General features: G+C 35.6%; 5 protein-coding genes across 13 annotated transcripts in view; 1 reads left to right on the forward strand and 4 right to left on the reverse strand.

Annotated features, from left to right (window-relative positions):
- Window positions 1–262: 262 nt before the first annotated feature.
- LOC139983188 (uncharacterized) lies at window positions 263–20,008 on the forward strand. The gene is made up of 13 exons (XM_071996574.1): window positions 263–788; window positions 1,814–2,170; window positions 3,491–3,604; window positions 4,277–4,301; window positions 5,443–5,501; window positions 6,297–6,473; window positions 8,946–9,056; window positions 11,245–11,450; window positions 11,888–12,007; window positions 13,250–13,361; window positions 14,786–14,882; window positions 15,567–15,669; window positions 16,325–20,008. Exons 1-13 carry the CDS (start codon window positions 317–319, stop codon window positions 16,649–16,651), a joined length of 2,280 nt encoding a protein of 759 aa, XP_071852675.1. The 5' UTR covers window positions 263–316; the 3' UTR covers window positions 16,652–20,008.
- A 3,156-nt stretch (window positions 20,009–23,164) lies between these two features.
- Window positions 23,165–39,538, reverse strand: LOC139983199 (serine/threonine-protein kinase Nek4-like). Its single transcript, XM_071996592.1, has 16 exons — window positions 39,361–39,538; window positions 37,524–37,794; window positions 36,070–36,147; window positions 34,756–34,849; window positions 33,517–33,662; window positions 32,452–32,504; window positions 31,461–31,588; window positions 30,609–30,710; window positions 30,349–30,428; window positions 29,278–29,379; window positions 28,607–28,752; window positions 27,319–27,459; window positions 26,036–26,190; window positions 25,419–25,549; window positions 24,070–24,165; window positions 23,165–23,731 (listed from the first exon to the last, which is right to left on the reverse strand). Exons 2-16 carry the CDS (start codon window positions 37,604–37,606, stop codon window positions 23,653–23,655), a joined length of 1,614 nt encoding a protein of 537 aa, XP_071852693.1. The 5' UTR covers window positions 37,607–37,794; window positions 39,361–39,538; the 3' UTR covers window positions 23,165–23,652.
- A 3,106-nt stretch (window positions 39,539–42,644) lies between these two features.
- Window positions 42,645–49,682, reverse strand: LOC139983204 (uncharacterized). The gene is made up of 4 exons (XM_071996602.1): window positions 48,237–49,682; window positions 45,867–46,214; window positions 44,939–45,038; window positions 42,645–43,980 (listed from the first exon to the last, which is right to left on the reverse strand). Exons 1-4 carry the CDS (start codon window positions 48,556–48,558, stop codon window positions 43,755–43,757), a joined length of 996 nt encoding a protein of 331 aa, XP_071852703.1. The 5' UTR covers window positions 48,559–49,682; the 3' UTR covers window positions 42,645–43,754.
- A 2,945-nt stretch (window positions 49,683–52,627) lies between these two features.
- Window positions 52,628–72,089, reverse strand: part of LOC139983202 (cytotoxic and regulatory T-cell molecule-like) — a 40,816-nt gene continuing 21,354 nt past the window's right edge. The window contains exons 1-6 of one of the 7 annotated variants that reach the window (XM_071996598.1): window positions 60,258–61,346; window positions 58,579–59,234; window positions 57,168–57,524; window positions 56,349–56,478; window positions 55,396–55,616; window positions 52,628–54,010 (exon numbers count right to left, since the gene is read on the reverse strand). In XM_071996598.1, the coding sequence (XP_071852699.1) occupies window positions 53,973–54,010; window positions 55,396–55,616; window positions 56,349–56,478; window positions 57,168–57,524; window positions 58,579–58,900 (1,068 nt within the window). In that variant the 5' untranslated portion in view covers window positions 58,901–59,234; window positions 60,258–61,346 and the 3' untranslated portion in view covers window positions 52,628–53,972. The other 6 variants (XM_071996596.1, XM_071996600.1, XM_071996597.1 and 3 more) reach the window with 6 other exon arrangements.
- LOC139983206 (cell adhesion molecule 2-like) overlaps window positions 62,880–72,089 on the reverse strand; it is a 16,077-nt gene continuing 6,867 nt past the window's right edge. For 2 of the 3 annotated variants that reach the window (XM_071996605.1, XM_071996604.1), the window contains exon 4: window positions 70,473–71,529. In XM_071996605.1, the coding sequence (XP_071852706.1) occupies window positions 71,528–71,529 (2 nt within the window). In that variant the 3' untranslated portion in view covers window positions 70,473–71,527. Of the gene's footprint in view, window positions 64,997–66,964; window positions 67,337–68,503; window positions 71,530–72,089 lie in introns of those variants that run through there. The other variant, XM_071996606.1, reaches the window with a different exon arrangement.

Consider the following 72,089-nt stretch of genomic DNA (forward strand, 5'->3'; position numbering starts at 1 on the left):
GAGACATTCGTATGGAATATGGCCGTTTCCTGTTCTGTCTTTGTGATACATTGCCCTACAGAGTCAATGGTCATAATTCGCTTTTGCTATTATGATCAAGACAAAACTATATATGAACTATCTCAAAAATTAGATTAATTTGTGAAGCAAAACATGGCCGTCTGCTTGACGTATTAGTATTCCAGTGGTGTGGTAAATCACTCATACATATACGTAATGGAGCAAATCGATTGGGTGTTGACTGTTGCCAGGAAATGGGCAAATTTTACTTTCATTTAAAATTGATGACAAAGTGTTTTTCCTGAATCTGAATCAAATGTGGTCGCAAGAGGAAGTTTCTAACGTTCTTTCATTTTCATGTTCATTTGTGAATCAATATTCATTACCTCCTGGAGTTGAAAATGAATACAAACACAAGAACGATCAATACGAAAGAATTAAAAATAAGAGCGGCTTTTGTGTCAATATGGAGAGATATTGTTTGATAATCTTCTTGGTTTTCTTCAGCTTTACCGGTTTCCATGGATTTAATAACTCAAAATCAGTCAGAGTGGTTGAAAGAGATTCTGTGACCTTGGATTGTAATAATAATGCGACAACAGGAAACAAATGGTTTCGTAACGATAAAGTCATATTTGCAAATACGTTTTTGTTTGACTTATTGCCGGGTTTCAACTTATCAAATAGATACTCATTATCAATCTCAGATGCTACATTCAATCATCAAGGATTGTATAGATGTGAACGTAATAATAATGTTGTTGTGAGCTACAACGTGACAATAGAAGGTAAGTAAATAAACTTTAAAACTTCCTGTCGTGTTACGAATTTACAGTCCTGATTAATGTCAAAGACCTAAAAATGAAGAATAATCCCGTATTAAAGAAAGGGGTTAATATAGTTTCATGCCTGACGTTAACTTTTATTGAAACATATACAGTTATGTCTCAGTAGAAGGAGGACATACCTGGGATCAAATGCTCCACGCTCGTAGATTTAAAGTTTTCTCGAACACAAGCGTTAGTAATATAACAGCACTGCTGCTTCTTACACCAGGAAGTTGTTAGGACCTTGCTCTTACATCACTTGTCACCCCAACTGGTTCAATAATAGGCAACGTTAATTTAGTGCTTATTGTGTTTATATACATTCAGCGATATTGTGATGTGTTCGTATCTCGATCGATAACTGGTGATATTTCACGCAATTTGTTAAAAAAAAATTATACAGAAGTTCAGATTTAGAAAGGGGATAAAGACTATAAAATAAATGAAGAAAGCGAGGTCACGTTTCGTAAACAAACTGTTGAAAACAAAATAAGAAATGTTGAGAGAGTAGCCATATTATAACAATGGCTTTAATAGTCCAACATGGATAAAAAGAGCAGCTCTGTGTATAAACAAGTTTTTTGTAAAGAGTATTCTAAACCTATGTTATAATGCAGGGTATCGTGGGTTGTATTTTGTGTTATTGCACAGAGCATTTAGCTTAGGAAGAAAAAGATGACTTCTAGAATTATACATATCTTTGCAACTCTTAAAATGATATCTTGCAGTTTTAATGTCTGTATGTTAAGGCAGTGGTTGTCAATTCGGAAAAATTTTAGGAATAACTAATATTTTGAAACAACTTCTATACTCTGTGTTTTACTTAACATGTAAAATATGTTACCATATCGGAACATTTAATACCATTAGCGGTGAAATGGCTTCATTTAGCGTTTTCTTGACATATGTGAAAGAATATGGAATTAATATTTAAACAAATTGTTAATTCCATCTTAATATCAATCTTAGATTATTTCCCTTTTCAGTGATCCCAGAGCTTACGTTGTCATTTCACGAGCATACATTTAGTGAACCACGAAGTACATATGACTACGTGGTAATAGCGGGCAAGCCTCTGCAGGTAAAATGTAGGGCTGTTGGATCAAGGCCACCTGCTAGCCTAACGTGGATTGTGAATGGTGAAGATGTAGACCCATCCAATATACACAATGTACTATACAAACCAAACAAGGAGAGGATAAACACCACAGACTCAGAATCTACATTACATCTACCACCAACTGGAACTCACGTCAACATTTCATGTCAGTTTAAAGGGATAGAATTAGTCATTCAGAACCTGACCATCAACTTCATCTTCTTTGAGAGCTCAGATAAATCAGGTAAACTACATTAACTTATACGAACAATAAATTAAGAAATACTAAATGAAGTAGTTTCGTTTGTAAATTATATACTCTTTCAGCCGCATTGAAGTGTTAGTAAGTTCTCCTAACGTTTACTTTTTGCAAATCTAAACAAAAAAATGTTGTCGAAGTGAAGATAACAAATACGGTCATTATAAATCACTAATAAAGCTCATAGGGATTAAATATTAAATAATAAACTGTATCATAAAAATTGCAAATCAATCAATCAATCAATCAAGCACTAATCAATATCTCTGGTGTTGAGTTTTATAAACATTTCCATTTAAATATGTAGAGGGTAGACGGCAGGCATTGTTGATCGCTGGGGATGGAATTCCTGACAATAAAACAAGGTTTTTACGAAGATTTTGACAACGAACCTTATAATGACAATGGTAGCAATATCAGTAATAAGCGTTGCTATTATCATAATTGTGTATTCCATTGTTGCGTAACACGGACTATGTAAAAACGTGATTAATGAACTGTGAAATATATACGTGTAAAACTGTGACGACCTATGATAAGTCAGGTAAACTATTCGCAGCTTTCTATATATATATATATATATATATATAATAATAATAATAATAATTGATTCAACGTTAGTGGCCATCTACAGAATAGTTTTCTCATAAAGTTCTGCGAAATAAAGAACTATATATGTTATTTTATTTGTTAGTCAAACATATTGGTTTTGTGTCTTTTGAAATTTTGAAATCGAAATTAATGTTTGTTTCAGAAAGTAACTATTATTTCGAACACTGACATACTTACGTCTCACTTGTGAAGAAACTTTACATTGCAACCACAGTAGACAATTGAATTTAGAAAATATTTGTCGTCATTAAAGTTAAAATCTTACACCAGTACAGTTTACTTAATTAGTTTGAGTTTTCCTAATTAAAAGAGAAATTTACGATATATTTAAATGTTCAATGTGTCCCTGTACGTGATGTATACCACTAAGAAGATAGAAATGTCTGAACTATGACATTTTTATACTAGACTGATTCATTATTTAGTCCGGCTCACTACAGAAGAAATAAAAGATTTAAATTTAAGAATTCTTTTTTGCGATTTGTGAGAGAAATTCCTGCATATTTTTTTTTTAGAATCTATAGCGGTTTGTTTCTTTATTTTGATCAGTTGTATTTATTTTATTACGTAATACTCAAGATACTTTGATGAAATGGTAAGGAAGTAATTTTTTAAACACAACCAGATGCATTGAGTCAATCATGTCGATAAACTGACAGTATGTAAGTTACTTTAATGACTTTTGTTTTACAGAGGACGGAAAGGATGACAATGACCATGATTGGATAATTGTAACAGCTATTATATTAGGCGTTATTGGATTGATCGTAATAACATTTGGCTGTGCAGTAGTGCTTCTTAAAAAAGGTGAGGAAATGTGTGACATTTTCTAAAGTTCATATTAATTAACAAAATGAACCAAAATTTAATATGTAACCAAGGTCTTGTTGAACCATTTGGTGACTAATCGGGCCATGTGAGCTACATGCATCCGAATGATGGAAAGATAGAGTTTTCACATTGGTGAGACTGAAAAGAAACGATGATTTGGTTATTCAGTATTATAGAATACAAAAAATATGGAACAGACAACTATACACTGTTGGTTCAAAACTATATGTCGTTCCTCGCTCTACATACGGTTGCTTGATACAGTTGAATAATAACTAAGTTTACCAAACAAACCCTCCATTTCTGTAGGAACTTGATCATGTTAGTTGGTCTTTGATGTCAGCATAGCAGATATTTACCAAACCGTTACAATTCCTTTTGTAATATCGTTGCTTCTGTCATTTCCTTGTCATATGATACCTTTATGATTGTGTGTTCCCTTCATTCAAATTTTTCTCACCATGTTTGTTTATATAAACATTCACCCATACTGGCTACATGACTTGTACAATAGAAAGAAAAACAAAGACTGTTTTTTTTTTGTTCGCTCAATTGTCATGATGTCATTAAATACACTTCATAGAGGAAATAACAACGCTGTGTCAATATATAAATATATGTAACTATATATAATTATATTTCCTTCAGATTCGCAAGAATTCCAAATTTCTCAGTAAGTAACCTCAATCTGTTTTGGTTCTATTCAGTTTGTTATTAATTTAGCATGCTAAAAGGATTGCAGAGAGAGAGATAGAGAGAAAAAGTTAGAGGAAGGGAGAAATTTTGCCGCGATCCAAGCTTGGAGTTCAAGACAAATCATACAATAATTTTCAGTGTAAATTGAGTCATGAGAGAATATCTTATTCCCTTGTCCCTTCATGATAAATTGGCAATCATAATTAACTATGAAAAGCTTTGTAATAAAGAAGACTGAATGTACATCATGAGAACAACATTAATGTCTCTTTGTCTGTAGATTGACATCCCAGTGGGCGTTGGCAGAGGGTTCCAATTGGGTCTAATCATGGCGTACTTAAGCATTATTTAGTAAACTAAGAAAAACTCAAGTTGGGGCAGATTGGCAAGGGCATAACTTTTCTTAAGATTTTAACATTCCAAACAATTTCCAGACATTGAAGATCGCATGTTCAAGCATAAGCATTACTGTGAAGTAACATGTTTCATGTCGACTGTCAAATGTAGATGTTTCCACACAAATTACTATATATGATTGAAAGGGAATCAGATTGCATTTAGTACATTTGCATTTGATCGAATGAAAGAAAAGATATGAAAATGTGCAAGTACCTCTATGTTTTGATTTAGTATATATACAAAAAAAAAAAAAAAAAAACACACCATGCGACTGAATTTATATTTTGATGAGTTGTTATGAGATATTTGTGTTCAATTTCCAAATAAACTGGCAGTTTCGTAATTTAATATCTGCCCATCAAGTGGATCCTGGCTAGTACCGAAACATGAGATCATGAAACTTCATAATTTTGTAATAATAATTTAATTAAGTTTGATATAGGGCTCTTATCAGACTTACTTCATAACAACATATAATGTTAGCAATAGTATACCTGTGAAGCTTGTTAACTGACGTCATCTTCCTTATTGGCTGAAATTAAACAACACATGTAGTTTTAGATATCAGTGTAATAATAAAGATTAATGATCTTGTCACTTAAACATTACATACTGGAAGATAAAGGTTATAATAACTGATTTCGGGTAATCATTGCTAGCAAATGAAATCGTCTTTAAAAGGCATTTCTGTTTAAACTTTAACTTTCATTCTTCACCAGGGCAGAATATAAGAACAATGCTACGACATCGGAACGAAGGCAAAGTTCCATAGACTCTGGTAAGTTACGAAAGAAATGTTTGTATTTATACTATATGTTAATAAAATTATTATGAATACAGTTTAATATAGATGTTTCATTTTTTTTTTTTAAATTAGTAACAAGCTTGATCATATCAACGATCATTTATTATAATGTTTCTGAGAAAAAGTTGAAAGTGCTGATACTAGAAGTAGTTTCACAATGGGATTCATTATAATATGTGACTGTTTCTTATGCAGCAGGAGCCTGTGCGTCTTAGCTAGTAGTTATGTGTGTTACGTTTTAACGGAATTAATCCTTGATCTACATGTGTCACTCTATCGGAGAAAACAAAATCAAGTGAATAGAATCTGGTTATATTTGTATAGTTGTATATGTCATTTTCATTTTTCTAGTTTAATCGAAATCGTCGTGTTTAGCAAAGTATATATTTTAAAGCTTGATGTCTGCTAAGCATGTATAGTTTCGAAGGGTTGCAATACAAATTGTTCTAAATTAGCTAATATCAATATCTAGTAAATAAAATTTGGTTGTATTTGTATTATTGTATGTAATTTTGTGTTTTCTAGGTAATTCCTAATCTAATATGTCTAGCAAAGTATATATTTTAAAGATCGATGTCTGCTTAACATGTATAGTTCGAAAGGGTTGCATTAAAAAATAGCATTCTAAATTAGCTAATATCAAATAAGCTGCATCCATTTGTTAGTGATCATGGTTACCAAACTGCTCAACTTTCCTGTTTCAGGGACTGGTTAATCGAAACTATGAAACTTAACTTACCTCTTAATCACTTGTTACTTGACTTGTAGTCGGTACAACATCGAAGAGTTTGAAACGGCATTCCGTAGCGAGAAGGAAGAGGAAGAGTCCTAAGGATGTCAACCTGATTTTGCAACTTCCAGGAGAAGGTTTCATCACGACCTGGACTGCTAAATCTACTGTGATTCCGTCAAATGAAACGCAGTTCGTCGCAAGAACCGTTAAAGGTTAGCATAAATTACAACTTAACATCGCCTTATGTAACTAGGGCATCTTTATAGAGCAAGTTCTCGACCGGGGACAATTATATCACGACATTTCCTTTTAAAGTCTTCAATACTGCAATTATAGTATCAAATAGTATTAAAATATCTTTTATCCTGCATTACCCCGTAGACCGTGGCAGGGGTCGGGAGGTTTTGAGTGGGGTCAGGGTTTTCTATTTCTTGTTCCTCTTCTTTTTTGGTTGTTTCTTATTTAGAGACATATATGTATGTATATTTTCAAAGTTAAGTATAGGGAGTGCTTTACTCATTAAGCCATAAATGTTTTGTTAAAGCACTTCCTTTCACAACTTTTTGGATTTTTGTTACTTTATATGTGCTTCTTAGTATCACCCGAACGTTGTGATCAAACAAATAAATAAATGAAATAAAATGAGAGCTGTAAATTGAGATCAATGGAGACTAGAACGATGAACTCAGTATTGGGTTTATATGTGACAGTACTACTATAATGTTGTATATTGAGATCAATGGAGACTAGAAATGATGAACTAAGTATTATGTTTATATGTGATAGTATTACTATAAAGCTGTATATTGAGTTCAATGGACCCTAGAATGAACAAATCAGTATTGTATTTATATATGTGATAATACTGCAGTAGAGCTGTATTCTGAGTTTGAAGGAGACTAGCATGATTAATTCAGTATTAGGTTAAAGTTTGGTACTATTGCTGTAAAGCTGTACATTGATATCAATGGAGACTAAAATGAAAAACTCAGTATTGGGTTTATATGTGATGCTTCCGTGAAGTTGAGTTCTGAGTTTGAAGGAGACTATAATGATAAATTCAGTATTGTGTTTATGAACGGTATACTGCTGTAAAGCTGCATTTTGAGTTCAATGGAGACTAGGGTTCTGAACTCAGTATTGTGCTTATATGTGATAGTACTGCTGTAAAACTGTATGCTAAGTTTTTAGGAGACTGGGGTTCTGAACTCAGTATTGTGCATATATTAGAGAGCAATGCTGTAAAGCTGTACATTGATATCAATGGACACTAGAATGATGAACTCAGTATTGTGTAAATATGAGGTAGTACTACCATAATATTCGGTAGAATTGCTGTGAAGCTGAATGTTGAGTTCAATGGAGACTAGGATTTTGAACTCAGCATTGTGCTTATGTGTGTTAGTACTCACGTGTAAACATGTATGTTGAGTTTGAAGGGAACTAGAATGATGTACTCAGTATTGTGGTTCTAGTTATAGTACTTCTATAAGCTTTTATAAATACCATCCATCCATCCATCCACCCATCCATCCATCTAAATAATACCTTCGTCAAGCACCTCCTTTTTGTGTAAGCAATAGTCATCAATAGTCTTGAGACAAGTAGTTTCACAACGTGATTCATTTTAGCATCTAAATGTATTCAAACTTGACTAATATTGAATTGATTATCACATATGTGAATAAGCTTATAAGTGCTTTGCTCATTACAGGGGTTTCGAAACCCTCGGTCATCAAAGTGTAAGCAATAGCCATCAGAGTGTTGAGACAAGTATTTTCACAACGTGATTCATATTAACGTTTACAAGTATTCAAGCTTGAATAAAATTGAATTGAGTATCACATATGTGAATAAACTTATAAGTGCGTTGCTCGTTACAGGGGTTTCGAAACCCTCGGTCATCAAAGTGATCAAGTAAACAATTGTATTAGCGTAAGCAAACATAAAGCAACACCGACTCACATAAAGATCTTCAAAAAAATATTTGATTTTTATAATTATTTTCAGGGTAAGCCCTGAAATATTCTGTCGTTGTAGTAAGTTTAAGAATGTGTCCGGAAATCGAAACCCCAAAGAAATGTAAATGTTTAATTTCGCTCCCGTTGATATGCATGTTAATTACCATATCAACTGACCAAATTAAAACAAAGACACGACGGATTGTTAAAAAAGTAAGTATATCGTGGTTTAAGTAAATTTTTTTAACGAATATGAACGAAACTAATTGATTAAAAGAACTGTCGGAAATGTTCGTACCAAAGATCAAACCACATCCTCATATCATCTGGTATCTAAGAAATATGAAGTTGGTGATATTTTGTTCATTTCACACTTGTTACATATTCTTGAATTTAATTGGCACATTGTCGTCAGCAGACGGTGTATTTACCTATGGATAATGCACGGAAAAGTCACCGGCGGATTAATACAAGCTGCAAAAAGAGTATCACAGCAAGCTGCTTAAGATAATTCAAAACAAACGAATCACAAAACTTTACCAAGTAGACTTGTCGTGTGACAACTATCCGTTCGGTGCGAGCACCCATTGACCAATTGATGCCCTGAACAGAAACTCATCGACTCAAATTCATCGATTTCAAGGACCAGTGAAACATTGCTTAGAAAATTTTATTAATTTATATTTCCTCTTGTTGTTTTTCTCTCTCTGTCTCTGTTTAAAGAACAAGCTAAAATGACGGATTTGTACAACTTTCAAGAATGCGCCTGGTTTCTTAGCATTCTAGAGAAAAATAGACACTTGGTTAACTTCTTGGGTGCAGCAGTTGATAATGGTAAGATATAAAGTATAAACAAATAAAAATTAACAGAATCATTCAAATAGTCACTTTATGATGGATTATCAGGAGCATGTGGAAATGATATTTGGACTTGCACGTAAACAAAGAAAGGAAATCATTCGAAGTCTATTACAGTATCTTGAGAAATAATTGTTAACATAACCCTACTTATTGAAGGAATAGTAAATGAAATAAAATCGTTGCGTGAACTAGTAAATTGGACAGTCTGGTTTCTTTTGATTATATCCTTCGGAAGACGTCGTCAGGATGTCGCACAGCAGAATGAGAGTTACTTAACTGCCGGGTAATTGCGTTACGCTCTGCTGGTGTCAAGATGCTTGCTTGTTATTTCCACCACCGATTAAAAAAAATTATTTTAAGAAAACGATTAACAGCCGTTAATCGTTAGGGTTAAAATATCACAATGTAGTGGACAAATAATTTCGCAAAGTTAAGCTGATGTGGTTATGAAAGTTATACATGTTGTTATCAGGAATTGCGTGTTGGCATCACAGTATCAAGAAAAAGTAAATATCTAAGAGGTCATTAGGCTATTTGTCATTGCCATCAATTACATGAGAACAGTGTAGTTTTGATTAGTACCATTTTCCCATTAACAGATTCACACGTGGAAAATACTGACTTAAAGCACACTGAAAGGTAAATCTTTATTAACATTAGCGTCCCTAAACTAGTAAATAAGGGGGAAATGTTATGTGCTACCGTCGAACACCACACGAGAAATTCCTATTTGTATGTTTTATGGTCATATTAACATTATTCCAATTATGCACTTTTGGGACTCTCATCCGGACCATTGTTAACCCTAACATTTCGAATACATACATCATTAATTTCTTCAATTTTTTTTACGTAATCAGTGCTATGATTTAATCAAGGATAACTCAACACAACATGAATACAATTTTGCTTCTGCAGGTTTAATAAAATAGACCCATATTGCGAAAAAAAAAACCCCGACAAATACTGAGACGTATCTTCTATTGCCTTAAACATGTATCTGAATTTCATATATCCGAAGTTTCCCGCTCCTGGTTAGGTTTCAGATTGATTTAGAGCCTCATCACCAGAAAACTGGCAAAGTACTTATGCTGTTTATTGATAATTGTCTGAGCACTGACTACTGAAAACAGCGCAATATATTGTTCTCCTTACAAAAGTACGCCAATAGGCTTGTGCAATCCACAGCGCAATGAATAAAAGTCAATTAATACCGCAAAAATTACCATTAGAACAACAACAACGTTATATAAGCGTAAGCCTCTTAGTTTACTATTACGAGCTATAACAATTAACTTGATTCACGAATGTTTAAAAGTACATTTTCAGGAATTAATAAACCAATGTACTGTAGACAAGGTCGGACGAAACTATTTTACTTATATAAGCTTTCGCACTGGGTTTAACAATCAGTTGCATAAGTGCTTATTTTATAACAGTGTATTTGCCTAAAATGTGACGCACAGTAATCACAAGCTTTACAAAGCACTACTTCAGTTCGTGATTGCGTCGTGAGACTTCCGGAGACCGGGAACTCAGCTCAGAGAACAAAAGGCCAGGTGCACGATTACAGATGTCACATTACTCTGCCTAGGAAATATTGGTGATGTCTCTGCCAATGAATACAGCATCACTTAGTTAATGTTGGACAATTTACACAGCTCTATCATGTATGGCTTGAAAACTTTGCTACGTATGGTCATTGATAATACACTAGATCGTTCAACCATGAATGGCACTCTCAAACCGATGGGGATTTCCACATCTTATCGCGACCTGTTTTTTCGGGACGTTGGAGTTTGGGGTCGGGAGGGCTGCTGGACTAGTAGGCGGGCCGACAGTTTGGGGTGTGATTGTGTCAACTACCCTACGTTGTCAACTACGCAGAGAAAAGAAGTAGTTATAAACTCACCTTTGCTTGGAAACCTAATTCGTAATTACAGACCTAATGTAAAGCCTAAATTTTACCAGAAAGAATAATTTTACGTCTTTAATTTAAATGACTTCCTTCCTCCTATATTGGGTTTTCGACAACGCTCCTCCCACCTTTTGGAAATCCTGGACACGACCTTGATTATAAACGGAAGACAATATTGAAGTATCTGTTTATATTTCAAATTGAACGATAAATCGAAATTTTGCTCTTTTTTGAATGTTATAGTCCCATACTATATATACCAAGAGTATGTTGATTGTGGATCAGTGCAAGACTTCCTGCTGATGAATTACCAGTCGGACTACGAGGCGAACAACGCTCCATCGTCCCAAAGGACACAGAAGTATGAAAAGATCAAGACGAAACGATTGATCCTAACATCTTTCGTCAATGATATTAATAAGGGGATGGATTTTCTCCATACTAAGAGTGTAAGTTCATATAGACTACATCATGCTAACTCTAAATTTACAATGTAGATCAGGTAAACATTGTTATATTACGTTAACATTTACAACACAGTTTCAGCACTTTTCACGACTTTCAAATTATTCATATCTTTGAGATATCATTGTGCTAGAAATATTGTTATAGTGACAAAGTTTTTGCAAGAAAGTCTTTCAATGTATTACGAAACGGTATCATCAAACATTACTTTTGGGTTTCCATAGGCCTATTTGCCCAAATGTGTAATTCTAACAGATGCCTACAAATATTTGAGCGGAGGTGTAACTTTCAAGATTATACTAGATAAGACTGTAAAAACAGTTACTGTTAAATGTAGTAAGCAACCTTATATCGTTTCATCAATTTAAAGCAACTCTTTGAAGGTATCTAACTTACATGTTGTTCTTGTTGTTTTATTCAGTACAGGCATCCAGCTCTTGCTGCACGAAAGGTGTTATTAACCGAAGCAGGATATTGTAAGCTTTACGACTTTTGGCCCGAGAAACTGGTCCCCCATAGAATCACACAACTGATTAATAAGGTAACTATTTAATTAGTGTTACGGAATGGCAACAGAGGCAGCATGCAAATAACTAACGTACCCAGGTAGACGATAAATGGAAAAATAGCGTCGTTTTATGTTTCGATTAAATGGTTGAATTCGAAGGTGGTTGAATTCTCGTTCCACCACCTTCTTCCAGACCATTCTGTACTATTTTAATTGGTTGGATAAAATAAATTACTGTTACTACTTGGACACTTAAGCTCAGAAACAGGATACGTTAATAAAAGGTATCTTACTAAGTACCAGGGCAGGGGTTGGTCTATAGATCTTACGGTAACGCATAGCGAAGACTGGGGATCCTTACAAGATGAGTTACGTCTGTTCCACCAATGGGTTAAAGCCACTCCGGTTAATATCGGAACGGACGGTTCTTATTTAACGCTGTTGTGTAAATGCAGAGACAAGTAAATGAGTGGACGAACAACAAAACGAATGGCCGCATGGCTGGTGAATGTAAGATTGAATTAATTGAACATAAAAACGAAGGAACGAATGTGTAAATTAATGGATAACGGAACCACAGTTAAATTGATGTGGGAGTGAGTAACCAAATCGATTTATGCATGGACGAGTATAATTGATGAATGAATGAATACTTTAATGATTAGGTGAAGGATAAACGAATGAGTAAATGAATAGATAACGGAACCACAAGTAAATTGATGTGAGAGTGAGTAACCAAATCGATTTATGCATGGACGAGTATAATTGATGAATGAAGAAAAGAACGAATGAATGTAAGAACGAAAGTATAAATGGACTAAAGAACTACATTTAAATTGTAGTAAGAATGAGTGATCAATTATGTATTTATGTATGGACGAGTCGATTGATGAATGAATAAACGAAGGGGCAAATGAATGATCAGATGATTTAGTGCGGCCATGCAGACGTAAATGAGTAACCATCGGTGAATGGAAGAATGAATAAGAAAGATAAGAAAAATATAAGAAAGTTAATAGATGTTTAGGTTGATCTTATACACATAACCACTAACACAAAACTGATGTGCCATTTTGGTCATTTCCGGTTAGGCTTCACAAATGTATACTTGTTGGGGCATTTGGGAATCATGATAGCCTTTAGTATCATGTATTATCATTACATTTTAATAACCTCTATGATTTTGGAAATTGATTGATAATGAACTAAGAAATACTACCATTTTATCTGAAGTAAATCTGAGAGGACTCTGTGTGTTATATACTTCCTCAACAGAAACCTCGACCAGTGGCTTGGCTGGCTCCAGAAACTCTTTTTCTTGAGGAATATTCTGATAAATCGGATGTTTGGTCTTTTGGAGTCGTCTTGTGGGAGATATGTTCCCTTGGTAAGCAAGTGACCTATGGCGTAACTAATAGATGAAGAATATGGCGTATACATTACATTTTAGACCTCCTTAAAAGGTAACTGGTCTTCTAAAATGCCAATAAGCAAAGATGTTGAAGGAGGTAAATAAATTACGTATTTTTCTCCAAAAAGTACCAGTTACCAAAAACAGCACTGACTAAGAAGCTTTTGACACACTTGGTTGAACGATTATGTAACAGACTGTGTTTATGTAACAGTTGAACCCACATTCTTCAATACACTAACTTATTTTGTTGTGATTCAAGTAGCAGGTCTAAAGAGTGGGACCTACTGTCATCAAAACACTTAGTTATTTCTTGTGCTTCAAGTAGCAGGTCTAAATAGTGGGATCTACAATCTTCAGGGCACTAAATTATTTCTTGTGCTGCAAGTTGCAGGTCTAAACAGTGGAACCTACAGTCTTCAAGACACTGAATTATTTCTTGTACCTCAAGCTGAAACCTACATCAGGTCTAGGCAGCTTATAGATGGATCAGGTTATGATCAATCACAGTTTGTACTGTCTATATAATATTTAGTGCCTATTAGTGAGAATCAATGAATAAATCACTTGTTGTCCTATTTGTTAACTTTGAGACTACGGATTTGTTAGGCACTTGCTCAAAAGAGAAACCCATTTAAGCACACAAACACATATACAATAACCATTAGTTAAATAACAACTACTATTTAAATTAACTTTCCTTTGTTTCGAAGAGATTGTTGACCTTTTCGACGGTACTTCCTTGTTTCATATATCTGGATAACCCAATTTAAATTATCCTTTCTATTTGATAAAATCAGAGGTTATATTCACTTTCATTCTTGCTTAATTAATAAAGAAATAAAATCAAACAAAATGCTAGATATTCGCTGCAAACTTTATTCGCTAAAAAAGGTCAAGGAAACACACATATTGAAGGTTTAATGAAACTGTTATGAATGCTTCTGGCAACAGCAAAGGTTATGAGAATATTTATTTTTTCATACTTCAGAGATCATTTATATTCGGAGAACAATACAAGTTGTAGAGTGATGAGATAATAATTGAAGACAAAACGGAGAGAGAAATTATATTCTAAAGTGTGACACGTTGCAAGGACGAATCAACGTCAATATTGTAATAAGGAAGTAAACTTTTGAAGAAGATCTGGCCATGATGAATTTACAGACCACTCTTTATGATTTATTTCCTGTGAAAAAGGAAATATTTTATGTTCACTTAGTCACATCTAGATCTTATAACTTGATATTTAGATTGGGATTTTAAGTAACAGTCTAAAATACGTTCTCTTCCCTGCTAGTGTCTGGCCAAGGAAAATCTTTTACAGTAAAGTTATAGCGTCAACTGCTAGTTTTTCCATTTACGCTTTTATCTCTCTTTAATTATCACAAACTGACCAGGGGAGACACCATACGTAGGAAAAACGTGTGACGAAATAGATGCCTTAGTTCGAGACAACCAAAGTCTAACCCAACCTTTATCCTGTCCGGGAGGAATGTAAGTGAAACGGGCTATAAGCTTAGAAGAAATAACGCTGATATCATTTTTTTAATATGACATATCAATTACATATATGCATGCATGAATAATATAACTTATTCTGTTAGTATTTATTCATAGTTTATTAAGATGGCGTCATGCAACAATGCTCACATACATCGTTCAGACTAGGAAAGATCAACGGTGAAAAAAATTGCTAGGGGCAATGTGACTTGTAACTGTGAATTAGCAGGAAAGACCACGAAGTAAGCTTTCGATAAGACATAATAGTAGATGGATTCTTAGAATGTTCATCTATTAAGTACCGTCCTTACATATACCTTGGGTTATAATTGGCATCTTATGTTGTCTCTAATGTACTAGCTTTAGATGTTCACTCATTCATCTAATAGTGGTTCACTGGCTAAGATCAAAGGAGGTGTGTGTGGGGGTGTACAACATATTTCAATCCCACAACAAATTAAGAGTGTTTAGTGCTATAATCTTTAGTTTCCTTTATATGTTTCACATCTAATATTTCTTTGTCTTTTCTGGAGGATAGTCCCCAGAATTCGCTACATGACAGTCGGTTACCACTACCCAAGGACCATAATATCTTCTTTTATTTAAGTCCTTGAACCGCCCCAGCTGAAATTCTGTATTTAAGTCTTTCACTGATAATGGCATTTCTTTTCCTTTTAGGTATAGTCTGATGCTTTCTTGTTGGAATAGAAATTCTAAGAAGAGACCTACATTTAAGAATATTCTGAAACAGATCAATACGTTGTCACGCTGTACAACAGAGGTAAGCATATTCAGCCAAATGCAGGGTTCACCCGAAGAAGGATTGTGGTGTAGAAATCATGCTGCAAAATTGTAGAGAAATAAACAAAATAATTAAAGCTTTTTTCTCTAGAGAAGATTTTTAAAGTATCCTCTTCGTTTCGTACTGCTCGACATAAAGGTCAGCACATCAAAAGTGAAATTAAAGTACCCCCAATCAAATACTGGTTAATTATTTACTCATTTCGTCTTTTCCTTGTCAGCGAAAAAGATGGTAGATTTTATTGATATTTCCTATTCATAAGTAGCAATTCATAAGTACCTGAACTCAACATAAGATGCATAACGTGTAGTCCCTATAGCGTACAAATTCAGCACATCCATAGTAGTAGCAGGTTACATAATGTTAGGAGCACATAATTCCCATGATATCATTTCTTCGTTACTTTCAAAGGCTCTATGTTTTTCCTTTGTGTTGTTCTGAATAATACAAACAGATATCTTCGCAGTTCGTCTTATCCGTCGACTTTTATTTATCGCATGTTATCCAATTCTACCTCATACAGTAAAATAAAATAAAGAATCATGAACACATGCCATGACCTTTAAAATACCGTCTCTGGCTACAATCATCAGATTGATAACCTACTAGTGTTGTTTGTATTTGTTCATTGCAGACGACGGAAGACGACCAGGATTACTCAGATATTACCTCATCTCCCCATTACTTCACGGTTGAGATTCAACAGCGCAACAAAGGTCTGTCAACCACGGAGGAATCGAAACGGCCAAAAGACGTACGCAAGAAGACACAGCCCGGCCGCAAGAAGACATCTTTCCCGCAAGAAACTGAAAGAATAAATGATGCAAGAAGGACAAATATGTCTAATGCCGACCGCAAAAAGACATCTTTCCCGGAAGAAACTGAACGATTGAATGATACACGGAGGACAAAAACAGGAAGAAAGAAGAACACTAACGTGAGAGAAGACGTCGAAATATAGGATATTGTATTTCAAGCACATCTTGGCATATTACGCAACACAGAGTCTATACATTATATTCTCGCATGATGTCTCCTTCAAATGTAAAATCCCCCTAACTGTGAAAACAAACATGTTATACCTCTGTAAATTCTTCTTTCAGGAGGCAATATACAAGCACAAGGTGGTGGTATATAGGGGTTGACAGTGTGTTTGAAAGATATGACTTCTATTGACCATTGACATTCACGGAAGAGAATAAGGTGTATTTACTTAAGCAGACGGATATACATACATTGTATGAAATTCATCCACAAACAGCATGACCTAAATCCTTTCGCCGGAGGCAAAAGGATTTAGGTAATGATGTGGGTGGATGATATGTAGGTCATGGTGTGTAGGTCATATGAATGTTTGTAATAAAAGGTAATAAAAACCGGAAAGCTCAAGAAGATAAGTTCATGCTTGCCATGATTTTGTTTTCACTTAATTAGATGATTGATTTAGAGCATCTGGGCTAAGTTTGTGGATGTATTTAGTCAAGACTAAAAAATATATATATATAAATACATACAAACATAGCTATAGATACACGCATACACATACACAGAAACACCCATACATACATAATACATTGGAAAGGAATAAATGAACAACTAATGCATGTAAATCACTCTTGATAATTCCTGTTTGAAAACGAAACCGGGAAAAAAAATAAGATATTCCACACGGGGAAGTGAAAGTAACGTAGATATGGCTAATCTTGGCATTTGTGTTACTTCTCTTTGTAGAGGTAAAATACACTAAACAAAAACTGAAACTACTGCTTGATTAATTAAATAGAAAAGTTCAACTTTCGATGTAATAGGCACAATAATTTTTTTTTACTTGTAGAAGCTATTACACTTATTTCGATTTACAACGTAGGTTCCTTAACAAAGTGGGAACTGAAAACTTGAATTTGTAACCGTTAAACAGTGTCGCCCACAGGATATCAAATGTGTGGGAGGAGAGAAAGGAGGCATTATCCAACCTTTCCCGACTGACTTAGACAGCGGAGAAATCTATATGGAACGGTCAGAGGCGAAGAAATATTTTAATAAGGGAAGGGCGTGTCACCAGGGTCACTGTAGGAGGAGGATGTTAGGCGTCCACACACAGAAATTGACAATTTAGATCTCAAATGGTGCGTTCTGAGGTGCAACTTTGACTTCAAATGGAGTGTGTTCTGAAATGTATTTGCAATATAAATTAGGTTTTTAATGAGCTCGAATTGCTTGGTTGTGCTATTTGTGTGATTGAAAAGTGTGTGTATACCCTTAGCAGTGGCATTTGTCTTTCCCGACTGAAAGTAAAAAATCCCGCGACTGAACCATTTTGCCCGTACTGGCCCCCACCCGCACCCCTTGCGCACGCCAATGCTGAAAAGCTTTGACATTGGATGGAACTATATAGAAGCACACAACATTTTAATTGAGTCAATGACAATAGTCGTATGTTATAGTAGCTATTGTAATTAACTTTAGTTTTCATAATTCACTTCTAATACTGAAAGATAATTATCAGATGACAATTATTCAACTATTTCCTTTTTCAATCTTCCATATCGGATACGATTACAAATTCCTCTTTTGATTTCTCTCAACATATCCATGATTGTAAGTAATATAATGGCGAAGTGTAAATCGACTGTTACTTACTTAACCCGCTATTGATGGTGTTTAAAAGTAGAGGATCTTCGACCGTATGGCAAGTCCTTTTAAGTTATAGTGGCAAAACACCGAAGTTTTTCTTTTCTTTAGAAATAGAGCAATACGTTTTAGATAAGAATACCAATGAACGGCGTTCTCTCCGTTTCAAGGAAACATTCATCTAATGACGTATGGCATATATGGATATTTTGTAACTAAGTATATATTGCGCTTACTGTTACACCTTTAATGTTAAAATTCTTGTACAGTGTTCATTGATAATTCTATTCACTCATTGATTTTAATTATTCATATAGTGCAGTAATTCAGCTTTGTAAATATAGCCAAAAAATAATGTAAACAGTCAAATATTTGTCAACATAATGATAATGTAACCTTAGGCCTATACTTTGGAGAAAAGAGAGGTTAGGTATAGGAGGTGGGAGACTCAGAGATAGATAGAGATAAAGAGAGGGAGAGAGATAATTATAGAAGGTGTGATGCCGGTAACCTAATCGTAAACACGACCGTTGCAGGCAATGGAATCGTAGTACTGTCTATCTGTATTGGGCACAAGTCTCCCTCCCCCAACCCCACCCCCCGGCTGAAAAAAAAAATCGATGTGCTATCAGATTCCGGGTAATAGAGGGCGCAGTTGCCACACGATGAAGTTTGTAACTGCTGGATCTCCGTAATAACGTCTTACTCTTAGACGTAACTCTCTTGTTTTCAGGTTAGTAAATGTCACCATTTTGTCTGATAACTTGGTGGAGAAAAAGTTATAGATGAAGAATAACATAGGATGCATAGACTATGCCTCTTGTGTAATATTGATTTGATTAGACCATGAAACGCTCCATTCGATTTCCTTCGTATACTGCTTTGCAGCCAAGGCCTTATGTTAACTCATTACTGTGTTAGGTTGTCATGTGTGACACGTTTTAAGTGAACAAGTTTTGAGTAGAGGACCTAAGAATCATCCAAACAGGACGGTTGTAGAGTCACTTGGGGCAAGAATAGATATTGCACCATGTTCTTTAGTAACTATTATCCCATTATTTCAAGCATTCATTTATTCATGTTCATGATTTACTATTTTGTTCGAGTAATTATAAGGTAACTATGCTTCACAAGAAATAGAGAGTGCATATGCACCGATAGACTATACTAGTAAACGTACGTACGGGTAGGCGATATAAACGCAAGGATATCACGTGACCTATATTGATGAGGAATATCCTTTGAGCTGAATCATGTCAATCAGGGATCACCAGAACAATGAGTATTTGTATTCCTAAGTAATATTCAGGGATCATCTCAACATTTAATGCTACACCTATTTTCAGAAACATATGGTTCCGTAAAGTTCATTTGATTGCCGCTATTACATTCAATTTGCTTTGTTATTACTTGTAAGGAAAACGATAAAGTTTGTGACTGTAACAGGATCTCCAAAATAACATCTCTGACAAAAGTCCTATGTTTGCAGTGTTCCCCCAGTCAATTGGGGCTCTCTAGTGTAACATATTCTCCTTGAATTTTTATGGAGGTTGCTCTGTGTTTTGTAATTTTGTGTCATTTCTGTCTTTTTTTGGCACCATCATTTTAATTGATTAGGTTTTTATGTCTCTTATGCCATCTTGCTAAAGCCCTTCAGAAAACTGGTGGAATATAAAAAAACAAGAAACTTTGTTCTTATCTTTATAGTACTTGAAATTTAACCCCCTCCTCCTACCCCCGCTCCATTACCTATATATATATCACCCTTCTCCTTCCCGTCCCCTTAAAAAACGAATTCCACGTTATTACTTCGATAGTTTTGAATGAAACATTTTCTAGAAGAATTGGGTTCTGTGAAAGTTGATACATTCACGATGTCTCAGTGTTATGTTCTTGATTAGTGCCGTGCACATGATTTTCAAGGTGGGAGAGTTGGGGGAGAGAGATAATACTAGGTTTAAAGTTCCCAAAAGATTTAGATAGTCAATTCATGAACCTTTAGGGAGGGCCAGCTGAGGCAAATGCATGCTTTTCATAATGAGTGTTGAGTGGGGTGATGTTTTACAAGGCTACTCCTTTGAGGGGGGGGGGGGGTGGGGGAGGCCTCTCCCAGAGGAAGATTAATATCTTACGTGTTAAATGTTGCATTCTTAGTCATATGTAGTGTATCAATTAGTTCTATAGATGTAAACATACACATAGAGTGGTCTAACTCATCCCTGACTGAAGTTAAGAAATGCCCCGACTGAACAATTCCTGACTAACTGTGGAGTTGTGCTCCAATCAGTCCATACTCATATAGCCCATAATCACATAGTCCATACTCATATAATCACATTGTCCATAATAACAACATCCATACATAATCACATAGTTCATAATAACACTGTCCATACCCACAATGTTCATTATCAAAAGTCATACAAATTGTGAAAAAACAAGGTCAGTAAATGAATAAAACACAAGGACACAGTCTGTTTGATCTGCTTTTTGCAAGTATAATCCTTCCACATACAACAAAACTGTAAAGGCTTATCACAGATGCAATACTTTATGACAAGAATAAAGTAGCAATTTTAGTATCAAACAATACATTAATACAAAATGATGGATGAAAAGCATAAAAATTTCAACTTTGGTTCAAGCAAGCAAGTATTGAGAAAGCGAAAACAAAATCACAGGAAGACGTCAAAATTTGACAAAAAATAAATTGAAAATACATGGATTAAATCTAATTTCATCATTTATCAGAATTTACAAGACAGACATGGGCTGATAATATATAATCATATATATTACAGATGTGTGTAACACTACCAACAGAATCATGACATCTGTGAATAAGGCACGCAAAAGCACAGAACCTATTAACCTAAGGTTATGGCATTTATTTATGAAAGATTATCAGGTTTATTGTGATTTCTAGGGTGTTATTTAAGTATATATATATATATATATATATATATATATATATATATAATGTTGAAATATTTGAATTGCCCTTCAATTCATGAAATGACCAATTTTCTTTGCTCTTATTTCCAAGTCTACATTAGACCAGACTATAGGAGACTGTCAGCCAACAAGCTATTAACTAATACCATAGCAATGTAATACAAATTACCCCATTACCATATTCTGATTGGTTGTAACCATTTACATAAACATTGAATAAGTCTCCTGCTACAACTTCTGTATTAACATAGTTGAAAGTATAACCTCCTCCAGTCCTCCCCCCCCCCCCCTCCCAAACAAAGCGTCTTCAAGAGTTCCCAACTCCTGTGATCATCTGAATACTGTAGTTAGAACATTGATCTATGCTTCATTTCAACATGATCAAGTGCATTAAACCAATCTGCTCTCTCCTGGCCACAGTTTTAAAATAATTCACAATCATGAAGATTCTTGTCCAAACTAAAGCAAATTAAATTCAACTACTGCAGTTTGCTTTGTTCCAATTCCATATTACTAAAAGTAATTTCAAGATGAACTCTGTTTTCTTAACATTATAAAATGACTCACTTCCTCCAATGTCAGCAATTGTTCAGACCTCCCTTCCCACTGTAAAGTCACAATGACGCACAAGTCTCATATTCTAACACAACACCCAATCCTGACAGCAATTCCTGATCACAGCATCATCACCATCTGTCCCCTTACATAGCTAATCGTTGAGTCATATATTCAAACTTCAAAACAGGAAGTCACTAAACAAGATTGGTTAAACGTGCCAAAAGTATCATCTCATATTTATAAATATATATATATATATGTATATATATATATATATCGATCTATATATATATCTATATATATATATATTTATATATATAACATTGTTGTCCTCTTAAATACCACCTTCTAGAAGGAATGAATAGGCAAAATCCTTGTCCTCTCATGGTATCACCTTCCAGTATTTATAAATATGCAACATCCATGTATTATTGGTGTCAACAGCTAATGTAAATGCAAATGCAACATCGTTATTCTCTTATTGTATAACCTTCCAGTAGTAAATATGCAACATTCATGTCCCATCCCTGTTTCACCTATTAGTAATGAATATGCAACATCCTTGTCCTCTCATTGTATCACCTCCAGTATTTATAAATATGCAACACACGTCTTAGTTGTGTCAACATCTAGTATCATTGAATATGCAACATCATCAGTTTCTCGCTATAACCTTCCAGGAGTAGTAAAAATACAACATCCCTGTTTCACCCTCTATTAGTAATGAATGTGCAACATCCTTGTCCTCTCATTGTATCACCTTCCAGTATTTATAAATATGCAACATCCCTGTCTTAGTTGTGTCAACATCTAGTATCATTGAATATGCAACATCATCAGCCTCTCACTGTTTAATCTTCCAGTAGTAGTTAAAATACAACATCCCTGTCCCACCTTCTATTAGTAATGAATATGCAATATCCTCACCCTCTAAATATACCACCTTCCAGCAGTTATACATATATGTAACATCCCTGTCCCTCTCCTGTATCAACTTCTATTAGTAATGAATATGCAATATCCTCACACTCTAATTACATCACTTTCCAGCAGTTATACATATATGTATCATCCCTGTCCCTCACCTGTATCAACTTCTCTTTGCAATGAATATGCAACATCCTCATCCTCTCATTGAATCTCATTCTTGTAGTAGTAATAAATATACAACATCCCTGTCCAATATCACCCACTTGCCGACATCCACACTCACACACATCCATAGATATGTTCTTGTGTGGTAAGGAAACATGCAAAGGAAACACATTCCTCTGTTAATGGAAAAGCATTCTTTTTCAGATATACCCCTTACGGTTAAACATCAAGGTGATAATAAGGTACCATTCCTCTCTTACATTCTTTTTCAAATATACCCCTTAAGTTAAACATCAAGGTGATAACAAGGTACCATTCCTCTCTTACATTCTTTTTCAGAAACACCCCTTACAGTTAGTTATACATCTAGGTGATCATAAGGTACCAGACCTCTCTTACATTCTTTGTCAGATATACCCCTTACAGTTAAACATCAAGGTGATAATAAATTACCATTTCTCTCTTCTAGAAGTAAAACAAATATGAAACAACCCTGTCCTCTTGCTGTGTCCTTCTGGTAGCAAAGACAAAGCAAAATCTGGGTTCGGTCCTTGCAAGACATTCTCTTGTTAATGCATATGCAACATTATTCTTTCACCTTCTAATGTGGAACAGTTTTGTTGAAACTAAGACATGAATGGACACGCAGGAGGTGCTTTTGAAAGTCCCTGTGAATCATAGTACAGCATGAACATGTCCACTGACTGCCTTGATTCTCAAATCCTATTTCTTTGATAAAATCTCACTGAGTATGAAACAGGTCTCCTTCAGATCACTGTCAATGTGGTGTTCAAACTCAAGGCTGTGGAGAGGAAGATGTGACAGCTGTGAATTCAATACAATATGTCATGAGATGTTTGCTTTTCCTATAGATGAAACAAATATAATATCTTCAAGCACCACCAGAACAACACTTTACATTCAAAGATAATATATTTTTTCTTTGTCTCTTCCTAAAACTCTCCCAGAGAATTTTGTCTAATATAGCTCAACATGAAAAACTGCACTACTGTAACCATGCATTTGAGCAAAGACTAGTTCTTCTGTAAACTGGCTAGGAATTTCTGTACCAGCTTTAAACTAACCCTAGTCTTAACTATAAATAGGCAAAAACAAAACCAAAATAAAGAAATTATTTACCACAAATCTGATGAAGTAATCCCGGAAGCATTTTTGGTTTTCAGTTTGGACTGAATTTCGCTGAAGACTTTCTCGCCAAGGATATCTTTACAATGTCTGTAACAAAAAGAGGTTTGCAAGACAAAAAAAAATTGAATTGAAAAATATTTTTCATTTATTGATGGCTGATTAAATCTGATGTCGTATGACATCATTCTTCACCTCAAATTAAGATCCAAAGAAAAAGAAGACCAATTGATTCCTTACAGTTTAAAGGTGTACTGTCTTTCAGACTTGATCTTGGATGTGCACCAAAATCATTATGATTGTTTTTTAGTCTACATGACGAGAATTAGTCCATTAACCAAAGATTTCATTTTTCAGCTCTCTCGACCTCAACTTACATAAACTTTTATTCTCCTGAAAGCAGACTGGTTAGTTTGAAAGAGTTGATTTGTTCACACCTTACCATGTCTGCCTTGATCTGACAGTGATTTGGCTACTAGCTGTGTGATGAGTTGTATAATAGACGAATAGGCAGCTCAACTAAGGTGCAAAAAGATGGGACTGATCACTCAGCTAACCAACTGGAAGAAACCTGCCGTTCAGTACAAACAGCAGGTTTTTGGATGCAACCTATAGCTAATGGACACTTTCCCAGCCCTATATATCCATATCAAATAACCATTCACCTTTGTATCAGAGTTGTAAAATGGGTCTTGGTTATTACTCACAAATTCTGCAAAAGGAAGAGCAGCTAGCTATCATACTTTTGTAATTATTTTACTTGATACCAATTTAATAACGTGATACTTTAATATGAAGTGAGAGGCAAAACTGTTGCTCATTTTGTCTGTAAATGACAGTTGCTACACTAAGTTGCAACTTGTGAATCATACCCTGCTTGAGAGGATGATATTCTGGTGACTAAAAGTTGGGAGTTTGGCAAAAATGATGCTGGGAATTGGCTAAGATATACATTTTCCTTAAGTTGGTTACAGTATATAATGCATCGAGCAACAGCAGAGTGAATAATGTCATCATATCAATTGAACTGAAAATGTCTTTAGAATACATAAATCACTAATATACAATACAATAGTTTTGCTACAAACTGCATACACAAGGAAATAGTTTAGATACAAACTGCAGACACAGGGGAAATAGTTTAGATACAAACTGCATACACAGGGAAATAGTTAAGATACAAACTGCATACACAGGGGAAAATAGTTTAGCTATAAACTGCATACACAGGAAACTAGTTACCCTTCAGAATGCATACTCAGGGGAAACTGAGATGTTATATGAGTTTTTGATTATGATCTTTACCAGAATGTTTATTGACATATTTCTAACTGTTCTCTTACCTTTCTATCAGCTGCCTGCAGCCTTTCTCTTCATCTAAGTCATCTTCATCTTCCTCGAAACTGTCATCTTCGTACCCCTCCGCTCCCAGATCTGCAGCAGTCCGAGCGTTGTTTACGATCATGTCAAGGTCCTGTAAAATAAGATCTTTACGTGACATAAACTGTGATAAACGATTGATCACACCTTTAACCTGCAGTATCTGGGATTTTGAAAAATGTTTTGTATTTTAATTTTTCAACATTCCATCAGATCAGATGGTATATACTTCTTAGTTTATAATGATAATTCTATTTCGCCTTGTAACTGCAAAGTCTGTATTTTTTTTTCTGAAAATTAACTTGGATTGTAGGAATTTCTGTAACCTCAAGGATTCAGGATTTAAGCAAATTTGAAATATCAACTTTTATTTCTATTTGTTTTCGTTCCGTATATTATCCCTACTATTTTTGTCATCAACAGAGAATTACATTTACAACAAGTTACTGACTCTCACAACTTTGAACAAGAAAATACAAAGACAATTGATAATAGCCAAAACGTTATTCAATTGAAAAAAAATCTTAACCATTCAAGGAAAAAGAGGAAATTTGTTTATTTATTTAAAAGTAAATATTACCTCATCAGAATCCACCTCAAAGTCATCAGGGTACTCTTCTTCTTCAAGGGGGCCATCTGGACTCTGATTTTTACCCATGGGGCTGGAAGTCTTACAATTGGACCTCAACAGATCATCATCAGCTGAACCCGGTCTGCTTAGAACCTCTGGAATATCTGAAATGATTATTAAGGTCAGATGTAATCTGTATGGTTGGAATGATGCACAGAAAGGGACATTTATCTACATTATTTAGCTGGTAGATATTGTACATAAGGCATAACATAGACAAGTCTATCTAAAATATCTGGTCCATTTTCTGGTGATTTTTCATAATTTTCTGCATTACTGGATAAAAGGGCTAAATCTATCTAAAACAGCAGACAATTTAAGGACATAAGCACTTTCAAATGTAAAAGAAAATATGTCAATGTAAAATTTCTTGGTAACATAATGACATGAATATAAGACAGTGAACTATTGATATCTTTGCCAGTACCATTTACTGGCAAAAATAAATACATAAATTAAAGCAAGTGTCCTATTAAAGGAAGAGGCTACACTTTCAAACTTTCAATTTTACATCTTTAAAAATGGTTATTTTTAAAGAGAAACAATCTCGGGCCATCTTCATAGATCGGTGTGATAGATGTGATGAACAATTCTCACAAACAGCTAATTCTATTTCAGAGACATCACAAGTTGACTGTTTGTTCACAATCAAGGGCTGAAAACTTGAGTGAGGAGTAAACATGGTATCATCAGGCTACATGTGTTTTACTTTTCAATCTTTTACTTTATTTCTTACATTGTTTACTTCCTGTGATAGAGATTTGGGGGGGGGGAGGGAGGCATGTTTATGTGCTGAATCTAAAGTACCTTAAAAGAAACAGCAACATAAAACAAAGTAAAAGGTGTCAAATCCTTGCATCACTATACTGCAACACAGATTTTTAAAAATGGCAGGTAAGGATATCTCCCAAACGGAGCAACATTTTTTGGGTTACAGAAACGTTGTTCAGGACCAGGCAATGATTAATGGTTACATTTTGTGAAGCAGATTTGAATTCTGTGACTTTTGTCTCTAATAAAATACTATAGTTCCTGTGTACAAAACCTGCTATACACTGTTAAACTTTTTAAGCAATTTAACCATTTGCATAGCATTTTGAATAGCACTTTGTATAGCAGTTTACGAAGTGATACTGGATAAACTATTCCCTGATGACAATGATTTCTATCAAATTTAGCTTCAGATGATAATTAGGTTTTGTTTATCCTTTGAAAGAATAACAGTGACAAACCTTCTTCCTCCTCTGCAAGTGGTACTTCTTCATCCTCTGAATTCCTCTCGTTGTCATCCTCATCCTCGCTGGATGAGAAATCATCGGAGTACTCTCCCGAATCTAGAGGATCACGACCAACAGCCTGCTGTTGTAATATATCTAGCAACAAATAGAGACAAACAAAACATTAAAGTAAAACATATTTCATTTTTTGCAAACTTCAGTAATGATCAAACCATTATCTATGGTTACACATCTTGCAATCATGGGATTGGTAAAACAAAAATTGCATGTGGTCTTTGATTTTGGTTTCTGTGAATAGGTTCCTGATAAAAGCTTTTATGATGGAACTTTGACTGATTTACAAATCAGAAAGGATATGGAACCCTTAAAACAAGAAGACTGTGACCTATAACTAAAGTTATTAAGACAGAAGAAGAATGAAATTTGGGTAAATTTGATGAGATTTTCCACGAATTCGAAGAAAACAAAACTTGTTTTCAAATTGTCAATCATTTATTGGGTTCACTGAACAGCTTAAAGAAACAGATGACAAAGCATTACAGATGAGAGAACCAATCTTTCTAGTACACTGGACTGTTGTCCACTGAAACATTGGCTCAGTGGCCGTCATAAATTTCTAAAATAGTTACATTGAAAGGGTCCTAACAATAGACTTTTTGGACTAATTTTGTAATAGTCTTAAAGTGATGCTGTTTAGCCATGTTTTCAATACCAAATTTCCAATGCTACATTTCCGAAATTTCCCTCAGGGTTAAGGAAGTTCAACCAGGAGGTTGAGGGCGGAAAAATCTGGAAGGCCTGTGAGTTGTGCTTAAGGCGACAAATCATATGCTCAAGCCAAAACATTCCCAAACCTATGCCTGTACCTGTACCACAAACTTAAGTATTTCAAAAACATAGTACCTTTTACTTAATATTTGTTTTAACTGCACTACAAAAAGGCAATTTCTGATTACTTTTTTCTTCCTTTCTCAACAAAAGTACGCTCTGGTTAATAACAAATGGGTGATACTTTTTCATTAAGAAAGGAGGAGTAAACTTGTCATTAACTAACAAAGAGGGTCAAAGAGCAATGTTCAACATATGAACAGGTCATTTTGAGGTGTTTCACAAAACAAGGTGCCATGGTAGGAGAGGGGGAGGCAGGGGAACAATGCCTTTTGCCTCCTGGCTCTGCATTCCCCTGCACAAAGTGACTACTAATTTATGTAAGACCAGAGAACTTAACAGTTTTTAACAACCAGTGACATGTTTTCAGAGACTGGGAGACAACCATCCTCACCAGTCTTTATGGAGTCACCAGACGCCAGACCATCAAAGTTCCTGACTTCAAATGCAGACCTACAGCCTGACCTTTCACCTTTGACCCCTACAAAGTTTAAATTGACATCACTCCTTACTTTGTTGGCACTTGTAGGTCGTTTCAAGCTGGAGGTGTGAAAGAACGAGAGTAAAAAAAAAGATTATAAGCATTTATCATAGAAAATGTACCAAAAGGATGTGGGTGTGATTGGCTCTGTAGTATCAAGTATGAAGATGGGAATATTTTAACTTTTACTCCGAAGACGACTTAGGATATGCCATGAATCGATTAATAAATAAACTAATTTTATGTTACTTTACAAGAATGTTAAACATTATCAGTGAACTCTGACCTGTTCTAGAAAAGAATGCCTGTATGTCATGATGTTGTATTATTTCTCCCAAACAAAAATGCAGTGGGACCTTCAACAGGATAATACTAAGAATAAGTTCCTCTTTATTCCGTCAAACAATAAATCTTCCTCTAAACTATCCTTTGAATAGAAACCTGGTAGAATGTCCTTAAGATATCCTGCTATCCTTAAGATATCTGTTAAACTATCCTTTAAACAGATATCTATTGCAGAATGTGGGGGAGGTTTGCAAGTTAGGCAGTTGGGGCTAATGGAGAGATAAGTAAATGGTTGATACCTCAATCGTTTAAGATTCCATGTCTGCAGGAGGGACTCCTTCTCCACAATAAAATTATTCAGATGCATAGAAACAAATGGTAGGTTGAGAATTGCACTTGAACTGAAGAGGAAAATTCAGTTTTTGAACGTTAATTATTTTATTACTTTAATTTAATATATTCAAAATACTACATAAGCATGAGAAGATAAAACATTCTGACATATATATATATATAGGTTAGAATGTTTTGCTACACAGTAAGAAAATGTGCTAACCATAAAAGGTCATGTGATATGCTTCCAGGTGCTACTAACGTATTATTGACACCTCTGTCAGTCAAAGTGATACCAGTTCTGTACACAACTGAAAGCTATTTACTGGTATTTATTGTGATATTGTTGAGGTCTGGATCACAATGATGTCAAGATTTACTTTCTCTGTCTTAAAGAAGGCTTGATCTGCCTGAACTTCAGCCACTTTTTGAACACAAAACAGTGTGTCTATGGGATAAAATGTTAGGTTGTTCTTATATGCTGTATTTTTGTAGTCATGTTATCTCTTGTAAAGCGCACTGAGACTGCCGGTATAGTGGCGGTATAATGCGCTGTATAAATAATTGTTATTGTTATTATTGTAATTATAAGAAACCAGAAGAAGATTGCAATCTCCATTTATTTACTGTTACAAGTTTATTACCACAGAGCTAAGATAAGAATTGGATAGTAATGGTGCTGTAAACCTGGTTTTCCATAAACTTTAAAGCACACCAACCCCTCAGAATCCATGCTTACAATGCACGACAGCTAGCTCAGACTTTGGAACGGAAATTTTTTTTACCTATCTCTGTCGGCAAACTCAAATACCTGCAGAGAAATATCTAGAAAATCTTACAACCCAACAGAAACTGTTTTGTGACCCGTTTGAGGGTCATGCCACACAATTTGCAGACTGTCGAGATAAAGAATCTCTGTAACTGTATACATTCAAACTTGTACTTGGAGATTGCAAAATAACACTTCATTACAATAATTGCTTGATGTAATGCTGCTCAAAGCTTGGTTTTGCGTGGATATTTCAGAATAAATTTACCTTGGTCTCTTTTCAGGATCTTTGTACAGCATGGAATCGATAAGCTGTTGGAAGTCTTGTGAATATATGGAAGGAATGTCCTGTTAATTAAAGACAAGAAAAAGTTAAAGAGTTTAAACAAAAAGTCAAGTCAAAAATCTTTAAAATGTTGTATAATCTGTTTGGTATTTATTTTTCTCCCCCATTTTTTTGTTCTCTTATGGAAATGAAACTTGTGTAGGCAAGGTTATTCACTACTGTACATGGTTATATATACTTACAGCGTGGTTCCCTTTTACAATCTTGTAGATGAGTCCCATGAGATTATTAGCATCAAAGGCAGGTTCAAAGGCACTAATTTCAAACAAGAGGCACCCAAGGGCCTGCAAAAAAAAAAAAAAAACCTGTGACTCAACAAAGGAAGTAACAACAACATAGACAATATCTTATTTTAAGGGTGGGTGGGATGGAGAGGGTAGAGCTGAACAATTCTGTTTCTACTCAGGAGAGACCATGCTTTCTTAATTTCAGCCACTGAGAAGAATAGTTACAACATTTATGAATGCATATCCTACAAATGAGTCACTGCAGAGTTGCAAGGTTAATACAGTTTCTATATTGTACCATTGGTGTCTGCAGAGCCTCTGGTTGCCCCTAACTTTGCGCTGGAGTGTTGGTCTTCACTCGATACTCTATGTACAAGTATTATTTTCAGAGGGTCACTGCTTCCAATTCTCCTCCAACTTGACAATTCTTTACCTTATAACTGTCACAATTTGGGTAGGCCGAGACAAACAAGATGGCGTGACATGTTCAAACTGCCACTCTAAGAGAGTATATATATTCAGGGGAGTAAACAATGAACTGTCTGGCATTGGTGGCGCTATACGATACTAACCCATGAAGAATGTGAATACTTTAGACTGCACAACATTATACAAACTTTGTTCACACTTCCTTCAAGCAGATTTAGCTTAGGTATTGACATCTATTTAATAACCTCTTTCCTGTTCACTTTTTCCTCTTTATACATAAAAAAGACAATCATTTTTTTTTTCCCCATCAAAATAAGAAAACTTGGTTAAAAATCAAAGGGGGAAAGAAGACTGTTTATAAAAATGAATTAAACTTACCCAAATGTCTGATTTGTTATTATAAGGCATATCCTGGCACAGTTCCGGGCTCATATGACTTGGTGTTCCCACCATGGTCATAGCCTTGTCGATCGTGTTTTCTAGTGTTCGAGCAATTCCAAAATCCCCTGCAAATATGTAAAGAACAAAGAGAAAATGATGAAAAACTCTAACAAACGAATCCTTCCAGGAGTTTAAGTGGTTTTGACAAGCAATGCCAAGATGGAGACTCTTGTATCAATAACACAACAATGAGATACTTTTTGTGGTTTTCATACTTCTTACTTTTACAACATCGTCAGAATTATATCAACAATAAAAACAACACACTTAGAGATTTATAATCTAAACTGAGCTATGAGCAAATGTTCTCTTCAAGCTATATACTTGTGCACATACACATTCCTTTAGCAAGTAGTGGAAAAAGAAAATTTAATTTAATGTACGACATTTCAAACTATTAATTCTCTTTCTTCGCTTTCTGATCTGTACAGTATGAATATATAAGCCCTAACAGTATTTGCTTCAGTCAGCAGTATTCTTGTACCAAAACTATTCGGGCTTCAAGTACTTGAATAAACATTACACTGGTAGTCAGGTTTCAGGTTTGTATACCACATATGACTTTCTGCAAGCAGATATTTTGAAAACTTGGGACAAAATTAGCACGACATGAGATATCTGTTAACCTTGACCAAGGTTTCAGTTTGTAAGAGCGAATGAATTTTGCACTCACATATTGTGGGTAATAGGACAAACTAAGCACAACGTGAGATTTGTGGTAACCTGGACTGTCGAAGGGAACACAGGCTATGACCATGATAATAGGGAGCTACATATATTACCAACCATTGGTTTCTTCTGGTCCATCATTTATTTTCTTCTAGCTGTGTGTTAAAGTATATGTCTATACACAAGCTTCATGTCATGGTAGTTTCTTAGTAACTTTCAAAACCAGTTTTACATACACCCAGGTCAGAACAATACTCACCTAACTTCACCACCTCATTCTTGGTGAGAAACACATTCTGTGTTTTAAGATCTCTGTGCAAAAAATAAAAGGTATTTGTCGAATCCAAAAGTAAGAGCGAAAAACTTGTTATGTTTCTTTAATCATTTGTGTTGTACTCTGACCTCCAAACAGAACTGGAGAGAACTCTAGTTGTGATACCCATATCTGAAAATCACTGAGTATTCTAAACTATTAACACACAAACCTTCATAAAGGTGCTGTATCCATTTCACTATTCAGGCAAGAAATTGACTTGTTTTCATAATTAATGTTGTCTACCAATGTTATTAATGCAGTTCAATAATGAACACCAAAAATAATGACTTACCAATTTGGCTACTTGACTTCTTTCCAAAGTTCATTAGTAAAATGTTAGTCAAGTGTTAAACATGATAATTCACCTAGTACTCTGTTCAAAGGTAATATGCAGTGTTAAAGAACTTATTAGATGAATGTAAATGGCCAAAAATTATCAAGAAAATGTTCCGTGACAATCCTTGTGTTCAAACATACATGTACATTGCACAATAAGCCGACCGAGCAAGGCCTTCTTCACTGTTTTTTGGGTTAAAATACACATTAAGTGATGTTTCTTCTTGCTTCACATTTATTCACACATACTGTATGAACAAGTATTCAGTGAATGTGTTGTTAACTAAAGGTCACAGTCTGGAGACCTGATATTCAAATTTCTTTTATTGGTAAGCCCAACTTTCATACTTTAATCAACATTGCAACACTCCAGGGGTGTATGTTGTGGCCTGTTGAAGGGGTATAAGGAGAGGGGATATCCACCACATACCCTATAATGAATTAGGGTGTTTAGTTATAAAATGGCATAATATTTTGGAAGTAATTTATCAGAATTAAAAAAGAAATTCACTACTTTTCCTACAAAAATTGCAATTCTTTCCTTCCGAATAGTTGGAATATCAGGGGTTCAAAGAGGGTTTAAGTGGGCCCCAATTTGAAATGTGTAGAACAAGATTTGAAAAGAATGAAGTTTTAAGCAATCCTATCACAATGTAGGTATTCCAGTCTTACCTATGCAGAATCTTCAACGAGTGTATGTACTGCACTGCCATGACTAACTGTATAAACCACTGCATAATTTTACCCTCATCAAATCTTTTGTTTTTGATCTTGTGTGCTTCAATTTTGGCATCTAAAGAGCCTCCGTCACAGAAATCCTGTTGTTTTCCAAGAAAAGAACATAGTAAAAGAGAATCAATCCTCAAGAAAGAAACATTTTTTGACAAAACAACCAAAATAATGACTTAACACCTAAAAGCTGCTATTTTTAAATTGTGCAAGCAGTTTCTGCAAAAATGTAATTAAGATTATCTTTTTCAAACTTTTGCTCACAGTATATATGCAAAACTGAATTGAATGGTTTTCAATGGTGATTGTTGCAAACACACTGAAGAAGGCTAGTGAAAGTCTATATACCTAGCATTGCACAGTCATGTATTATGGGTAAAAAACTGGGAAATACATCCATAGCAAAGCCCAACATGAAGTGTGCAAGCAAGTCTTTTATGTGATATGCACAAAGGTACTATTCATTATGTTTAATTTTAAAAACGGTTCAAAGGTTCAATTCATCGTTATCCAGGAAACATATTTAAATATCAGATCTGACTCTTAAATGCATTTCACCAGAATATATATGTTCCAAAACATTACTAGTGAAGACACTTCTACAGAAATAACTCAGTTTCAACAATCTTCTTTTCAAGTATGTTGCTAACACATTGCATGAAACCTAGTTTACTATCTGTTTACAATAACAGAGATCCATTCCACGATGAATAAACTATACCAGAGTAATGTCATAAGTGCTTCATAATTCACCCCATGTTGCACTAACTGTAGAAAGCTATCCATTGCAGTTAATATGTATTGAGTAATATCATAAGCACACCCATAGGGACGTGACTTTCCAAGAAATCGAGAATATGAGAAAATTTTCAAGTTAGGTCACATGCTAAGCAGGAGAAGTTAGGGAATTTCCCAGGCGAAAATGACAGAGCATCTAGCAAGTAAATTTCAGTTACTTTCATAAGATCATTTCAGTGTAAAATTTCAATTTTCCTAAATACTGTACAAACACCATAGCAACAGCATAACATTGAGAGAAGAAAAGACAATGGCCGATCAAAAGGTTTTTTCCCCCAACTTAAGGACAAGCTGTAGCAATTTCTGCATGGATAGCAACATCGGACTGGAATGCAGGAATAGGCACGACATTTACATTCCTACCTCATAATTTTAGTTCTTTACCTGAACGATGCAAAGGGACATCAAGTCTTGTTGTTCTTCGAAGAATGAATCAAAGAAGGTGACAATGTGAGGATGTCTCAACTGTGAAAGGATCCTGAGAACACAAAAAAAAGGAAGCAAAAAGAAGCTAAAGTTATGTCCTTTTCATTAACATCAACGGCAGATGCTGGAAGAAGGCAACAATTATTGCTTGTTTGTTGCTTTTATACTGTTTATTCCAATCTGATAACAAAAATATATTTATATTTTGGCCAATATTTTTAAACACTTTGTCAAGTGACATCATGAAAAAGCAGTGACTAAGAGATGTATAGCATAATGTTAACACGAAGGATAGTTCGGATCAACTAGTAGGACAAACAGATGATTGTATCAGGAATGATCACCAGTAATGTTTCTAGAGGAGAAAAGTTTTGCGTCCTTGGAAAGCAAGTCCCCCAAAATGTTTGAGTCCCGTAGAGAAAGCTTGCGTCTCGATCGAACACCAATTGTATTTATTGTATGACCTACTTTTATTAGTATAGTTGTAAAGATGCGATCGTATCAATGCCCATATGGGGGAAATGTTCTACACAATAAATAGGGCTTATGGACCAGTGCCTTAGCTTCACATTTTTGCAAGGGTGACCAGGCACACCCCATGTTAGCCCACCCTGCCATTTCTGCCCTTGTACTTCGCTACTCGCCAACTCTGCAGTAGCTCCATGCTTTGACCTTGCAGCGATTCCAACAACCCACTCTTCAGAAATCCATGTCCCTACAGTGTGCAAATCCCTCGCTAAATTTCCACAGTTCACTGCTGTATATATATACATAGGCCTGTTCGAACTTCAGAGTTGCAACTACCAATGCGCATATCCTCAAAACCTGGTCCAACATTTACCCTGCACTCGTTGCACTGTTTGCAAACAACCAGCTTCACAAAAATTACAGTAGGCATATGTAACTTTCTACGCAATATTGATTAAAAATAATCAAACTTCAATGTCTACTTTTGAAGATGCATGAAGTACAGTTGTTTTCACACAAACTCCACACCAAGACAACAGACTTAGGCACATGGTCATCCCTGGCTATAACATTGCGTCCCGGACACAGAATCCTGCAGTCGTAGCAATGCTGGATCACTGCAGGTACAATCCCAACGGACCTACCAACAATTTGAGCTGTGTACTGAAAATGGGAGCATCATAAAATCTGTCGTGATGAACAGCCACAAAGACGTAACTTTTAAGAGTCTCAACAGTACATTTTACAACTTTATCCTTTCAATGGATCCATGAAATAATATCCTCACCAACCCTTTATCATTACCTTGCTTCTTTCTCCACAGACTCTTTTCTTCTTGATTTCCTGGACTCATCCAACTGTATCTTCTTAATTGCCAGGAGCCTAATTTTTTTTGAGATGAAATGATTAAATTTTCCACGCATTCAACACAAAGCAGCTTCATTAAACATACAATAACATTTGATGAAGCATAAAATACAAGATGCCACTGACAGTTTTATGAAGAATTTATATTCTTTAATTTTTGTTTTGCCGAAATGGAAAACTACATGGAGTCAATGTTACCGACCTTGCAAAATTGGAAGTGGGACCACGGATTACAAAGTCAGCAATGACTATAACACTGATTGCAAAATTGGTAACTACTATTACGGTTAGATTCAGCCAACACAGAAGCATACAAAAACGCTGTACTCAAAGCCAAAGAGAGAGCAGATTCCAAGGGCGTAGGAACCGGGGGGCTGGGGGGCGCCAGCCCCCCAGTGAAAAATATGGAGGGGGAAAGTATCATTCCGCCAACCTGCTTCGCAAGTCAGAAAACCCCTTTTTCATTTCCAAATGAGAAAAAAATCTCATTTGGAGCACCAAATTGCATCTAAGGCCAGGTGAAAATGCAAAAGTTTTTACAAAATGGAGTGGGTGTTGAAGTGTGCTACATTGCACCAAATTGCATCTGAGGCCACCTGGAAATGCCAAAAAATTCCAAAGGGGAGGGGGGCACCCCCTCCCCTTAGACCCCTCCCTCAGGCTGGCCATCACTCTTCAGCACCCCCACTCAAAAGTACCTTCCTACGCCACTGGCAGATTCACATATCAGGAGTCTGTGCATGGTAAGTTCTTCAATACTGCGCTCATTACCTTTCGGGAACATTTCATACTGTAGTTTTGATTTTAATTTTGAGGCACAGAAGTTTCCAATAAATTGCTCAAGGCAGATCTCTCTTCATGGACTAAGCAGGTGTTATGATGGCAATGGTTACAGTACAACAAGTGTCTCCTGGGTTATGTTTGGTAGTTATCACAGAATTATGAACAATGACGGGGAATGATTTATCCAATATCACATCGCAAAACGGTCAACTTGCTGCACAAGTGCAAAAATGTACAGGAACCATTTACATAGTAAATAACAGACAAATTTCAGAGCCTTCAGTTAAACATTACACAAAATTTTCAGAACTGCTTTGTAAATTTGAGCACTCAATTATTCCCTGAATGGAATACTTTCATAAGATCACCATAGTAATGGACAAATTGTAAGAAAATTCTACTGTATTGATTTTGGTGTTTTTGTAGTAAGCCTTGAGTAGGACACATGAATCTTTTAGAATATTTATTGTGTTTTTTTTAGGTAAACAGTTTTTAGTGTCTGATTATTTATTAAACTGCTCCATTGCATATTGAACCTTATAAAAACGGTTGGCAGATAAAAAATACCAGCAACGAGCCACTCATTCTGACAGACAAATGGAACGTACTTGTTTGTCTTGTAGTTCTTGACGAGGTAGACTGATCCGGCTGACCCTTGACCTAAACATCGTATCTTCTCATACTCGTCCATGAGGCTTGGTTGGTATGAATCTAGATCCAACAGTTTTTAAGGTTTAGTTTCCTCCTCCAGACACTGCTAGACCGAGATGGAAGGATTCCTTCTCCCAGCACTAATAGCGAGATGCTATCATTGGTCTTGATCTGAAAGGAGAACAATAGACCTAGGATTTCTCCATCCCTTAGTCCATCCACGCCATTCTGAAAATTAAATTAAAGTATGAAACAGGGAATAATTTATCCGGTATGGCATCACTGAATGATCTGCAAAATGGTCAAACTACTATGCAAGCCAAACAGGTGTTATAGCAAGTTTCTACAAATGGAACAAACTAGATAGTCTGTCATGAGACACAAAATCCAGAGAATTCAAAACTGCTACTTTGAACAGTAAATTATACTCTGTGAACCTTCAATAACTTTTACTGCCCAGGATGTACAGTAAATGCACTAAGACCACTATAGTCATGGAAGTGATCTGCACTGTCGGTATAAAAGTTAATTGTTCTTCATTGCTTCAAATATAGAGACAAAGTTGTTATTTGTGAATGCTGAATTGTATTAAGAACACAACTATTACTTGTTTGTTAAGAGGGAGATCAAAAGGGTGGAAATGTATCCAGGGCAATATTTTATGAACACTTCAGACGAGACATGATGTAGATGAGACACAATCCAATGAGGTAAACGTATCCAAACATGTTTCATGATTCTTTTTTGCTTTTAAAATATCCTTGCAAAGGCATGGTGAAAAAGCTACTGTCAGGAGTAGACCAGTTGACCTATGCTGAGGAGAACAACAGCCCTACCTACTCTCCCTCCTGCTTCTCCCCCCCACCCCCAATGAGTAAAATCAGGGCAGAGGCTAATGGAGACAGCATATTACAAACTTAATTATAGTGTAAAGTACATAACATTTAAATACATGTGCAAAGCAACCTTAATAAGTATCTTCAATGTTGTTTGAAAAGTTTCTAAGCACCCTTCATTTTAGTTTCTAGGAGCCATCCTCTCCCTGGATGACAAAAACCCTAAATGTCCCCCCCCCCCCACAATAGTGCCTTTTCCACCCTTGCCTAGATGCTCATTTTGAAGAATACAAGGAATAATTGGTACTCCGATTAAATATATTCCAAAAAAACATTGCTAATGTTGTCACTAAAATCCCACCACTGCACAGTTTGGCTGAATATCGCCTTGAATTGAATGTGTGGTAAGCTCTGACACGTACGAATTCTCATTAGCCAAGTCATGATAATGACAGTGTTAGAGGTAAGCTTATACTGTTTAGCTTGGTATGTTTCAAAGATGGCTTTAAGAGCAGTCAACAGAGCACATGCACTGCACCTTCTAGTTAAATATCTATTGTGCAAGTCATACAAATTCTCTATAGACCTAGCCTTGTTAGGCCTAGCCTAAGCCTTCAGAAAAAAAGGTTACAGTTTGCCATTTCAACATCACATTTACTGTCTATCAGACTACTACACATGTTCCATAACACATGATTGTAATTTACGTTATCTTAATACTGTACGCAATACTAGCTTATCTCAGTACTACCATTAGGCATTACACCGTAGTCTAGCAATACTGGTCAATGTTCTGACAACATAAGACCTAGGCTAGAAATATATATACTAAGCACCATGTTAGGGAACAGAAGAGATATTTATTGGGAAAGAAACCAGCCATTTGATCCGGTTCGGCCCTTTTTAAGTTTGCTAACAAAGTTGTCAGGCATTGGAATATTTAAAGGCTACGACTTACTAGCTACCGTCTCCTTTCTTCTTCAATCGTCTTAAGGTTCTGTGGAATTTTAGATGGTCTGCGCCAGAAAGCAGGACGGCATTGTCAAAATTGTTTACATTGAATACCAGGGTGACCCAATGATGTCAATAACTATATTTGAAGAGACATGACGTAATGTCTGTATCTTGCGCATGCGATGTATGGCATGTCACCAGAGGTGAGTTCGATAAGAGGTGACAAACGATATCATTGTTTGTGACCAGAGGATTATTTATGACTCATATATCTACGGCAGCAAATTGGTGACACAGAGAAAAAACTCTGTAATAAACACTAGTATATATATGGTCTTGTTATATTGAGGAGTAATGCGCAATTGGTCATATGCTACTTTGATACCATCAAATTTACGTTACTTAGTCAGTAGTTAAATGATCGAGTGACGAGTTCACTAACATTACTCTATAACTCATGTACTAGATGCGCGAAAAACACTTCCGGGTTTGTTCACGTTAAGGTATGCGCAAATCAATGGTTCCTAATCACAGATTTTATAATATCAGTAGGCCTAAGTAAAAAAACTGGGACACTGACTACGATGGCTACCCGTTCTGTGGTCCAGAATCGCTTCAGTGTCCCAGTTCTTTTTTTTTATTATCATAGTTTGGGTCTGCGGTGATTGTAATGTAGGGGTATATAGGCTAATGCAAAGTTCACGTGTCCAGATTGTAAAACTGAATGAAGTTATTGGTACATTTGAGCCATTGTTGTTGTTTTTTCTTGCTTCTTTTGACAGTAGTAGTAGTAGTAGTAAGTTGAGTCTCGTCTATCCGACATGCTCAGTGATTAACCTCCGCCACGTATAACGATCTTGCGCAAGGTTTATTGCTTCCTCGAAATTGTTAATATTAACGTCCTTAAATTGCGACCTTATTTTTCCAAGCAAGGTACGTAGTCACGGGCTTTCCTACTGGTTAAGCAGTAGCCTATGTCTCGGTGCTTCTCTTAAAGCAACCTTTGCTGGAGCGTCCTCCCGGAGTCTTGCTACATGACCGAAAAATCTCTATGTGCGACTTTTGACAAGATCATCTAAATTTTAAAACCACTAGCCATTGTGTCATGCTGTTGCTACCAGGGGCGTAGCGAAGGGGTTTTTGTTGGGGGGGGGGGTGTGGAGAATTTGATTTGCCGACGGATCTGGAAGTGGTGACTGAAATGGGGAGGGGTCTAAGGGGGGGTTTCCCCTCCCCTTTGGAAAATTTTTAGTTTTGAAACGTCCTTAGATGCAATCTGGTGCATATTTTAAGTCAAATTTGATTTGCCGACGGATCTGGAAGTGGTGACTGAAATGGGGGAGGGGTCTAAGGGGAGGGGGTCTACCCCTCCCCCTTTGGAAAATTTTTAGTTTTGAAACGTCCTTAGATGCAATCTGGTGCATATTTTAAGTCAAATTTGATTTGCCGACGGATCTGAAAGTGGTGACTGAAATGGGGGAGGGGTCTAAGGGGAGGTGGTGTTCCCCTCCCCTTTGGAAAATTTTTAGTTTTGAAACGTCCTTAGATGCAATCTGGTGCATATTTTAAGTCAAATTTGATTTGCCGACGGATCTGGAAGTGGTGACTGAAATGGGGGAGGGGTCTAAATTTAGGTAGGGGGTCTACCCCTCCCCTTTGGAAAATTTTTAGTTTTGAAACGTCCTTATAGATGCAATCTGGTGCATATTTTAAGTCAAATTTGGCACGGAAGAAGCTCCCGTTCTCCTTTTCTCTATTCAGCTTTCCTTCTTTCTTCCCCTTCCGCTCTCTTCACCTTTTCTCCTTTTGCCGACAGACCCAAAATTTGCCGACAGCGACCAAATTATCGGGGGGGGGTGACACCCCCCACACACCCCCCCACACCCCCCCCCCCCCCGCTCGCTACGCCCCTGGTTGCTACTCATCGTTCCTTGTAATTGTTATTGTTTCAATTTTTATATTTATTTCAATTGCTTAAGAATTACCTCTCGTAGTTTTCAATTATCTCTTTCATCTCTTAGAGGGTCATCTCTCTGTTTATTTATTTTTTTCATATTCTACAGTTACGCTTTCGTTTGCGCAATTCAACAGACAGACAGAGAATCAAAAATAAATTTGTTTGCAAATATGAATCGATCATCAACTTAAATAACCATTTGTTTCCTTTCGTCGCAGATCTATATATAACATTTCAAGATCACAGAATCTCTTTCGCCCAGTCTGACTGATATTTGAGTTCTTAAATCCGCGAAAACCGGCAAAGTTGAAGAAAATCAAGAAGATTTTCAAACAATATCTCTCCATGTTGAAACAAAAGCTGCTTGTAGTTTTACCTCTTTACTGATTGTTCCTTTTTCGCTGTTATATTCGTTTTCAACTCGACAAACTAATTAATCTGATGAACATGAAACTGAAAGAACTTTCTGTTACAACCACCTTGTATTCAGATCACAGAAAAACATTTTATCATCGATAGTAAATGAAAGTAAAATATGCTCATTTCTTGGCAACGATTAAACCCCCAATCGATGTACTACCCCCCCCCCCCTCACCCTCACAATATGTTTATGTACCAGAGGTTTCCCGCACCGTGGTATAATCAAACTTGAAGCAGGCAGTTATGTCATATTTCCGACATCCCTCTTTTGTTTGCCATAACCATACGAATTAAAGACATTGCGTCTGGCCCAGTGTGGCAATGTATCACAAATACAGAACATCAAACGGCAATAAATCATTCTCATGTATGCAGCAAGCATGTTTGAAGGTCGTCAGCTTCAAGAAAAGCTTCCAAACACTTCCCCCAAGTTGATTACTTTTAACCTTTGACATGCATTTTAACCTCGTATACTTTCACATTCGGGTTATTGATTAAGATACAAATTTACACGTTATACGTTACCTTTAAAAAAAGTGTCTTTTTCGCGAGTCACGTATGCACTCCTTCAGGAATACACATGCACGTTTGATGCCCGTTATCTTTAAGACGTAGGAGAAGTCTTGAAAAAAACGGTTCATCTATAATTATCTCGCGTTACCCCCTCACACATACACACAAAAGTACGTTTTATCCTCAACTAAAAATGTACAATCTAACCAATGTTATTGGTTTATTACGTTTCACCGTCGATTAGTGAAGGTCATGTGTATGCAAATGTTCAATTGAGTACAATATCCATTGGTCCCAGTAAATTGACGTGTAGAGATTACACATGGTAGACGCATCCGTGAAGAAAACGCCTACGACGAGAGACTCAATCATTCCATGTTTGGAAAGTAGACTTATACTACAAAATACCAAACTTTCTTTCACCCTGATGGCATGGAATAGGACAGCATTACAGCGTACAGCAACAACATTTTTTTTTACAAACGGTAAAGTCAATGTATGCAAGTCAACCATTTATCTGTTAAAATCAATCTGTGTTGAATCAATCCGGACCAGGTAGGTGGTCTAATTCTTTCCTGTCTGAATGTAAGAAATACATCAACTTAACAATTTTACCATCGACTGATAAATGTTTGGGTAGTAGATATAGTTACGTCAACTGGATCATATGACTTCACTATATGGGATATCCAAAGGTGCATACTTGCAAGTGCGGTTGAAGAAAATGAAAAAAATCAATAAATGTAATATGATTCAATAATTATTCACTTACAAAAGTGTAATTATTTTACAAAACGAACCCGAAATAATAGGTGGTTTGTAATAATTGCAAATGAAAGCTAATAGCGAATCAAGTCATTTTAAGAGTCAAAGTATAGAATATACTAAGTATAGTCCAGTTTGCTTTAAAAGGAAACTAATCATGTGTTGATGCATTATAAACAGCGATGATTAAAACCTAACTGCAACTAATAACAATCAATAAAAAATAATATTAATGAATTCAGTAAGAAGAAAAGTAATATAATTTCAATCGGTAGGTAGAGTGTGCAATGTACCATGTTATGTTAATGCTTAGTTGTTATCCACTGTTTTTACTTGTATAATTATCTTCTACTCATGCCTTATTTTTGTTATAATGGTTACGTAATGTATACAGTTCGGGTTCTGTCTCTCGTAAGTTTCAATTAACTCTTCGAATGTCATCTCTATTTTGGTGTCAATACGGTTACGTTTGCTTTTCCGCAGTTTACCAAATAGAGCTGTCAGGTACTGTAAGTAATATAACACGGTATTTGATATATAAGTCCCAAAAACTTGCTAACACCCGTAATCGCAATGCATGTTAGGAAATTGATCTTTCACATTTAACTTACTGTAAAATGTATCGTCTGAATATGGTTTCAACAAATCGTCTATGACATGAGACATTAGAATAGTAATCTAATTACTGCAACAAAACTCCTATTCTTAACTTTACATACTGTATGTATTTCAAAATCTTTGGGTTATGATGTAATTGCTTTGTAGTACGTCAAGTTCGGATTCTCTCTGTTTATTACGATGTCGTGGTTTTCATTGGCCGGTTCAAGGTCATGATACTCATGATTGTCACTCGATACTGTGATATCTTCAGTAAAACAATCAGCTGTAACAATTTGAGCTGATGGACCCGGTGGATGTATTTCATTGTTGATCGTGGAAACATCTGTGCAAGAACATCGTGACTTTATCCTGCCAATTAAAAATAATAGAATCAGTCATTTCACCTCTGAAATGGCTAGATAACGTAAAGTCGTAGGTAACTATGTAAAGGCGCAACGCCGTTTCTTCTTTTCTGTGTAACTATGAGAGCAATTTCATATATCAGAAAATCAAAGTCTATATCCGATTTTTTTAAAATTATGACTTGACATCTAAACTTCCCGTTTAGTAACACAATTATAACCACTAATTGCTGGAGCAGAGAGAATTGGAAACCCACACAATGACATACGGACTCACACACGCACGCAGACACACAAGACACGTTTTGACCCTCAATCAGTCATGGACTTCCAGCCACCCTGGCACACCCGCCATTGGTTACACCCCTCCCTGAATGTAGCTATACACAGGAAAATTAACCATGTCACTGTTGCAATGGCAACTGAAATATCTCCATATGTTCCAACTGGCAAAGGAACTACAATATCTCATCATCTCTATGGGAGCGATGAGATAACAAGTATAATTAAGTATAATTACAATACCCATTATATACACTAGGTGGTTAATTAGTTATAACTTTAACATTCATCAGATACACTTGATGGTTAGTTTAATAGTTAGTTATAACTGGAATGCACCGTAACACACGTCATGCACACTAGGTGGTTATACTTAGTTATAACTGTCAATACACTATAACACACATCATATGCACTGCATGATTAATTAGTTATAACTTCAATACACCGTAACACACGTCATGTACACTAGGTGGTTACTTAGTTATAACTGTCAATACACTATAAAACACATCATGTGCACTGCATGATTAATTAGTTATAACTTCAATACACCATAACACACATCATGTACACTTGGTGGTTAATTTGGTATTACTACCAACACACTGTAAGGAATGTCACAAACATACAAGATATAATGTAATTATGATAACTTCTTTATTTATAAGATCAAATACTACCTGCTGATAAAAAACCCACATGTAAACGCTAGCAGTATTAAGAGGAAGCAAATGACGGCAACCATGAATGACCAAACCAAATCCTTCTTCTCGGCATCATCTAGCAACAGATCGTAATATGAAAAATGGAGAGATATTTATATCAAATTATCTCATAAATAAAGTTAACTTTAGTTCATTAGATATGTGGTTTCATATGGTATGTTCTTCTTCATACCTGTATTTAACAAAACTTATGCAGTAACTAATGTTAAGAATGTATTTGGAAATGATACATTCATCTTTAATTTTCTGTCTAAAAGAACTTGGGCATGACTCAATGTGAAGCTCACCACTTAAACTGACCTATTTTATCATTGACAAAATTAAAGAGTTCTTCAAGGCATGCACTTACGGGTGGTATTAATTTACAGGTGTTTTACACCCAAAGACTTAACATTACTTACTTTATGTTTTATTAAAGAGTCTTCATATAGTAACGATGAAATACACAATTATGATACAACAAACTATATTTACTACTATATTGCTATCCTAGTCATTTAAACATTTCGGTGTCTTAGCCTTGTATGAAAATCCCATCCCGGCGATCGCCATTGTCTACCGTCTACCTCTCATCGTAGGGAAATGTTCATTAAGCACTTTCAACACCATATATATTGGTTACTGATTGATTGATTTGCAATTTTTATCGAACAGTTTATTATTTATTATTTTATCCCGATTAGCTTTAGAAGTGATTTATTCAGACCGTATTAATTATCTTCACTTCCACAACATTTGTTTTTAGTTTTGCAAAAGGTAGGCGTAATGAGAACTTATGAAAGCTTCAATGCAGTTGAAAGAGTATAATTTTAAAAGCGAGGCTACTTCATTAAGTAATTCTTGATTTGTTTTTCGTAAAGCCCAATATCCATTACATATTCACCTGAGCTCTCAAAGATGATAAAGTTGATAGTCAGGTTCTGACTGACATATGCTATCCCTCTAAACTGACATGAAATATTGACGTGAGTTCCAGCTGGTAGTAGATGTAATGTAGATTCTGAGTCTGTGGTGTTTAGCTTCTCCTTGTTTGGTTTGTATAGTACAGTGTGTACATTGGATGGGTCTACATCTTCACCATTCACAACCCACGTTAGGCTAGCAGGTGGTCTTGATCCAACCGCCAAACATGTTATCTCCAGAGGCTCGCCCGCTTTTACCACGTGATTATATGTACTTCGCGGATCACTAAATGTTTGCTCGTCAAATGACAACAAAAGCTCTGGGATCACTGAAAAAGGAAATAATCTAAGATATTTTTAAGTTGTCATTAACACTTTGTTTTAATATTTTATTAATGATAGCTTATATATGTCGAGAAAGACGCTGATAAAGTAATTTTACCGCTCATGCTATATGCTAGTCCTATATGGTATCATTTTTTAAATATTAAAGAAACCACAGAGGATGAAGTTCTCTCAAAATATGTTGCTAAAAACTTGACAACCACTGCCGTTACATGAAGTAATTAAAACTGGAAGATATCATTTAATAAGAGTTGCAAGAATCTGTATTCTAGACGTCATCTATATCTTCCTAAGCTAACTGTTCGGTGCAATAAACACAGTGTAACCCAAAGTATCCTTCAATATAACATAGTTTATGAAAACCCTTTACAAAAAACACATTCATATACAGAGCTGCTCTTTTTATCCATGTTGGACTATTAAAGCCATTGTTATAATATGTCTACTCTTTCATCTTTTGTTTATTTGATTTTGTGTTCAATGTTTCGTTTACGAAACATGACCTCACTTTCTTTTCTTTTTTTATTGTCGCTATTCCTTTTTCTGAATGTTAACTTCGAACGATTACTATTTTTTATAATTTGCGTAAAATATCACCTGCAAACACAAGTGACCTAAAGTAAGAAGTTCTCATCGATCGAGATACACACACATGACAATGTCGCTAAATATATACACAATAAGTACTATACTAACATCGTCTATTATTGCACCCGTTGGGGTGACAAGTATTGCAAGAGCAAGGTCCAAACAACTTTCTGGGTGAGAGAAACAGCAGTGTTGTAATACTTCTAACGCTTGTGTTTGAGAAACTTAAAATCTATGAGGGTAGCGCATTTGATCCCAAGGGTATGTCCTTCTACTCAGATAAAACGGTACATGTTTCAGTTTAAGTTTGACTTTAATAATGAAAATAATTTGGAATTATTACAACAAAAATTACATAATACTAAACACAGGATTATTCCTAAGTTTTATGTCCTTGGTATTAACTAATAAGTAACAAATATTGTAGGAGCAGGACTCTAACAACTCCCTGGTAAGATAAACAATAGCATTGTAATACTGACTTTATAAACAAAAATAATATGGAATTATTACAACAAAAATTACTTAATACTAAACACAGGATTATTGCTAAGTTTAAAGTCCTTTGTATTAACTAGTAAGCAACTTATAAGTTACAAATATTGTAAGAGCAGGACCCTTACAACTCGATCCCTGGTAAGATAAACAATGCCTGGTAATACTGACTTTATAAACAAAAATAATTTGGAATTATTACAACAAAAATTACTTAATACGAAACACAGGATTATTGCTAAGTTTTAAGTCCTTGGTGTTAACAAGTAAGTCACTAATAAGTAACAAATATTGTAAGAGCAGGACCCGAACAACGCCTCTTAAGATAGAAAATAGCATTGTAATATTGTCTTTATAAAAAAAGGAATTATTACAACAAAAATTACTCAATACGAAACACAGGATTATTGATAAGTTTTAAGTCCTTGGTATTAACTAGTAAGTAACTAATAGGTAACAAATAGTGTAAGAGCAGGACCCGAACAACTTCCTGGTAAGATAGAAAATAGCATTGTAATGCTGACTTTATAAAAAAATGGAATTATTACAACAAAACTTACTTAATACGAAACCCAGGATTATTGCTCAGTTTTAAGTCCTTGGTATTAACTAGAAAGTTACTAATAAGTAACAAATAGTGAAAGAGCAAGACCCATACAACTCCCTGGTAAGAAAGACAGAAGTATTGTAATACTACTTAATATTGAGAAACTTACAATCTATAAAAGTAGAGCATTTGATCCCAGAAATATCCTCCTTTTACTGAGATGCAACTGTACATGTTTCAATACAAGCCTAACGTCATGGATGAAAATATTAAGAAAATATTTAATACAGGATTATTTTTAATATTTAGGTCCTTGCCATTAACTAGGACTGTCAATTCCTAACACGACAGGGAGTTTTAATGTTTATTTACTTACCTTCTATTGTCACGTTATAGCGCACAACATGGGTATAATTACGGGTACATCTATACAATCCTTGATGATTGAATGTAACATCCAAGATTGATAATGAGTAGTTATTTGATAAATGGACACCCGACAAAAAATAAACCAGAAATTCATTTGCAAATATGACTCGATCGTTAAGAAACCATTTGTTTCCTTTTGTCGCAAAACCATTACATTCCAAGATTACAGAATCTCTTTCGACCACTCTGACTGATATTGGGTTTTTAAATCCATTAACACCGGCAAAGTTGAAAAAAATCAAGATGATTTTCAAACAATGTCTCTCCATGTTGAAACACAAGCCGCTTTTAATTTTGCCCCTTGACTTATTGATCGTTCTGTCTGTTGTATTCCTTACAAATTATTACGAAACTGAGAGAACATTAGTAACTTCCTCTTACGACCACCTTTTATTCAGATCATAGAAAAAACATTTCGTAATCGAAAGTAAATGAAATTAAAATATGCTCATTTCCTGGCAACGATTAAACCCCCAATCGATGTCCTTCCCCTCCCCTTCCCCCTCATATTATGTGTATGTATCAGAAATGTCTCGCACCATGGTATCTTCATACTTGAAGCAGGCAGTTATGTCATATTTACGATATCCCTCTGATATTTGCCATAGCCAAAAGGAGTTATTGTCATTGACATCTGACCCAGAGTGGCAATGTATCACAAGTACAGAACATCAGACGGTAATATTCCATTCTCGACTCATGTATACGCCACGATGTTTGAAGGCCGTCAGCTTTAAGAGAAGCTGCCAAAACACGTTTTGTGCTCCCCTGCCCCCCCCCCCTTCATTAATTGACCTCGTGTACTTTTGATTTCAGGGGCGGATGCAGGATTTGTGACAGGGGGAGGCCAGCCGCGACTGAACGTAAGACTATCTAAGCGGAGCGCCACCATCGGTTGGCACGGAGCGTACCATAACATTTTTGGCTTTACAAACCCCCCAGATGGCCGGAAACGGCACTTCCCGAGTATTCTAAGCTGCTTGTACCTAGCCTGAAAATATGGATCTCATGTCTGCAATTTCTCAATTGATGAGAAAAAAACAATCTATGAAATATGGTAATACATATCAGATGAGTTGAGATGATACAAAAATCATAATGCCTTTAGCCCCCAATTCCCCTCCCGTTCCGTCACCACTGTTTGATGCAGGGCCGGATCCAGGATTCTGGAAGGGTGAGGGGTTTGGCCTCTAGTGATCCTAGGGTCTAAAGAGAGTGGATGCCCTCTATCCATTGTGAAATTCTCGAACACCACCTCAATTTTGAAACTTTTCGGTCTGAAAATTTAGATTTTTAGGCATTTTTGGCAAGTGTAGGACGCGTGCACACTATAGTTCATTTGACGGAAAAGACGCACCTGGCTGACTTGTAAGGATAACAGCCCTTCTGACGTCCCTAAATGTTTAAAATTGGCGTTTAATTTAATTATTTTTTTTCTCTCTTTTTTTCTCTCTTTTTTTTGGGCCAAGAGCAGGGGGGTCCGGACCCCCTGGACCCCCCCTATGGATCCGCGCCTGGATTTGGGTTACAGATTAAGATACAAAATGACATGATAGATGGTTTCGGTCATTTGGCGTTTGCGCTCGCAATTCTGTCCATTAGTCACAGATGCACTCTGTCAGGCATACACACACACACGTACGAGGAGTCTTGCAGCACGTTTTCTTAAGACTCTCTCGCATATAACCTCACAAGTACACACAAAAGTACGTTTTAACCTCAACTAAAAACGTACCATCGATCTGATGTGTATTGGTTTCCATATTTCACCGGCGACTAACGAAGGTCATGTTTATGCAAACGTTTAATGGAGTACAATATCTGTTGCCACAATACATTATATGTAAAGATTTCACATGGTAGACGCATCCGTGGAGAATACCCCTACGATGAGAGACTCAATCACCCATGTTAGGAAAGTAGACTATTGTAACAATATACCAAACTGTCTTTCACTCTGATGGCATGGAATAGGACAGCATTACAGAGTACAGTAACAGCATTCTTACGACGGGAACGTCAATGTATGCAATGCAACATTTTATCAGTGTTGAACCAATCTTGACGATAATCTATAACTACATCCGGGAAGGTGAGACCCAGCGAGGGAATGGTGAGAGGGAATATTGTACAGGCCAGTGGCACGCGCAAAGAGGTGGGTGTCAGATCCAAACACTTCCCCCACCCCCATCGTCAGTCAGGAATGATTCAGTCCCGTAATCTTTTACATTCAGTTGGGAACGAATTAGACCAAGCTGAGCGGAACTCCGTTTTCAACTTCACATGATTTCAATTGTGGTGGGCTGATCTAGGCAAGGGGGCACGAACCTTTATGGAAGGGTTTCCTGGATCAGGTATACGCCTACGATGAGAGACTTAATCATTGAATGCTTAGAAGGTACAGAATATAGGTGGTTTGTAATAATTTCAAATGAAAGCTAATAGCAAATCAAGTCATTTTAAGAGTCAAAGTATAGAATTTATTAAGTATAGTCTAGTCCAGTTTGTTCTAAATGGAAATGTATAACGTGGTGACATCATAAACAACGACGATTAAATCCTAACTGCAACTAATAACAATCAAAAACTTATTGAATTACTGAAGTCAGGACGAAGAAAAGTAATATAATTTCAATTGGTAAGTAAAGTGTGCAATGTACCATGATGTTATGTTCATGTTTAGTAGTTATCCACTATAACACTTGTTTAATCGCTTCTCGACCTTTTGGCTAAGAACATGTGCAGTATGTGTTCTTTTCGAGGGGAATATTGATGCACACCCAACGATGATCACACAGTCACAGTCCCGATGCAAGGGGACTGGGGTTGAGAGCGGATCAGTCGGTCGGTAGTTTGGTTTTCGTGCCCAGGTTATTTCCTGGGCGACTTTTTCTTAAAAAGTAATTATCTTCTACTCATGGCTTAAAAGTTTTGTTATGGGTTTGCAGGTCGGTTTCTGTCACTCGTAGTTTTCCTTTACCTCTTCGATGGTTATCTCTCTACTTTCGTTTTAATACGGTCACGCTTTCTTTTCCGCAGTTTCTATCGTTGTCAGCTGTTCATTTTCCCCATATATATATATATATATATATATATATATATATATATATATATATATATATATATATATATATATATATATATATATATAGGCAATGTTCTGCGTAGCACTGAGAATTCTAGTAGAAAAATAGTAAAGTTTGCTAGTGCTAATGATAAAGAAAACTAACACGACGTTTCGGGTATAAACCCTTTAACAAAGTGAGCAAAAAGACTACTAAAACTGTAAACAGCGAACGAAGAAAGATAAAATGGTCCAATGCACACACATGAAAGAAGCGAAAAGTAGCAGGGTAAAAGGACTTACAACAAATCGAATTTAGAGTTTAAACCATAAGGGGATAAGGTGCCAAGTCGGAAAATTAGTCTATTTTCGGATTTAAGACGATCGATATCAGTGCCTCTGGAAGACAGAGCACACGTAACTGAAAAGTCAGTGATCTTACAGGGGGAGGGGGAATTGAAGTGAGAGGCGACAGGGTAACCAGGAAACTTGGATTTGATGGAGCGTAAGTGTTCGGTAATACGATCTGCCAGTCTACGCTTGGTTTCACCTATGTAAAGTAAATTACAACGTTTACATATGATAACATAAATTACATTAGTGGAGATACAAGAAAAGTGATGTTTAATTATAAAAGAGTTTTTAGGGCCAGTGATACGAAGCATAGTGTTTGAGGTGACATATCTGCAGGTATTACATCTACTACGGTTACAAGGGTAGGTGCCAGGAGTGTCGACAGGGATGGGCTGAGGATGCGATGCCCTCACCAAATGATCCGCCAGGTTGTTCAGTCGCTTGTAAGCTGTAATAGGCATCTCCGTGAAAACTTCCTTGGTGGTGGGGTCACGTGTGAGAGTTTTGAAGTTCCTGTATACGGTGTGGCGAATGTGTTGAGATAAGGGATGGAAAGGAAGTGTGAGGGGAATGCGGTCGGTGTTAGTGACGTCGTTGGTGGGTTCCAGAGTCGACTCTCGGCTGACGAGGTTAATGCGTTGATTGGCGGTGGTTATAACTGAGGGAGGGTATCCCCGAGATCGGAAGAAACCATATATATATATATATATATATATATATATATATATATATATATATATATATATATATATATATATATAATGTCACCATTATCCTGGTTAATATTAAACTGATTTTCCACCTCATTCCTGGTTAAATCACCCCTTTCCTTGTTAATATGCCACCTTATTCTCCATTTAAGTTGCAATGCATTCAAATTGAGAAACAGCAAAACATAAATTATAGAACAACATCATCAATGTTACTGATAGCTAACTTTATTTGCATCTCCATTACTTTTGAATTTTGAGTACTAAGTGAACTTTCGCAATTTAGTTTAATTAAATCCTCAAATATTAATACAATGAATTAATGTAAGAAATGCAATACTGAAATCAAAATTTTTAGGACATATTTACAGCATCACCATCTTCACATGCTGAAGCTCTGATTGCTCGACATCAACTGTGAAATGTAACAGGGATACCAAGACCTTGATTAGCACTTTTGCACAAGGATACAACTTGAAAATCACTTGAACAGTTTTCAGTACAGAACAAGAAATGGACCCTATACCTCTCTCTTGAAATACTCGATCAAAGCCTTTCTCCCTTGTTATGAAAAAATTCAGCCCTGTGTCAGTAGCTTCTTTTCTTTAAAGGTATGCTGTATTAGCCCCAAATTCAAATGTGGTCACCTTTGGTCAGAATTCTTAAACTGTTTTTATTACAACCTTTGAGGAAATTTTCCCATTCAGTCATCTTGTGTGTTCCTTAAAAATGTCTGAGAACAATTGGAAGGTACTTTTTGAAAAATTCTTGCCATTATAGCGTGCTATAATTTGGGGCATATACTGACTACCATTAAACTATAGATAGGAAGGTCTTAGAAGATCTTTGTTCACATTGTTGTTGATAAGGATGACCTAATACCAAATTGATTTTTTTAAATTTAATTATTTACTTATTGGTAATTAATTCATATTTTTAATTTACTTACAATTATATTTTACCACTTTGCACGGGCAAACCGAACATCTGCAAGACAATTAGGCTTCCAACGATACCATAAATGTTTTAGTAATAAGCTCATCCTTGGACCTCACATACTTGTGCAAATTATTTTAACTCCAATAGAAAGTGGTAAGTTAAGCTTATTATAATCGCAAGAAAGATTAATTTGAAAAGATTTTGAGCTAACAGTTAAGTAGTTAAAGAATAGACCAAAGTGTCCTTGAACATGAAATTCCTGATACTCCGACCCCGAATGACCATAATTATGATCACGTTTTGCATACATCCACATGTCCGTCGGTGGACTCAGGAAGAAGCATTTCCAAACAATTAACTAAACCGACCCCTAAATGACCTTTGACATAAAATTCCTGAGCACTTCCACATGTCTCTTCATCACAGGCCATCTCTATGCAAGTTTCATTGAAGTTGTACCAACAGGTATTATCAATTGTGGACAGAGAGATGAATTGAAATGCAAAACATCAAATTGTTTCTCATAAAAACAGCTACAATCACATTCTTGATGTGCATCATCCAAGCCAAAGACATCCTTCTACTATTGCAAAGCTGTGTTACTTGGTAGCCTCTCTCAATTTCTCATTTTCACCTCTTCCAGTTTGTACCAATCTAGGAAGGAATGAAACAATTAAAGTATTAAATGGTGTGTTAACGAACTAGAATGAAAAGAAGATTAATCGCTTTCTTCAGTCTAATAGTTTGTGCCATGCTTTTTGAAAACCTAATCCTAACCCTAATTTAATCTTGGAATAATTCTCTGAGTTGGTCAGTCTTATTTCTGTTTGGGTTTGTTTTCCACAGGGCATTTTATGTGGTTTTTAACCCCAGGCTCCTTTGACGTTTAGTAACCTGTTAGGTTAGGTTTGTGTGTAAAGTAGGCTAACCTTATACTAATACTAGCTGATACCATGTAGTGATTTGAGATTAGCAACTAACCTTAATTGAATTGAATTTGACGTGGTAGTTATTATAATAAATGGTCTAGCTGTGATACAGGAGGGCTACACAATATGATTATCAACATATAATTCCACTTTTATACTTTTAAAATCAATTTTAAGGCTAAATATAAACCTCAAACAATTATCTGTAGTGTAGGGTAGTCCTGTCCTACCCTTACCTAGCCTATAAAATGTGAGTTCAATCAGGGAGTTGTTCTAACAAATACCTTGTATAATATCGTTCGCCCAGCTATTAGTATTACCCTGGCTATATGTACATAGGCTGGCTGGGGAGTTTAAGTGATCGACCAGGGAGTTGCAGTAACATCATCTTGGATCGACAGCGGCAATAGACACTATACATGCCTTATCACTGCACTGGCCTAGCCCATGACCTATGCACGTGATATTCAATGAACACAAGCTTAACGTGAGGCCTAGGTCTAACTTACGCCAGACCTATTTATGCATTAATTGAGCCTAGGACTAATGATCCGGGAATATATATATATATATATATATATATATATATATATATATATATATATATATATATATATATATATATATATATGATATATACATTTTAGAAGTGTTTAGTTAGTATGCATTGTCCCGTTAGTGAAATGCTCTTCTGTAATATATACAGTTCGGGGTTTTCTTTCTTTTCAACTGCCCCTTGTAGCTTTAGTTAGCTCTTTATCTCTTTGAGGGTCATCTCTCTGATTTTTTGTCATGTTCTATGGTTTCACTTTCTTTTCCTCAATGCAACAAAGCACGTTGTCAGCTAATTAGTATTCAAAGGTATTTGATATATATATATATAGAACAAATATATGTTTACACCCGTTGTCCGTATGCTTGGCAGGAAATGGATGTTTTTCCATGTTTATCTTAATGCAAACTGTATCGTGTGAAGATAGTTTCAACGTTTCGTCTATAACATAACAAATGTGAAAAATAATCAAACAACTACAACAAAAGTTCCTATTCTTGACTTTACATAAGTTTTTAATAATCTTGGTTATGATGTAATCTTTTTGTAATATACACAGTTCGGATTCTCTCTGTATATCTGCCTGCTGTAGTTTTCATTTGACTGTTCCATCTCCTGATAATCCTGATTGTCATTAGGAGATGTCACATGGTCGGTAAAATAACCATGTGTTACGGCTTTGTGACATTCAGTTGTCATAATTTGAGCTGATGGACTCAATGGTTGCGGTTCATTGTTGATCGTGGAAACGTCTGTAGTCGAGCATTGTGAGGTATTCCTGCGAATTAATAAAAATAATATAATTATTCATATCACGTCTGAAAAAGCTTGAGAAGATAATTTGCAGAGGCAACACGGTAATGAAACAACGCCGTTTCTTCGTTTTGTGTATCTAAGATGAAAATCAGAAAATATATTTTATACTGGGTGATTAATTAGTTAAAACTATATACACTACAATACACATCATATACACTGGATGGTTAACTAGTTATCACTGCAATACACTATACCACACATCATAAACACTGGATGGTTAACTTAGTTATAACTGCAATACACCGTAACAAACATCGTATGCGATGGATAGTTAATTAGTTATACCTGCAACACATTATGATACACATCACATACACCGGATGGTTATAACTAGTTATAACTGCAATATACCATAACACACATCATAAACACTGGATGGTTAACTAGTTATAACTGTAATACACTATAACACACATCATTAACACTGGATGGTTAACTAGTTATAACTGCAATACACCGTAACCCGCATTATATGCACTGGATGGTTTATCAGTTATAACTACAACACACTAAATACATATTGTATACACTGGATGGTTTATTAGTTATAACTGCAATACACCACAACACACGTCATGTACACTAGTTGGTTAATTAGTTACAACTGCTAACACACTGTAACAATGTCATGTACACACATATGATATCATGTAATTATGTTAACTTCTTTATTTATAAGATCAAATACTACCTGCTGATAAAAATCCCGCATGTAAACGCTAGCAGTATTAAGAGGAAGGAAATGACGGCAACCAATGACCAAACCAACAAATCTGAATCCTTGGTCTCGACATAATCTTGCAAAGAATCATCTTCTGAAACTATGGAGGGATAAATTATAACAAATTCATGTCTCAACTAAAGTTAACTCAATACTTTAGGAATATAGTTGTACGATATTATCTTCTTCAATTTTCTGTTCAATTGAGCTTATGTCCGAGTCATGTGAAGGACACCTTTTATACTGAGCTATTTTCACTTTGGCAAACCCAACGTTGTTGTAAAAGGCATGCACCTAAGGGTGATTTAAATGTACCCGTCGCATGTTTCACACGCAAAGGCTAACAGTTCATTACTTATCTTAAGTTTTTCTTAAACGGAAATGTTGAATGACAACGATAACAGTAGAAACAAATAGCGTTTCTAGTATCGTAATTGTGTATTTTATTGTTGTAAGAAAAGGACTTTTCAATTAACTTGAGAAAGCATTGCTGTCGTCAATGTTCATCATCTGCATGAATGTTAGGGAAATGTACATTAAACACAACACTATAGATATTGATAATTGATTGATTGATTTACGTTGACTACTTAGTAGTTTAACTTTAGTAATTATTGATGATAGCCGGAAAGGTTATCTTTACATCCAAAAGACTTGTTAATTTGGCTAAATGAAGGCCTAAGGTAAACTTACTATAGCACTAACAAACGGGAAGTGTATAATATTAAAGTCGAGACTTATTCATTAATGATTATGAATTTAAGTTTTGTATAAGTTAATGTAGTTTACCTGATATATCTGAGATCCCAAAGAAGATGAAGTTGATGGTCAGGTTCAGACTGACTAATTCTATCCCTTTAAACTGACATGAAATGTTAACGTGAGTTCCAGTTGGTAGTAGATGTAATGCAGATTCCGAGTCTGTGGTGTTTAGCTTCTCCTTGTTTTGTTTGTATGGTACATTGTGTACATTGGGAGGGTCTACATCTTCACCATTCACAACCCACGTTAGGCTAGCAGGTGGTCTTGATCCAACCGCCAAACATGTTATCTCCAGAGGCTCACCCGCTATTACCACGTGATCATATGTACTACGTGGTTCACTAAATGTAATCTCGTCAAATGACAACGTTAGCTCTGGGATCACTGAAAAAGGAAATAATTCAAGATTTTTGTTGAAATTAACAATTTTTGTTAATATTTTATCACTATTTCACAAATGTCAAGAAAAACGTTGAATGTAGCCATTTGAACGCTCATGGAATTAGCTCTCCCTGTATGGTGTCCTATTTTTCATGTTAATGAAAAACAGAGTAAGAAGTTCTCTCAAAGTAGTGTGCTGAAAACTTGACAACCATTGCCTTTAAGTCAATAAAGCTGCAGGAAATGATTTTACAAAACCTTCAAAGAACATTTATATTTTAGAAGCTATCACCTTTGTTCTAGACTGACTGCTGTGGGCTATACAACAAGGTACAACCTACAATATCCTGCAATGTTACATAATTTTAGAATTATACTCCTTTAAAAAACACGTTTTTATACAGAAATGCTCATTTGATCCACCTTGGACTTTTAAAGCCATTGTTATAATCTGTGTACTCTTTCAAAATTTGTTTATTTGATTTTGTTCTCAATTGTTCGTTTACGAAACAAAACCTCACTTTCTTCAATTTTTGGTAATTGTCTTATTCCCTTTCTAAATCTTAACTTCTATGTTTCCTATTTTACTCAGATAAAACTGCACATATTTCATTGTAATTTTGAATTTATGAGTGAAACTAATTTGGAATCATTACAACATAAACTACATGATACAAAACAGGGGATTATTGCTAAGTGTTAGGTCCTTGGAAGTAACTCGAACTGTAAATTCCTAATAAGTAACAGATATTGTAAGAGCAGGACCCACAGCAACTCCCTCGTAAGAGAGACAGCATTATTGCAATACTAATACGCTCATGTTTGAGAAATTTACAATGTAGGAGCGTGGAGCATTTGATTCTAGGTACGTCCTACTTCTACTGAGATACAAATGTACATGTTTCAATACAAGTCTAACGACATAGATAAATAATTTGGAGTTATTACAACAAAATGACATAATATGAAATACAGGATTATTTCTAATTTTTAGGTCCTTGACATTAACTAGGACTGTCAATTCCTCACACGACAGGAAGTGTTTTTATTTACTTACCTTCTGTTGTCACGTTGTAGCTCACAACATGGGTATTATAACGTATACATCTATACAATCCTTGATGATTGAATGTAACATCTGAGATTGATAATGAGTAGTTATTTGATAAGTGGAAACCCGACAAACGATAAAGCACAATTGTATTTGCATATATGAGTTGATCGTCAAGATACCATTTGTTTCCTTTTGTCGCATTATCATTACATTCCAAGATCACAGAATCTCTTTCGACCACTCTGACTGATATTGTATTATGAAATCCATGAAAACCGGCACAGTTGAAGAAAATCAAAAAGATTATCAAACAATATATCTCCATATTGAAACAAAAACCCCTCTAAATTTTAACCTCTTTACTTGTTGTTAGTTCTTGCCTTTGTATTTCTTTTCAGTTCGACGAAATAATGAATCTCATTCACAAATTCTGAGTCTGTGGTGTTTATCCTCTCCTTGTTTGGTAACAATAGTACATTGTTTTCATTGGATGCGCCTATTACAGCTTCGTCATTCACAATCCACGTTAGGCTAGCAGGAGGCCTTGTTCCAATCGCCGTACATTTTATACCCAGCAGCTCGCCCGCTATTACAACGTACAGTCATAAGGACTTCGCGATTCACCAAATGTATGCTCGTCAACGTAAGCTCTGGGATCCCTGGAATGGAAAATAATCTAAGATATTTTAACATGTTCCAATTTGAATTCATATTTTATCAATATTCTTTCACTTATGTCAAGACAAACGTTGAATGAATCCATTTTCCGCTAATGGTATTTACTGTTCCTGTATGACCTCATATACTTAACATGTTGAGGAAAACGCTGAGTAAGATGTTCTCTGAAAATATTATCCTAATTTTTGCCGACTTGACAACCAGTTCCTCTACATTAAAGTCATTAAAACTGCAAGGTTTTATTTGATAAGAGTTGCAAAGAATATGTATGACTGTTTACGTCATTTCTTTCTCCCTAGTAAGCTAACTGTTCGGTAAAATAACCCAAAGTACAACCCACAATATCCTGCAATATAACAAAGGTTTAGAATACTCCATTTGAAAAAACACGTTTAAATACAGACCTGCTCTATTTTATCCAAATTGAAGTATTAGCGCCTTGGTTATAATCATTTTATTCTTAAAACTTTTACTTCTTTGATCTGTTTCAAACATTCTCCTACTAAACATGACCTAACATTTTGTTTTTCTTTATTCCTTTTCTGAATCTTCACTTCTACAGCTTCTGTATTTCAGTAAAATCATCAACGTCTAATCCTTCATATTCGACAAAATAAGATGCTTAACTTTTAGATCCTTCACAGATATGATTATAAATTTCTAAGGTGTCAGGAGGTCACAATCTTGTCAAAATGTTTCCTTTCTACAGGAAGGCTGTATATAATTACAACATGGGTATTGCTATCATAACTACTACCCACACCTATGCACATACCATGCTGATATAATGAGAAGTCGCCTGGCAGTAAGCCGATACCTGTCAATGAAACAACAGTAAGCAATTTCCCGAATAACGGTAGATTATCAAACACTAAGAATCATTTTCCCCTCTTATTTTTGCGATCTTTCGTCTGTAGGTGACAGAAGCAAACCATGGGTAGTGGACCCATCAAAATCAACGCTAGCGAGTTAAAAAGAAACTCTTCAGACGGAGAAAAACTTACTTTCAGCCACATTTATTGTTTATTGTTCATCAGATGTCAATCATGTCATTATACTATTTTTTTTTTGGTGACAAGTCGATGTTGACTAACGACATGAAAGCGATAGTTCCATAAATACATCCTGCTATCAACCAAAAATTTAAAAAACGACCATGGGCTGTCAAGCACTGCAGTGGAGTGTTAAGTTTCAACAAGATTTTCCACGGAGTTGCATATCTCATCGAAACCGTCCATCAACCAATTTATCACGTGACCTTACAGAATGTTATGTTAAAAATTAAAAACAAGGACATTTCGTGTATTGCACGCCATACCTTGGCCATTTATTGTTTGAGTACAATGCAGATGAAAAACAATATTCAGTTTGACGTTTAGGAATCAATTAAGTGGCCGACTTAAAAGCTGAGGCTACTGGATTCTGGATTCATGTATAGTATATGTGTTTTATAATTTAAAGTCACCTTTCTTCAACTTTTCTTTACATCTATTGGTTACAAATCGCTTTGTTTTACATTGCTTATAATTGTCTGGACTATTTTGGATGAAATTAGGCTAACTGCAGAAAGTATAACGGCTGAGTACTTAAGCCAATACTAGTTTTTGTTATAATCCTATTTGAATAATTCTCACAATTTAAAAGTATCCGCATGCACAAGTACTTCAAAATGTGTGCAATAAATCTTCAAAAAACAGGACAAACACGATTCAATTTCTTTGTTGTGACTTACAGTGCTTTTTCATTTTTTGTTTCATTTCTTTTAAGAAATAGTTCACCTCTCGAGTACTTTTTCCCGATCATGTTTACAAAATTATCAGTTTCGACAGAGCCCCGGCGAAGCCTTCTATCACATGGTAACAATAATTTCATTGTTTGTGCTGTTGCTAAGCATTGCATATCACATATTTCATAAATGTCTCACTGCTGAATTAGTGTGCTTAGTAATCAGTGACAAAGCAAAACAAATATCAGCAATAAGAGAGAAATGAATGATTGAAAAGTGATTTTTTTTCTGTGATAAAGCAAGCGTGCTCACCCTGGGCCCCAATCACCTCACATCGATACTAAAACTGTGTATGACCACAACCGTGCTATGTCGTGTGAGGTATCTTGAGTTCCGTGGAGAGGAAAGATACGCTACACACATGATTGAACTTAAAGGATAGTTAGCAATCTATAGCGTTTTATAAGCTGATAATAATCGATAGTCGTACACAAATTATTATGCCACCATTATAATAAAACATAGTTTACAACATTCAAAGTATGGATTTTCACAGTTAAATTTGTCAGACAAATACACCCTTTAAGTTACCCATAAAGGAGCCTGGACATGAAAATGTATCACGGATGATTATGGATAATAATTAGGAACCTTGTCATGCAAAGGATGTGGGACATTTGGTATATCCAATAGATATCCTAGTGAAAAGCCCACAGTGGGAGTGAAGTGATTGTTAAGATATATTAAATAAACTCGTAAAATATCTATAAAGATACCCATTACAGTAAAGACATATAGATTGAATATTTTGAATAGTTACAATGTCTTATTATTATGTCTCAAGAAAACGCCTACGTAATATTTAAACATGCCCATCAGCTGTAGGTATTTTATGACGTTTAAGTACTGACCAGTGATATAGTTGTACATTTGTGTAAACCAAACAGAAACGCCCACGTAAAACTATACGTAATCATACGCATTGGCAAACAGATCTATTGACGTGCAAATATATGTAGTCACATGTTCATACATTTATGTAAAACCTAAATATAATCGCGTAAAACATGTGCAATGGCATCCATCAGTACGTTGACTCAAATTCTAGTACTCGAGTGTTCCTCTAGGAAATAAAATTACAATTTTTTAACTAAATTCCTCATATAAACTGTAAACCAAAATGCATCTTATATTTACATTTGTTTCGATATAAAGACAATCTTAAATAATAATGATCCCTTTTCTGCAATATTTGTTTTTATCATCATTTATTATACCGGCAAACCCTCAGCTAAAAAATGGTACCATTGGACCTTCCCATCATATGGTAGCTGATGGCTATCAAAGCTCTTTCAAATTTTGCGAGATTGACCGTTTAGATTTAGGGCTAGAATAGGTCGCAGGTTAGTATAGTGCTCCCCGACCGAATAAATAAATATATATATATATATATATATATATGTACATATATATATATATATATATATATATATATATATATATATATATATATATATATATATACATATATATATATATATACATATATATATATATATATATATATATATATATATATATATATATATATATATATATATATATATATACATATATATTGATGAACAACTAAAATACTGCTACATTTTCTCAGTGTATGAACAAGTGAGTTGAAATTGTTTTCATGTAACTGTCTTTTAGCGCCGTCGAACCACTGTTGTTGATGTTGGCGCTATATAAATATTTCTTCTTCTTATTTTAATATTAACAAGGAAACTTGAAATCGTATACCGCAGTTTACCATGTACATGCCATACAAAACGATTAAAATAAATTACAGGATTGTCAAATATATAGCATATATGCATGCATAGGATATAGACCTATGTGTAACTTCAAAAAACGTTCTTTGCTTTTACGCATGGTAGAATACGGTAATTTCGCGTGTTCCCTACCTTACTGTACACGTGTTATAAATATGTAGCTGCATTGATAGACACCGTATAGTTGCTGTGTTCATTTAATCAAAGTGTGACAATTTTTTTCAATCGTAATTTTAATCCACAAAGCCTTAACGGAAACGACAAAAATTAACACAGTGAAACTAAGAACATTCAATTTTTTATTTTGAGACATTTTAGTGGATTTTACTTGACCCATTTTAACGGAATTATACATTAAACTTCAACGTATTCGTTAATATTTGGGGACCTTTTTCATTGCTTCGTTCAATTTGATTCCCGACTCTACAGGACCTGGTATCATTCGCCTCTATTTCTGGCAAAAAAATGGTCAAATCATCGATGATATTAAATTGCTAATGGATAGAACTAAAAAGCTTAGCATTATCAGCGAGAACGTCATCATTGGTATCTTTTAAAAGAACGTTAATAACGTCACTCTGGCGCATTTAGCGCATACCATCATAACATGTAGTACATATATACGTCAAACAATAAAGCCAATAACAGATTCGCTCATTAAGGAGCCACTTAATGAACTTGTTTATCACTATTTCAATCCGAATGAAAATGAAAGTTTCTCCATAGGTACTTTAAGGCAGGAAATGAAAATAAAGTAAAATCTTCAGTTATATTAAGGACGGGATACTTTTGAAGATCATGTCCTTTATAACCGGTCATAACATTATGAACATAACAGCCGTAGGTATACTAACATCAAACAGCAAGTAATTAAAATAAAGGAAAAGTTTGTTACGTGACTTTCAAATTTGAGTGTCAATACTAGTGTTTATAGGTCCTGTACTGAACGGTTGGGTAATCAGGCAGTGCCTGGTGGCTCATATCAGTAGTAGGCCTATGACCACTAGCATCCACTATTACCTCCAAATCAAACCAACTAATTTGTTGTTGTATTTTGTTCCTGAAATTCCGATACCGCAGATATTAAAGATATTAAAATTTAATCCATTTAAAACAGCAGACATTCTTGCATTTACTTATTTTAGATATTTACATGCACTGACACTTAAGTGGTGCGAATTCTCATTCGTAACACGTTAACCAAGATACACGTAAGACATCTTTAATAAAGATATACATCAGAACTCATGAAAACGTATCTGTGAGTTGAAAAGTCTCATTCATGACAATGTCATGTTTTATATACAAAGAAACGCCCATGTAAAGCCTGTGCAATGAGACTCTTCAGAAGACAATCTATACTGGAGTGTAAAAAGGATTGTCACATGTTTATACTTTTAAGATCAATTAAAAGGAAACGTTTATAGAACATGCAGTACCATGCTATCCATCAGGGAAAAAGTCCTATATTTGGGTGTTAACATTCAAATTCAAAGCCCTTTGTATTAACAACAACAAAAACACTCAAATCGTCTTAGTTAAACATCAGAGCACCTTTCATTATCATATTAATTCACATTAGGATGCTTAGAATATAATATAGACTTACATTCCAATTCTCCGATATTTTTGATTGCTAAACGAGGCCTTATAATTTGAGAAAAGGGAAACTTTTGAGATTTTAACAAAAATTGGATGTTTGTGTTCCCTATTTCTCAGTCCCCAATTTCTCACTCCCCAGATCGAGTTCGCTGCTCCTCTAGTTTTGAGATTACTAAGTTTATTCTGCATAGAAAGAATGAGGTATGAGATGCGAATGCATATACTAAAGCAAAGGCATTAAACAATAAACAACCAAAGAAAAAAACTTAAGTTAATGTCTTTCGTAGTTCTTCGCCATCTCAGATTTCTGTAGCTAGTTTGTGCCATTGATAACTAATTATGTATTGTCTATAACTACTTAGAGTGATAAAGTGTACGGTCATGGCTTACTGAGTGCATATTCTTCTCATATATATTATCTGCACCTATCTCCTGGTACTCATCCTCAGCATTTTCTTCAATAAAATAACTTTCGCAGTTTTCTGTTTGTAGTTCACTTCCATCACTATCGAACATCTCATCTGGCCTTTCTTGTTCGTCATTTGTCACACAACCGTCCATGTTGAAGGCTTGTGGATTTTTCTTTAGTTTCCTTTCAATCGAATAGAAATATAATTTAAGAGAGGAGAGGAGAGGAGAGGAGAGGAGAGGAGAGGAGAGGAGAGGAGAGGAGAGGAGAGGAGAGGAGAGGAGAGGAGAGGAGAGGAGAGGAGAGGAGAGGAGAGGAGAGGAGAGGAGAGGAGAGGAGAGGAGAGGAGAGGAGAGGAGAGGAGAGGAGAGGAGAGGAGAGGAGAGGAGAGGAGAGGAGAGGAGAGGAGAGGAGAGGAGAGGAGAGGAGAGGAGAGGAGAGGAGAGGAGAGGAGAGGAGAGGAGAGGAGAGGAGAGGAGAGGAGAGGAGAGGAGAGGAGAGGAGAGGAGAGGAGAGGAGAGGAGAGGAGAGGAGAGGAGAGGAGAGGAGAGGAGAGGAGAGGAGAGGAGAGGAGAGGAGAGGAGAGGAGAGGAGAGGAGAGGAGAGGAGAGGAGAGGAGAGGAGAGGAGAGGAGAGGAGAGGAGAGGAGAGGAGAGGAGAGGAGAGGAGAGGAGAGGAGAGGAGAGGAGAGGAGAGGAGAGGAGAGGAGAGGAGAGGAGAGGAGAGGAGAGGAGAGGAGAGGAGAGGAGAGGAGAGGAGAGGAGAGGAGAGGAGAGGAGAGGAGAGGAGAGGAGAGGAGAGGAGAGGAGAGGAGAGGAGAGGAGAGGAGAGGAGAGGAGAGGAGAGGAGAGGAGAGGAGAGGAGAGGAGAGGAGAGGAGAGGAGAGGAGAGGAGAGGAGAGGAGAGGAGAGGAGAGGAGAGGAGAGGAGAGGAGAGGAGAGGAGAGGAGAGGAGAGGAGAGGAGAGGAGAGGAGAGGAGAGGAGAGGAGAGGAGAGGAGAGGAGAGGAGAGGAGAGGAGAGGAGAGGAGAGGAGAGGAGAGGCTTGTAACCTGTTGATATTAGTATTTATTGGAAACGAATGACCGACGAACGACGACAGATTCAAACCAGCACACGTTTTTTAAACTGTCGATATTGATTAATATCTACTAATAATTCAACTATGATTGCCTACCTCCCGCAAAATAATCCACATACAAAAGTGGCCATTAACACGAAGAAACAGACGCTGGAAGAAACCGATATCAACAACATCCACTCTTCTGTCGTGTTATTAAACCAGTTACCTTCGGAAAGAAGGACATCAGCTGCGAGTACAAAACATTAAATGGAACGATCTGAAGTCAAATATTCTCAAGAGGACACAGTCACTTAATAATCACTGTTTATGTAGAAAGTCCTCACCTCTAACATCCAATGCACAACATTTAAGATAAATATTGTTAAAATCATAACATCATTGAGAAAGTCCAAATTGGGGAAAATTGCATAATAAAATAATAAAAGCAATGGGATTTTACATGTTCTCGTAGTTAAGCTGCTGTACTAAACTCTTCTGATGCAAGATGCATCTGAAGTTTATATCTGATATACCTTACCCCGTAGTTCAATGTCAAGGTTATCTACAGATATATAATATTTGGATTTTGGACTTTGGACTGGTTTGTGAGACACATCGTCATAGACAGCATTTATAGTTCGAAGACAAACCTACATTCAATACTTATAAAATCAAAGTTTGAATAGGAGATGGGTCAACTGGTTAACTGACTTGAAAGCTCTACTTATTTAAAGTTTAAAGTTCTAACATGGCGTTTGAATATTTTCCGCATCAGGCTTTAAATAGTAAGGGCTTGATAAATCTTACATAAGATGACAAGGATATTGCATCAAAGGTCTTCTACATTCTCTTCAGCCCAGCGGTTAAATTTAATAAAAACAAATGTCACACTGCAAATTTTCCCTCCTACCTCTAAAAAAAGGTCATGGGTATGGGATGAACGTGTCCACTTACCCTCTTACTTAAATTCGATTATTTGAGTCAGTTGATAAACGATAAACAGTGCTTCCTCCCTTTCCAAAAAACAGAGATATAATATAGACAAATTAGAGACTGCAGTAGATAAATTATAAATTGATCGTTGGCTTACCTTGGAAATGTTGATCAAATATCCCACAAGGGACAAGGATGGTCACGTTGGAGCTGATAAACTCTATTCCTCTAAATTGACACGAAACATTGACCTCATCACCAGAAGGAAGGAGATGTAATGTGGATGTTGAGTCGGTAATGTTTGGCCTCTCTTTGTTTGGTGTGTACATAACATCACGTACATTGGGATTGTCTAGGCTTACATCTTCGTCATTAACGACCCACGTTAGGCTAGCCGGGGGTCTCGATCCAACCGCAAGACATGTTATCTCGATTGGCTCTCTCGGATCAATGACAATGATTTCCGGTGAGTGTCTCATCATACGGATAAACGTGTCATTGCCGAATGACAATGTAACCTCTGGGATAACTGAATAGTGAGAGATATATGCTACAAATTAAAATTGCACTGTAATGCTAATGTGCACAAAATTGATAAATAAACTGAAACTGACAATTAATCAATACATCGGAAGTTTTCACTACGGATGCTTTACACATGTTTCACTTGTTACTGAATATTCATGTAACCTCTTGCCGTTATTTTCTCGTCATGCCCATAAATGTATAATGATATATTAGAAATAGTAATCGTTTGATAAATAAATTGAGACTGAAAATAAGAAATATTTTTAGAAGTTTAGAACTCTTTCATTTTCACAGCAGATATATCAAACATGGTTGACTATATAGAAACTGAGTATTCATTTAAGTCACGTGTTGTAGTCACTTCATAGTCGTGCACATTAATACATAAATATCGTGTTACTTGATACCTTGGGGCATATCAGTTCGGGAATATGTTTTGCTTACGTGATGCACATTCTATTAAAATTAGACAACACTATTATCATTGTTTGTTTCTTACAATCAACAATAAATAAATTGTTAATGCAATAGTAACATGTACGTGTCTTTTAGCATAAAAAACTGTTCACGCTGTTTAGCAATAAATTATCAAAGATTGGTTCACTTCACATTCAAGACTTGATAAATATTAAAGTATTTCTCTTTGTCATAAAACCCTTCAGAGATGAGATTTAGGTAAGGATAAATATATATACACACATCAGGAAATGCTGTACATGGTGGTTATTTTGAATAATTTCGAAAAATATAAATGTACATTTGCCGGATGACAATTGTTTCGCTGAAACTTTGTAACTTCATATGAAGCTGTATACTTTGATAGCTGCCTAATCCGCAGATTGGAGTATCACCAGACGTTGCACTGAATGGCAACGCTATCTTAGCTGTTGCGCGTGTACTGTAGGCCTACTCATATGCTCGCATTATATTAAACTTCCCTTAATCCACATGGGCCATCCTGTCCCCATCCCTGAGTATAACATCATCAGAGGAGCTCCAAAAATTATATGTACTTAATGTTCTTTGAAAGAGCGCTGAGAAGATGAAATAACAATTCAACATATCAATAAAGTTATGATCATGTTTTTTGAATAAGTCAATGAATATGATATATAGTTTATGTATACAAAGGGACCATGACCTGCATATGCACTGACTTATGACTTACCCGCCACACTCAAATTGTAGGCCACATTTGGTGAACCCTCGCATGTGCAGGTAAACAATCCCTCGTGCTGGAACATAACTTCCTGTATTACTAGCGAGTAGTTTTCCGACAGAGAGACACCTTCTATTGGATGGGTGTTAATATAGTTGAAGTAAAGCAATTCACCGTCAAACCACCATAGTTTGGTTCCTTTCTTCTCAGATATATCACATTTTAAGATCACATGTGAACTAAGATGAACCACCTTGCGTGATACTTCAGTATTGGCTCTTACAATCTTAACTCTTAGGAAACCAGTAACGATAAATAAAACCAAGACTTTCAGATGTATCCTATCCATGATGACAATTTTGAAACTCATTGAAACTCATTGCTAATCTCATGAGTTCCAGTTCATGACTACAATTCGTCATTACCTGTGAGACAAAATGAAATGGAATGCCGCGGTTAGCATATAAATGGAAAAGATTAGTAACATGAATTCACAAAGCAGTGAAAATAAAACTACTTGCTTTAAAAGTTGAATCTAACATAGTTGATGCAATTAGTTCAAGTGATCCGTGATAAATATGAATACATAATCAGATTTTCATTACTTCCTCTTTTCTTTACAGTGATTAAAAAGTCAGTGACATTTTAATATGGTTATTTAAGCAATTATTAAAGTTTTGTTAATGAAGTACCCGGATAAGTACCTAGATAATATTGAAAGGAACATTTTTATTTATGTCACAATGCACCTTTACAATATAAACAGAAAAAACAAGTTTAACGAAACTAAAAGAATCATATTGTGTTCGAGTTAATATTCATATATCATATTGGTCAAGATGGCTGTCTTCTCTTTGTCGGTTCCAAACTTCATAATTAGGAATGTATCAACTGAAATAAATTATAGGTGCTCGTTGAACGTTCACCTACCTAGTGTACACATAATAAATACCTTCCCGGAAGGCAATGGTCACATCATTTGGTTATGTTACTGTAGTATTTAGCCTTTTTTTTTAAATATTTCCATGTTATGTTAATAGGTATAAATTGGTCCTTCAGGGAACAAATATATTTGCTAAGGGCGGTAGCGTTTTCGTGTTTTTTGTCACTGAAGGAAGTTTGAGTGTGTTTCGGTTGAATATTTTATGGCGTTTATTGTTGGGTGGGAAGTGTTTATCGACTAGTTTGTGGAATTCATTTCAGATATTAATGGTTACGCTTTTGCCAATAAGGGGGTTAAACCTGTTAATTTTACGTTGGAGTTTTTTCCGTTTTTCGGTATAGTTTCTTGGTGGTTTAGACGATATGAGTAGAAGCTATTATGGTAGACAGGGATGGCTTTATTGAACATATCTTGGTTTGATAAAAGTTTGTTAAGACGATGTTTAAAACGTCGTGGGTGCTTTTCAGATATGAAGGAGGGTGATTAGAATTGGCATGTACATACAAAGGGGTGTTATTCGGTGTCGTAAAAGGGCCGTACTCGTTCTTAATAAGAATGAGGTTGACTTCGAGGTAATAGAAAACTTTGAGGTTGGCTTCAATGGTGAATTTTAGTTTATACTTTCCAAATATTTGCACTAAAGATCCTTCTGTATTTGTTTTGTGACTCTTGGGTTCGTTAAATGCGGCGAGACGACCGTCTCTGTACAAACTGATGTTATCTTTACTATATTTTGGGGTGATCTGGTACATCAGGTATGTGCCAACTAGCTCACATACTTCGGCACCGTCGAAGCTACCTACCCATGGTGACAGCTGTTGGTTGTCCGACTATCTGTTACTGTACTTGCAACAAATCGCTTTTTTTCACATAAGTTTAGCAAAACTTTATGAAATATTCACCGGATGAGTTCCGTTCCCTCTGCTAAAGGTTAAAGTTGGCTATAAGTTCTCGAAAGATTGGTAAGTTAGTGGTAGATATACAATTACACAAACCTTATACAATTTAAACGGAGAATCAAGAAACTGAATAAGCTGAATACTTTATTTTGATTTATTGGCATCTATATTGAAATTTAACTTATACAACTCATTATTCGTGATAAACTTTTACACATGTTGTTCATTGTTTTACTATTAAACAAGTTATAAGACGATGATCTCTAACTTAGGCAGTCAAGTTTAGACAAAAAAGAACATAGCAAGTCAGTACTTATGTTGTATGTATTTTACTTTTATGATAGCGATATTAAAGCTAAAGAATGCTGAGAGGAGTGATGATTGAAACAAGAAACAAGCACTGTATACGGAAACATCAATGGACGTCGATTAGACGTTGATGAAGGCAGATTGCAAATCGACAAACCATCACAATTAATCACACTAAACAACAGTTGTAGGTTGCTTGCTGTTAAAGTTGTTGGAAAACTAATCCACGGGGACAACATTGAACTCCTAATGTTAACGCTGCAATGACTAAGCAATGACGTAAGGTTCATTCAGGATATATTTCCGTCGTTTATAAAATAGTGAACGTGAAATATTTGTTGATGCAGTCGGGTCCTCTTAGATGAGTTATCTTGGAGAGCAAAATATCTTGATGTTTGAATATTTGGAGAACAGAGATGAGAGGTGGAAGTACAAACTTGTCGAATCGGTATATAAGTCCCAAAAACTTGCTAACACCCGTAATCGCAATGCATGTTAGGAAATTGATGTTTCACATTTAACTTACTGTAAAATGTATCGTCTGAATATGGTTTCAACAAATCGTCTATGACATGAGACATTAGAATAGTAATCTAATTACTGCAACAAAACTCCTATTCTTAACTTTACATACTGTATGTATTTCAAAATCTTCGGGTTATGATGTAATTGCTTTATAGTACACCACGTTTGGATTCTCTATGTTTATCTCGATGTCGTCGTTATTATTGGACGGTTCAAGGTCATAATACTTATGATTGTCACTCGATACTGTGATATCTTCTGTAAAACAATCAGCTGTAAAAATTTGAGCTGATGGACCCGGTGGATGTATTCCATTGTTGATCGTGGAAACGTCTGTGCACGAACATCGTGACTTTATCCTGCCAATTAAAAATAAAAGAATGAGTCATTTCACGTCTGAAAAAGCTAGATAACGTAAAGTCATAGGTAACTCTGTAAAGGCGCAACGCCGTGTCATCTTTTCTGTGTAACTATGAGAGCAATTTCATATATCAGAAAATCAAAGTCTATATCCGATTTTTTTTAAATTATGACTTGACATCTAAACTTCCCGTTTAGTAACACAATTATAACCACTAATTGCAGAAGCAGAGAGAATTGGAAACCCACACAATGACATACGGACTCACACACGCACGCAGACACACAAGACACGTTTTGACCCTCAATCAGTCATGGACTTCCAGCCACCCTGGCACACCCGCCATTGGTTATACCCCTCCCTGAATGTAGCTGTACACAGGAAAATTAACCATGTCACTGTTGCAATGGCAACTGAAATATCTCCATATGTTCCAACTGGCAAAGGAACTACAATATCTCATCATCTCTATGGGAGCGATGAGATAACAAGTATAATTAAGTATAATTACAATACCCATTATATACACTAGGTGGTTAATTAGTTATAACTTTAACA

This window comes from Apostichopus japonicus, chromosome 16 (assembly GCF_037975245.1).
Source record: "Apostichopus japonicus isolate 1M-3 chromosome 16, ASM3797524v1, whole genome shotgun sequence".
NCBI lineage: Eukaryota > Metazoa > Echinodermata > Holothuroidea > Aspidochirotida > Stichopodidae > Apostichopus > Apostichopus japonicus.

Bases quoted from the DNA above. Each gene is read 5' to 3' on its own strand.
- LOC139983199 (XM_071996592.1), bottom strand. From the start codon at position 37,606: ATGGACGAGTATGAGAAGATACGATGTTTAGGTCAAGGGTCAGCCGGA. The intron at 29,380-30,348 runs GTAAATTTATTC...TTTCCTCTTCAG, and splicing joins GATCCTGAAAAGAGACCAAG to TTCAAGTGCAATTCTCAACC. The intron at 25,550-26,035 runs GTAATATTTACT...CTTATTTTACAG, and splicing joins TTGAGGTGGATTCTGATGAG to GACCTTGACATGATCGTAAA.
- LOC139983188 (XM_071996574.1), top strand. From the start codon at position 317: ATGTGGTCGCAAGAGGAAGTTTCTAACGTTCTTTCATTTTCATGTTCA. The intron at 789-1,813 runs GTAAGTAAATAA...TTCCCTTTTCAG, and splicing joins CTACAACGTGACAATAGAAG to TGATCCCAGAGCTTACGTTG. The intron at 5,502-6,296 runs GTAAGTTACGAA...CTTGACTTGTAG, and splicing joins GCAAAGTTCCATAGACTCTG to TCGGTACAACATCGAAGAGT.
- LOC139983204 (XM_071996602.1), bottom strand. From the start codon at position 48,558: ATGGAGAGACATTGTTTGAAAATCATCTTGATTTTTTTCAACTTTGCC. The intron at 46,215-48,236 runs GTAAGTAAATAA...TTCCTTTTTCAG, and splicing joins CTATAACGTGACAATAGAAG to TGATCCCAGAGCTTTTGTTG. The intron at 45,039-45,866 runs GTGAATATGTAA...ATCTGTTGCTAG, and splicing joins TATCATCTTTGAGAGCTCAG to ATGATGCCGAGAAGAAGGAT.